Here is a 72,089-nt window from a genome sequence, read left to right on the forward strand (position 1 = left end):
GTGGTTATACCACACAAGGTAACATAATTTTACAACGGCCTTATCTTCCGGAAAACATTAGTGGAGTTATTGTTCTCTGAACTATACTGATATTATACGGGTCTGCATTGATTTGTCTCGAGTAAACTATTTATGCTTTCCATGAAGGGTGTCATCTAGCAAGTATTACTGGGTATTTTGTATTAAGATAACGAACCCAGGACACGACATCGTGTTGTAATTTCCTGATCTCATCACTTGTTTACCCCCCCCCCCTCTATAACATATTTCAAGCTTTATAGTAAAAACACATTTCCAAAACGATGCAGCATTTATCAATAGCTATAAATTGTTTCTAAATTTGAACTCATCCCTTGTTGAGATAGTGTCCCTGTGTGTCATATGTAGTTTAGTATGTGTGTAAATGGTAATATCTTTAAGCAATCGATATATTTCTTAAATATCCACATCAATGTTATATAATATTAATTAAACTGATGTGAATCTTAACATTGATAATCTATATCATCAATAAATGGTGTCCTGTTGTGGTCAACTTTAACGCATCGAATAACTTACCTTTATTACCCTTCAATGACTCATATCATCAGAAGCAGTATTGGAAAATCCACAACTCACGAACACTTTCAAAGTTATTGTACCAAGCATGTAAAATGCATTTTAGATTACTGCATCTAGTTCCGGTTTTTCTTCTTTATCATTTGAACGAATGTACACTGGTAGGGTGCATAGTAAAGTACTACACGTGTACAGCAAGTTTAAGTGTTGTATGCTAAGGAATAGTGTTATTCGAACGGTTTACCGTATACTTCTAGAGTACTGCAATGGTTATCATCATTAAGCAACACTCACATGATGTTCTTTGCGTGACCAATTGATTTTGCACAGCCTTCAAAGTGTGGGCGCTCTTCTAATTTGATTTCTAATCAGATCAATAAAAACCAGCATGATGCTCCAATACGGATCGTGTAGCTACCATACAAATACTACTGCACATCCCTTCCACGCGAAATTGAAAAAAAAATATCCTAAAACAACACATACAGTTGATTAGAACACAAAAACAAACAAGTCGTTACACAATTAGCATTTTCTATTTATTTTTTTGTTGTCATTGCTGCAGGGAGTTTCTAGAATACCATGGTTTTGTCACTCTCACAAAATCACAAAAGATATTGGGAGTACTATAAATGTTAAACACTAAGGTAATACAACACACTTTGATGATACTGTGCAATCTGTCAAGTACTTAGAACTGACTATTCAGTCACATGTCAAGTTTCATGTCAGACATCATCCTGGCACATTTCAGTAGCCATTCCGTCATATTTAATGAATATCTAGTTCTGTTTCAGGAATCCATCCATTTCATTTATTGACCATTCACTTTTCCTTCTACATTCATGTTGTCATGTTTCAATGCTCACTTTGTTATCTCTCCTTTTGAAGAAAAAAAAATATTCAAAAAATTGAATAACTTCATTCCATTAAGTGCTTGTCTCATATAAACCATGCAAAACAGTCCAGAAGCACATGTTACCAATCCTTGTGATATTTTACATGGATAATCACCTATGGGTTCTATCTCCATTTACAAAATATTTTAGTGAAATATCCATGTATGTTCTTTTTCTACAGCGCCACCTATTCCAGGCATATTGGTCTCAATTATCAAGCCAAAATACAGCTTTTTCAGCTATTTTCGATACCCGAAATAAAGATAACTGAGATAGGCAGTCCAATTCTGGACATACTTAAAAACGTACCTCCTCTATGCTATAAATCAAACTAAAAATGAGGTGAAAATATTTTATTATTATCGAGTACCGATGTCTTTATTATGGGTACCCCCCCCAAAAAAAAGCTGATTCAGCATTGTTTCCTAATGTTCGGAGCCATCAGTCTTCCAAGGTAGGCCAAGTTTAAGGGTTTTGTGTTCATTTAGTAAAAGCTCTGTCATATATGGCCAACTCATAAAAATATTGAGCTCGGCAAATAATACTGTCCATTTCGTCAAGGGATGCGAAGAGACTACCATTAGGAAATCCACCACAGAATGAATTTCACATACCATACCAACAATTATATCAATACCAAAGGAAAAAACATTCTCATTTTAAGAAAATTTTAATAAACACTAATTTTGAAATTGGTAATTCAAAGTATCTTATACAAATGATAGTAATTATACACCAACACTGTATTAATATGCACTATTTCAAAATAATCCACATGTTTGACCACATAAATCTGATCCCCTGATCGTTAAAGATATTTATGTTACTCCAACTCCTCTAACCAAGTGTCATAAAATTGAATAGGGGTTATGTACTAAGATACATCAGGCTGCCTTAGGAACCCTATAGAGAACAGTCTTTTCTAATACCATGTCTGTCTATGAACCAACTGAGAGATATACCAATATGTGCAAAGCAATACGCCAATCTTCTTTCAAGTAGAGTTAAGGTGGCTCACTACAACTTAAAAAGTTTTTCAAATCAGGACAAAAATGATTTCATCATGAAGGATATGATGCATCATAAGTATATATGTCAAAAAGGCAGACGATATGCAATTTTGTATAAAAATAACATGATTTTAAAAATTAATATCATTAACTATGAAAAACAGCCTATGGTGGATTTGAACTCAGGATCTAAGGTTCACCTGCCCAATGCTTTATTCACTGAGCCACAATGATAGACATGCAACCAAATCAATCGATAAAAACAATTTAACAAAACATTCAAATTGCTCACTTGTGATATGAGCCTTGGTATAATGAGCTACCTTAACCCTTTCTTTTTAAAAGACAAGATGACAGCGTCTTTTAAATCGATTTAAATCAATATGTGTCTTCATTCAATGTAGGCATATGATATATAATTTTGTTCACAATTGGACGGAGAACAATTTTCTAAAAATGTTTTCAGGATATTCCATGACCTTAAAGAAATCTACAGGGTCAAAGGTCAAATAAGTGCAGAATTTTCAAACATTTTTTTTCAGAAATATATATATATCATGACCCCTCTCACTAGATTAGAACCAAAAATAGGAAATTATAAATGTATGAGCTGATGTGCCTTTTAAAATACTACAACATTACAATCAAATTAATTAATTTTATTGACATATAAATATTTTTGGTTGCTAAGTAACAACACTCGCAGTGCAATTTTGACCAAAATTTGCCTTTCTGCAGCCATTTGATACAATTTAAACATAATTGCATATCATGGTTATTAGTAAATGCCACATTATTTTGAAAATGTAATATGTAGGCAGATCTTAATGATTTAAAAAAAAATTAACAAACATTATGAACACATGGGAGATAATTAAGGTCAAAGGTCATAAATTCAAAAGTTGTACGTAATGTACATTGACATCGTTTTTTAACAATATGATGTTCTGTGAATATCTTCCACTAGATAGAATACTGCAACATCAAAAATAAAGATCTTTAACTGTTCATTCAAAATAATTTGATTTTTTTTACATCAAATATATTTGGTTGCTAAGCAACAACACCGTAACAAATGTTATCATAAAGTACTGCCCGTTTTTCCTCTCCACGTAGGAATGTTCAAGTACATGTACATGTACTTGCTTTGAATCACTATATCTAACTGCACTTGCATCATGTTTAACAAGAATGTGCTTATTATATACAACCTTTTAAAACCTCTGGTGGTTAACTACACAAGCCATTTAACATATTGAAACAAAAATGTACATGCAGTAAAATATTTCAGATTTTAAGAACTACACACATGTTATGTGTATTGCATTACATTCACTTGTGATACCTCTGACATCAGAAAACAATATGCATTGAGAACACATTATATTCATAATTTTCTCTTTTTACATGACAAATCTGCACAATTTCTAACATCTTCCCCTTCTTTACTGTGCCACTTTTTAAAACAATTTCTGTCATTTGATAAACAAAGAGGAACTTGACATGATACACAAAATACAGATGTCTTATAACTTGGAACCTTCTCATTCATAAAAATTGCCTCAGCATTACAAAATGTACAGTCTTTCCTTTTATCTAAAAATGCAGGTATACATACAATAGGACTTTCTTTTGATACACACTTTTCATTTTAAAAATGAGAAATTAACAGCAACTCAAAACTACGCGGACCAAAATCAATGCATGTGCGCGTAAGTAAGACACATTGTTTTTGTTGATGCTATTCAAGAGGTATTTGATCGATATACTTACAGTTTAAATTTCAAATTTTTCCATCATTTAATATAAAAAAGTTATGGTGATTTGAAAATCGACCAATCAGAATTTAGCATACGTGCATGCACGTGCTGTTAAGTAATTTTGACTATAGATTTGAGTTAAGAACATCAAGATAAATTTTAACCTAAGTTTCAAAAGATTCTGTTGAAAAACAAAGAAAGTCATGGTCATTCAAAGAAATGAACCTTCAAACGACAATGCACGTGCATGCGCATGTGCATTTGCAATTTTTATTACACCGATCTGTAGATATTTGGCACGTAGACAAAAAAGTCACAAGAAGAAGGAATAATAATACTAAGAAACAGAGTAAAACCAATATGTTCCCAAACTCCGTTTGGGGAACATGATATGTTTTTGTATCTTCTATGTTTCGCATGTACATTTATGTGATATCTAGTAATGCAACAATGGGTTTCACCCTATACACAACCTCAAGAGTCGTCCCATCTGAATGCCAGGTTGTCGTTCCGGGTGAAAAGCCACAGTTCTTGGATCCGGTGCCCCTGTGTCCTCTACATTAGCATCCTTCCAATGCATGTCTGTATTTGCCAATGTATCCTCGCTAGCGGAAGATAACTGGGAACTCCCCACTGAGGACTGGGATTCCAATACCCTTTTTAAAGATGAAAAAATAATTACAATTAAACATTCCTGATCTAAGCTTTAAAGCAATGTAAGCTTCAAGGAAGCAGTGGATAGCTTCGCTTGGAAGTATTGGTCAATTAATTTACAAATAGAGATGCCCAGTGGCGGCTTTAAGGGGGATGCAGCCTCCCCCCCTTAAAATTTTCAAAATTAAGGTAAATCATGGTATTGTGCTCAGAAAAAATGTACTAAAGAATGTAAGAAGCAATAATTTCTTCCACTCCCGGAGAAATAAAGGACAAAATATATTGATTTCTTGAATTACTTTATTGGGAGAAGTTAATTTTTTTCAAAAACTATTAAAATTTGCGTCATTTTATTAATTTCACCTCATCAAAAATGATAGAAAATAGTACAAAAGACTAAATAGGAGATATATTTAGTCAAAATTAGACAAATCTAGGCAAGACGGGGCACTTGCTCATCACCTCATAGCACACTGATTTTGAATAATCAAACTATGTCTCAGTAAAGGCCTCGGTTCCATAGGACATAATCATTTCAACGATAGGCCTAGAGCATTCTAATACTAATAGCACACCTGCCACACCAGCACCAGCAGGTATGGATAACATGTGATTTATTGTCATATATGAATAACTACATGGGTATAAAATGCATGTACTTAGATACAATGTAAAAGGGAACCATGATTTTTCTATTAGCATTTCGAAAATCGACCCCCCCCCCCCCCCGCATTTCGTTTTTGCTACAATATGAAAAAAATAACTCACATTATGATATTTAATTGTATCATCACAATATGATTTTTCCTAATTATTCATGTTTGAATTTTTTTTGAGGAAATAGAAAGATAGGATTTTGATCAATATAGAAAATCAGCACACGAGCGCCCATGAATGCCGGGCCCGGACAAATTGAACACATTAAATCATATATGTTCAGCTCTTAATAAAGAGTTGTATGTTGCATACTTCGTGTAGATATCATACATATAGATACTTTCTTTCACGAAACGACAAATTATGGCATCATATTGTAAATTTCCATAAAACGACAAAACCACAAACAGCTTTTCGCGCACTTTTTCCTAGTCCTCTGTGACTACATCAACTTACATGTCATTTATAGTGAATGCAGAGTCGCTTGGATCGTCATCAAATGTATCCTGCAAAAGGAGGTCCAATGCATCTTCTTCATCTGACGATAGCAGGTCGTTTTTCATAGTGAAGGTTGAATATAAGCGTTGAAATCTTAGCGTTCGCTGTGTTGTTTTCAGTCAAACGGAAACACGTGTTACTCCTGCACACTCAGTAAACCCCAGATCTGGATCACGGAAAAAAGCGTCGGACTTGTTAATTTTTTTTCTTTGTTTGGCAGAAAAAGAAATATAGCTATACCGAAAAATGTTACATGATATTTATATCTAAATCAGATGTATTTTTTTTCAATGTGTACGTACTCTACCGATACATTCTCAATATGTGTTTCATGAACTTACAAATGGTTTGTGTAAAGTTCTGATATATATATATCTACTTGTATCAATAATGGTTTTATTGTTGTTTTTTTTTTAAAGCAGAGAATACCAGGGTAATTATTTCATACATGTGTGTATATTGATTTAGTGTATCAAAAGCAAGTAACCAATAGAGGTCAATACACATATTTTACACTACCTTATTGTGCGACGCGGGTCGATCGGATTCAGCGACGTCATTTTGTCAGTAATTTTGATAAAAACCGCACCGCATGTCCCAATTTCATTTTATCGTTGTATAAAAACTACCGAGAATTATAACACGAATAAGGGCTCATAAAAAAGGAAATTTCCTCTACTTTTACAGGCTGTATTTACTTTTCCCTATTTCAATATACGAATATAGGTAAAACGCCGATCTGTTTTAAAATTGAGAAATTAAAGCGTAAGAACACGTATGTGTGCAAACAATTGCTATTTTCTTATTACATTGCCGGGCATTATAAATAATTTTTATATACACTGAAGGCAGGGAATATATGTTTTTCTAACATATAAAAAAATATTGCATTCAGAGGGACAATAAAAAATGGTATTGAGGGTGAAAATGACCTTGCGACAAAGCGTTGCGTCATATTTAGACGAAGCCATCTTTCACTTTAAATGCTTTTATTGATTTAGTGGCTTTATTTACTTAATTAAAATTTACATAGTTAAAGAATAGAGAAACTTTCCAAAAATATGATATATAGATCATATATCTTATGGACGTAGTTTCAAAGATTTAGAGGCACTCTTTTGCGTAGTCTTGTTTTTACGCGCCACCGGTCAAATTGACCGGTACGGTAGAGAAGGGGTTAAATATCTTGTAGATGAAACAATCTACAAAGATTTTTTAACAATATACATAAGATTTAAAAATCCATAACAATCAAAGTTGTTTAAATGTTTGAGGGATCTTGTAGAATTACTGAAGTAGAAATAGATACAGTATAGTAATATATAAATTTAACCTCATCCCCGAACATGGACAGAATGATTAGTTCATGAGATTGACTTTTGTGCAAGACTTAACATGTGTAACATAATAAAAACATCATTTGCATGAAATGTATTTGACCTTACATGTAAATGCGACCTTAAACATGACTTTCATTCATTGGGTTTTTATCGATCTATTTGTAATAAAGAAGTCACTTTGAATATGACCTTTACTTTCATTAAATTTTATTTATATTGATTAAGTTTCAGTCCTTTACTACAAGTTTTATGTCTTGAAGGTAAAAAATAAAACAATGATATCAAATAAAAAAAAAACAAATTTCCATCCACTAAGTTTTAACAACCTTTAACCTATCTTATGGAGCATTTTGAGAGAGGAATTCAGTTCTTTACAAAATCCTTGCATTATGTTTAATAACAATGGGGCCTAAAATGAAAATTACTGTGTCTCCACTGTTTTGAAATTATACCTCCTACCCTAAAATTTAAAATAAAATATATATTGTTAAAGAGATTTTTCAATAAACATTGTTTTGAAGTTCACACTTGTACTAATTTCAAAGTAATTAATATCAAAGATATTTAAAAGTGCCATTAACTGTAAAAACTGAGCCCCTCAAATCAAATATGTTAATGTACCTGTAACTTTAAAAATATAGATTGTGATTAGATTGTCTTTTAGTGTTCTTTTGAAAATAAAAGTTTGAGAAAAAAATATAATGTATATTCTACCAGCCTACTTCAGTTTTGACTTACATGTTAACAGAAACACAAAAAATTACATTTTTAGTCTGATTCATAAAATTAAATACATGCAATGTGTATATAATAGACAAATATAATGTAATCCCATCATGTATTAGACCATAATCTATAGCAATTGTAGAATTAAGAAATATTGGTGTACACAGCATTATAGTACACGTACATTGTTGACAAGGTATCTTCTGATACTGAACATTACTATCAGATCCATAACTATACTTCAGATAATGTTCATCTATGTGCAGATTTTCCATTGCTTTTAACGTGACACCTTGGACACTCATTCACAGTTTCTTTGTTTTGTTTGGTTCATTCTCTTACACTATAATTAAAAATCATACATTTAATGAAAACTTTCTCTGAAAAGATAAAATGGGGGGGGGGGGGCTATTATATATATACATACAAAACACTCTGTAAGACTTTCATTGTCAGAATAAGGACAAAAAGATAGCCAGACATGCTAAAAACAAATTCTTGGATAATTATGATTAATAATTAGAATCCATGTGTAATTCATTTTTACAACATTCTGAATGTAAAAAATATATATTTAGATTATCAGACACAATAAGTATTTGAAAACAGGTTCATTAATAAGCAACAAACAAAGCAAAATAAGTTATCATTTTCAGACCATACATGTATATGCTAGTTCAGGTTTATTTGATCAGTTGGGCATCAGATTTGAAAATCAATTTTATAAATGTAGAATTAGTACAGGATATGCATTTATTTTACCTACTTGTATATCATCCTCAATACTGGTAGGTACATTCAAACATGCCAAAGAATTCCTCAATTTGATTGAGCTTACTGCTGCATTGCTTTATACCCTGCAATAAAGTAAAAAATTCCATTAAGAATATTCTTACAAAAAGGGATACAATACTGTGATAAATGGTAGGTTGTAGCAAATTTGGTATATGACATAGTTATATATGTTTGTAGGTTTATGTTATTATAATTTATGCCTTTAGATTTGACTACATACACTTGAATAATTTTATACCTCAGCAGTAGTGTGCAGGAGCAGTATGGATTTGATAGCAGGTGTTCAGATCAGATGATATACTGGTACTGTTCCTCGATCCTGACATATTTTCAGTTAAGGAATTTACCTACTTTCCGCATCATGTTTCATGGCGGGTTAATTGTTCAAACAAAAGCAAAAACAAAAGCACTTCATTAAAAAAGGTTTACACTACACTTGTCCTTGAATGAATGTATTATTCAATGACTGAAAGAAAATTACTCATATTTCCTGTTCAGATTTTTTTTCCACCTTCTGTGAGAGTTAGAATTTTTTTCTCTATTCTTTCTAAACCACCCCACCCCCAATCACTATTGAAATAATGGAATGTGACTGGCTTTTAAAATTTGGAATAAATTACAGATCTTTAATCTCCTTTTCTTACTGTCTGAGTGTTAGACAAAAAACGTCCCTGGCTCTGATGATTTTATAGTTCCTATGGAAGGTCTCTGTAGTACTGTATAACACTACATGAACATTTCCTCATTGTAGACATAAATATCCATTTTTCCACCACCTAATTACTGCTACAAAACCCACAGATTTAGCATCACGCTTTATAAAAAAAACATTAAAAAAGCCAGCTAATATTTTTCGGGAAGCCGGAGCCGGGAGTGGGACATTGTAAACACAAATGTATGTAAAGTTTCCTTACCAGCTTCAACCTGAATTGCCTCCCTTGACCGATACCAAAACATTGGTGATGCACCTCAATCTGCCTTTGCCTTTCTGGAAGAGCAATTGTCTAGAACACTGCATTTGTCCGTGTTCTTTTCCAATGTATGCCGTAATGGTCTCGTTGTTTTTGACATATTTAACTGTCCGGTAACGCATAAAACTCTGGTCCGGTACAGAATCAATAAGGATATTTCGAACCGTTTGATGAACATAGGTGTGCAGAAGTATATTTCTTACAATCAATCAACGATGAAGTGTCAGAATCTTCGAAATTATGACCAAAATTTCCACAAATAAAGCTATTATCTCCAAAACATTTGCAAAAATTACAAGTCAGACGATGCCAGCATTTCTCGTATACCTTTCGAGACTCCTTTTTTGAAGAGTTACACGGGGAATCCCCATTTCGATTTATATAGAAGAAGTGTATTTATCATGTTTTTTCGACCTTTTTTTTTTTTTTTTTACTATTTCCGAGCTTAGAAATGATAATATAAATGTTTTTGAATGAGTATTATTAAAAAATTGTTTAGAAATCATTAAAAGAAACAGTTTTACAACCAAATTAATTTTCTTCAAATAAGTCGGAATATAACTACTATTTATGGCAATTTTCAGCTACTTCTCATTATTTGCCAAGCTCCATAATATAATTCTTAATGTATCCTAAGTATCTAAAAAATATGGAAATACTACCAATTAAAATAGTTGTCTACCTTACACAACATATATGCTTAAAGTTGACTAACAATGAACATCTCAAATAGTAAGTCGTGTTTGTTGCACCCCCCTTTTAATGCGTCAAACATAAAAAAATCACCCAACAGTCGCAAATGATACATTGGACTGTATATTTCACCATATCAATAAGTTTTAATTCATAAAACTGATATTAACTAATTCAATTTATCGCAAAAATGGGTAATTTTAAACCATTTTCTATGTAGGGAAGCTATAGGGATTGACCGAAATGCAGTTTGCCCGTGTTACTATAAATAGAATGAACTTGACGTATATTTTGGTCTCACGATAGACTCACTTTAAACCATACCTCAAAAAAATACCATCATTGTTGGGAAGTTTTGACCCCCCTTCTGGAATATTTTTTCTGATTTTGCCTGTTTTTTTCTCTGAGACAAGCACTTAGTATGACCAAAAATTTGAATAACTTCCATGTATATGACCATTATGTAGCCTGTTTTATCAACGTTTTATATTTTAGAAATAGTTGTAGGCATTTGTACGACACCCGGTATTTTTGTAATTTACTAAATATTTTTTGTTATCGTTTGTTTTTAGTTTCTGTAGTCATTTGCACCATAATACAAGTTTGATAAGAAACAATGATCGGCACCAATAATGCGTACCGTATAACATTGCTTATAATACCAGTTCGATATGAAAGGTGACGCTAAGAAACAATGATCGGTACCATGCCTCTTATAATCAATATAAAATGAAGAGTTAGGCGAGCACGATATATACCAGGGGTGGGATCAAGTGCTTAGGAATAAAACGCACCCTACATTGACAAGTTGAATTCGCCGTTATTCCTATATGTGGGTCTGGTTAATGGATGTATGTACCTTTTCTAAAGAATTACATCAATCTAGAATGCATTACATAACTTTTATTGTCCCTTATAATGTTCTACATTATGCTCAACATCCCTATTTCATCACAACAAATAAAACCACGATAACCCTTAATATCACCCGATACATGGTACATGTATTCACCTTTTCTTTCAACTATATAACAATAGTGACGCGGTTTTCCTGCACACACCCTGATGATTCCACATCAAATATCCAGGTGTGTAGAGCAGATTGTCACTAGGTGTATACCATTCAAGTGTTATATCCATAAGTATGGTTCACACACAAACATAGCTACCCCCGATGATCCACTATTGTGACGATCTTGTCTGGAATGCGTACTTCGTCTGCGTGTATCTTTTCACTACTGATGATCTTAGAACTCCGGGATTGCTCTAGTCTGTTTGTTTTTTTTTTTGTATATTCCTAATGAAATATATGAGATTGATTCATCAAATTTACCCTTTATCCATAACACTTCTATGAAACACATGTACAGAGAGAACGATATATATGTATATTGATAATTTACACTTGGAAACTCGTTTGTATAAATCATAGCTACACCAGAGAAGATAACCTAACTTTGCAATAAGTAATGTCTTATCTTCAAGGAAATGTGAACAGTCATTGCTCTTTAAGTTATCTGAGATTACTCATGATTACAGTGAGTTACCTCGAATGAAGAGTGGCATTTCAAATATCTTACGGGATATATAGTTTAAGGATAGCAAACCCAACAAAGGATAATGCATCTCCATTTGCTTACACCATCTTTTATTTACTCCTCTCTCATATGTTTCAAACGTTGTATCAGGAACGAAACTTTCATCGTTAAATAGTCACCCCATTGATCGCATATACTTATAAGAAGCAGATGTGTACATCGATACATCTAAAAAAAAAATACAAGCCATCCCTTAGATATCAGCATACATGTTAAATAACATCGATTAAAGATATTGTGAATCTGCACATTAACCATATATACATCGAGTCCAACGAAATATTCAGTGCTTGATTTTAACACTTTGAGTTACTTGATTATGCTTCTCTTCAATTAATAGTACGAAAGGTGAAGATAACGAACAGTGATCAATCTCCTAAATCCTATAAGTAATAGATAACCGGTTTTTAGTCAAACGCGGACTTCTGAACATACCATAGGTGATATTAGATAACTTGGAGGAGTAAGCATTCCCTGTCGACGGTGAAACCAGTCATGAGTCCTACATCTGAACAAAGTAAACGGAGAAATACGTAATTAAAATCATTGTACCAAGAACGGAATAACAATTGACATGGAACACGTCAGAGAAATGTCCATCCAATGTTAGAACACATAGGCATACTAGATCGTTATAACGATCATAGATATTGTGAAGTGCTGACTTTAATGTCCACTATAGAAACCGTACAGGGAAATCCCAATGCCGTAGATACTCAAAACACTCCATACGAAAATCACCACGCCACGCTAGTAATTATAATTGAGTTAAAACAATCTCTTCAGATTGCTACATCTAGTTTCGGTTAATCTGTTTTAGTTAGATGAACAAACATAAGTAGGATGCACTCTTTAGCAATACGCGTTTACAGCCAGATTAAGTATTGTATGCTTAGGGATACAGCTATTCTAGTGCTGTAGTTTCAAACATTACGATTTTACCCCTCTCATCATAATAACAAACAAAATATGTTTCTTGGTTGCTTGACCGCATTTTTGTTTTTGTACAAACTTCAAAAAGTGGACAATGTTTTGGTTTCTAATCAGATTAAGAAAAAACAGTCTACACCAATTATTTAACGTGGTTGTCATAAAGCATGGCTGTAGTTAGCTGATACAGATCTGTATTGAACTAGGAGGTGTCAGTTTCTTTTGTTTTCATGTTACAAATACCAATGACTTAACCTGAATGACTATCGATGATAGAACAATTACTCATTTCTACGCGTGTATTTAACTTTACTCCATAACGGTGGACGACAGGTGTCTCTGAACACACATTTTACAGAATGCAATACAATATCCTCAAACAACAGATATAGTTGATTTAAAACTCAAACATCAATAAAGCGTTTCACAATTTGCATTTTTTATTCACTTGTTCATTGTCTATTTTTTTTTTTTTTTTGGTTCTGATTCACAAAGTGAGCTTATAAACCGAGTCTTTTGTTGCCATCGCATCAGTACAAAAGGGATTGGTAAGACATTATGAAGATGAAGATTAAGATAACACTGTGAAGTGATAGGTGTTTAGATCAGTTCCAACATTTTTTAAAATCCAAATGGGCGAGAATAATATTCCTTTGTTACCTGACGGGTTTCTCATTCCTATGAAGCAGAATTGATTAAAAATCTTCTACTTGAGAAGACAAAAATATTGCAGGGGCCTTGAATTTCCCATTTAGATATACCGACGACGTATTGTACATTAACGATAAACATTTTCACTGATATGTCAATTCGATCAATCTCTGTGAACTGGGAATGAAAGACATCGCAAAGTCGTCATCTTATGATTGATACTTAGATACATTATGACCCCTGGGTCGAGTCCTCTGCTGGTGGACTGTTAGTCCCCGAGTGTCTCTACAGCCCAGTAGCTAAGTACTTCGTTACTAGCTTGAAAATACGGATGTATATTTAATTGCTGTTATAAAATTTAGAAATTCATTTCAAAATTAAGGATTATCTCCCTCATGCATAACTCTTATCCTTGGACGAATTTGGCTCCAATTGTTTGGCACGCTGTTTTTGGCTATATTTAGATCTAATACTTCATAGTTATTTCGGATTTCAAAGATTTCGGTTGAGCATTACTGAAGAGACATTATTTGTCGAAATGTGCATCTGGTGCATCAAAATTGGTACCGTATAAGTTTTACATTATTGAAAATTGATATTAACGGAAAACTAACAAATCACTAGCGTCATGAGAAAGGGGTCCTTATCTTTCGACGTCACAATTCACAGAAAACGACGGCAAAGTTGGTGAACCTTAAACGTCAAAATCGCAGCAATGTAAACCAAAAAAAAAAAAATGAATTTGTTGGTTGTATTTGCTTACATTCTGGATGCATTAATTATATAACTAAGCACATGACAGTTCAAACAAAGAATATGTATATTTCCGAAAAGAATTCTAGTTTGATTTTATATGTCATTCATTTCATTGGACGGGTACAAATATCTGTGTTTGTTAATACATATGTAGCACAGTCTAGTAAATACATACGGGTTTTCAAATGAAAATGTTAGATGCATGTACACCACGCAAATTTGTTTATATGTTGAATCGCACCGATATTTGTCAATTACATGTATCGTTGTGCATATTGTTCCTAGTTTTGATGCACCTTTAATTTTAGATGAAATATATACATGTATTTATATCCATACAGTCTTTGATTTATCTCACATTTACATATATATGCACACTCCTGTATACTTGTACCGTACATACACGTAAAAACTAATCGAAGGAATCGATCTATTTTCAAAACATAATGATATGTTATATGGAGTTGTAAAATTATATTTCTGATAATCCACCATTTTAAATCAATTTGAGACAAACATTTCAGGTGAAATAATGATTATACAGTTACTAATTATTTAGTGGAAGTTTTATGTTTAGGGCCCAAAAGGTGTAATATCGTATGTACTTTACATGATTAAACACAACTTGATATCTCCATTTAAAGTAGTAAATATTATCTATATAAATTACATGTAACCAGAACGAATATCATGTAATTTTATTTCAGGTTATAATGAGAAACAGTAAGAAAAAGCGCTTAGGATTTACCATAAAGTCATGTAGTGCAAAGTACGGGGAGGGGGGGGGTTACGGGTACAGAGAAGTTAGCTAATATTATCGACAAGCCCCCCCCCCCCCCCCCCAAACCCCCCCCCCCCCCCCCAAAAAAAAACTCTGATGGATTATATTTTGTCAAAACGTCAAACTCCGGGGGGAATCACTAAATATATCTTATTTTAATGTAAAAATAACTATGCATGTAAAAATAACGGGAAATGAACGTTCTGAAAACAAGGGGGACAACCTATCATCACATAAGGACCGTAGGGCTCTTGCATATTGTACTTGTTGGAGTATTGTGTATAAAAAAAAATTGTTGTTGTGCATGCTACAGGTATAAAGCATGTGAAGAATGAACTCCCAAGTCACATGGCAACAATGGACTCGCCTTTTCATTTCCGCACATGATTTTCGAATACAGTGACTATGGATTGCCACTCCCTGCAGTACCCTATGTCAAATATACAGTCCAAACCCCATGTAGTTCTTTTGCCAGCATCTTCAAAAAAGATGTTTCACAACATACAAGTCTGTCTGTGAGGGGAGCAATGGTAGAGCTGTTATAATTTTTGTTAGCTGCAGAACTGTTGTTAAATTCATGTTTATTGGTAAAGTTATACAAGTTGAAAAAGAGTAATTATTTGAATTATATCTTTAAAAAGTTGCTATGGTGTCTTGAAGATATTAACATAATAGAAAAAGAATCATATTAAGATTCAGGTGGAAATCTGAATTTAAGTCAAAACATCTCAGTTAGAACCCCCCCCCCCCATCTTTCGATCCACTTTGCCTCCCCAATGGCAAATACTTGCTGACGCACCTGTGCATGCATGTCTATGTAAAGTTTTACTATTGCACTCACAGAAACAATAAATGCAACATGTGGACAGCGCATATTCATACATAGCCGCTTACATGTACGTATTTCGTTTTACTACTGCATGTCCAATGGTTACCCTGCCATATTGTAAAACATTGTAACAACAAAAAACGTAGAAGGATGGGGCTGTCAACAATTTATGTTTCCCTTTATTACATTAAAATCGCCAGTCTCACATCTAATGTTTGCCTAAATTGTAAATATATTCGATGTTGCGTGATGGTCACTGTCTCAACGAAGGAGAAACTGACAATATACGTCTGAGGAAAATGTTTTAAGGTACAGGCATATACTAAAGTAAACACTTCTTCACGCACTTCAAAACACATTCAAATTACCATATTATATGTGACTGCTGTATTTCAGTTTTATTTTTTTTTTATTAACATGACTTTTTTAAATTTGGAAAACGGTTTCTAAGTATGTTTAACTATATCATGTGTTGATTATCTATTTACTTTTCATCTGGTCCATCTGTTCCATTTATATTAACAGCAGCTATATTTGTTATTCAAGCTAATCTTTGTACACTTGAAATCCGTATAGAAAATATAACGATCATACCTTGTATGTTTGGTTCAAATTGGGCATGGTTTCAAAGAAGTATTTCACGGGTTGCTATAAACTCTGGTTTTGAAACAATTAAGGGAACAAGAAAGCATTTCTGTCATTCCTTATATATTCAATTGATACAACTGAAAACACTGTCCAGTCTTCTCTTGAATTTAATACACCTGGAAAGAAGAAAGAAAACATCATTTAATTTGCTTCTACTTATCAGTTATGATTGTATTCAAATGTTGTTAACATTAAAAACAATACCCGTGTTCTCCTGTTACCACCGCTTCCACCACTGTGTCCACCGCCGTTACCACTGCCGTTACCACCGCCCATCCTACCGTGCATGCCACTCGTCATGCCACTGTTCATACCACCGCACATGTCATTGCCCATGCGACAAACCCTGCCACCTCGCATGCCACCATTCCTCCCACTGCCCATGCGACAACCCATGCTACCGCTCATAACACTGCCCATGCGACCACCTTCAGTACTACCGACGTTACCACCGTGCATGGCACTGCCCATGCCACCACCCATAACACCGCGCATGACACTGTCCATGTGATGGCCTATGTCACCGTTCATGCCACTGCGCATGCCACCGCGCATACCACCACCCAGATTGGCTCTTAAGCTAGCAAATCTGCCAGCCACAGTGGCTACCGCAGAGGCGGCAGCACGTCGGTCACCAACGGCTGCAACAGCAGCAACAGGAGATCCATCTCCAAAGTTCAACGCATTAGAATATGGGCGTAATCCTGTTCCTTCTCTAAGGTGAGAGCTGCAGCTACTATCAGTGCCTGTAGAATAGGTTGGGTTGTGATCACTGTAAGATCCTGTAGAATAGGTTGGGTTGTGATCACTGTAAGTGCCTGTAGAATAGGTTGGGTTGTGATCACTGTAAGTGCCTGTAGAATGGGTTGGTTGTGATCACTGTAAGGGCCTGTAGAATAGATGGGATTATGGTCACTGTAAGTGTTTGTAGAATAGGGTCGGCTGTGGTCACTGTAAGTTTCTGTAGAATAGGGTCGGCTCTGGTCACTGTAAGTGACTGTAGAAGAGGTTGGGTTATGGTCACTGTAAGTGCGTGTAGAATAGCTTGGGTTGTGGTTACTGTAAGTTGTAGAGATCCGGCCCGCAACAGCGCAGGCAATGACGCGGACGAGGACTAGAAGGTTCAGCATTTCTGTCATAAGAAAAAATAATGAAACGTAATACCATAAAATGGAAAGTATTCCAATAAAGGAAATCAATGTCCTGATTATATTGGGTACACGTTTCTAAGAAAAGGGTTTAATTTGAAACACAACTTCATCCGTACATATGCATATATTTGTATATCACTTGTTTCCCTCCACTATAAGGTGTACACAAAACTGTTCCGTGCGAAAGATCGTATTTATTCCTAGTGGTTTTGCCTTTAATATCCTTACAAATTTTAATGTTAGTCTTTCCTCGTGAAAAGGTAAAGATAACGAACAGGGACCGATCTCATAACTCCCACAATGAATACAAAATAGAGAGTTGGGCAAACATGGATCCCTGGGTATATCGGGTGGGATTATGCACTTAGGTTTTGCACAATGCAGGTATGAATTTTGATGAATATAGGACGTCTATTCTAACTGTTGGAAATTTCGCCAGAAATACGAAAAGTAAAAGTGAACATAAAGGATGGATTTCAGTTTTGAAAATACACGAGAATATGAATCTACACACGTCATGCTGGCATACTTCATATTTTTTTTTTTATATGTTCATATACACAAATGTTGAAACATATTTATATGTGTTGGGGAAAATGAATAAACGCTTATTTTTCCTTCTGTGTACACAGTTTCAAAATAGTATCAATGAAATGAATTCAACACCTATAATACATATTTCGTTCCTCATTGATTGATTGTGGCTAGACATTGAATGAAAAACAAACGAAAAATAAATATCAGCTCAAAGTTGATTTCATGTATTTCTCGCTTTCACAGTGTCCAGCCTCTGGTGAATATATAAGAGAGAGAGAGAGAGAGAGAGAGAGAGAGAGAGAGAGAGAGAGAGAGAGAGAGAGAGAGAGAGAGAGAGAGATAAATGAATTCCATCACTATCATGAAAGTTCCGGTACTAAACATGCAGAATGCTTTTTGATTAATATACTTGAGGAATATACATGTGTAAACAATTAAGTTAAATAGTATATTCAATATCATTGGGGGTGCTGAAAGGCAAAACAAAATGTAAGCATAATAATCAACGTCTTTCCAGTGAACATGGTGTTATAAACTGCATTTGCAGTTCCGCTAGTATAATTTCTATGCGCGTTTTCCCTTAAACAAAACTTTACTTCTGTTGTACACATGGAAATATTAAATACAGAAGATGATCAATAAATATCATTTATTTGAATTCCAAAATAATGTCCTTGAAATGTACCTCACTCTTATATTTCATATTTAATCGGTTAAAATTGCCAATTTAGCCTTCAGAAACCAAAAAAGGATGAGTTGGTTATTCATCGTGAAAAACGGGAAGCATTTACAGTATAGTAGCATAATGTTTCTTATTCGTGGATTTATAGATTCTGAGACAACGTTAGTTACACACATGCATGGTCTATTGATCTAATCACTATGTATAGAGCGCAGGTTATGTCTAAGGTGACAGTATCTTCGGCAAATATAGATGGTCTCATTCTTTCTCGGTCAAAAATAATGAAAAGGTGAAAATGAGTGTGATGAAGTTAATTTTCATTTTTCATTTTAGTTAATTTTTGTGGTGTTGTTTGTAAATAAATTGTTTATGCTTGTAATGTGTTTCCGTAGTGTGAGTGTTGGTTGATAAGGCTATTTTTAGTATACCGGTTTGGTCAGTCAGAGTAGCGGCTGTTTGTCAAGTGTGTGGTCATGTTTTCATGCTGTCCAGCAGGGTCTTTTTTCTTTAGTTAGTCTGGGTAATGGGTAGCAAGAGAGACACACATTTTACTGTGTGGGGATTGATTTCCTCCAGTCGGTAAGCTATTCTTGTGTGAAATATTTGCGAGGTTTCGGGTAAATTTTCTCGTGTATTGTGTTTTCAATTTTGTTGTTAACCAAATCATTTTGTGTAAGGGTTTTAGATTAAGTATTTACTATTTCAGTGCAGAGGGGTTTTACGAAACTAACTGGGCCATATCAGGCAGTATACTCCCAGCGTTCAGAAGGTGCTCGGCGTGAGAATTGGAACACATGAGACCGCGCTGCACATGAGTGTTCCACTTGATGGAATCAGCAATTATTTTGTGGGCCTAGTGTTGGCATTGGTTTGAAGTCGGCGTTATCCAGTATCGTTGTCCAGTGAGATACCTGTGTTTCTGATCCACCTATTCCTTGTTAAACGCAGTTGATGTAAACAGTGCATCGTGACGTCATATATTGCAGCGGAGTCCGTGTGCAACGGAGGTGTGAATTTTATGATTGAGAAAATCTTTACGGATTTTATGTAACATAAACTTGGGTAGACGAGATTCAAAATGGCGAACGCTTCCAAACGTTTGCACACAAACCGACAGTACGCAGAGGGTAGACTTGCTTCGGATCGTCGCCATTTTGACCAAATTTCCAAGTTCCATAGCCATAGGCCTATAGGTATGGTTCTAATTGACTATATAAAATTCCCATTAATACAACTTATATGGAGAGTTCCTTTCTATTTGCACTTTTAAGGTAAAAGCAGAAGAGCGCCTAAGGAGTGGGTGGGTTGGGGGTGGGCATGCTCCCCCGGAAAATAATGAAGGTCTAGCCTTTTTCCGGTAGAAGAGCTACGGTTTTATGGATCCATTAGAAGAAGGCATTTTCGTGTATTTAGGCATTTGCATATACATGCTTACTTGTAAATAAAATTCAAAATAAAATGAAAAAAACAGCTGTACAATATTGTATTTTATAGGCTTAATGCACAAACATATATATATATATATATATATATATATGATTAAAAAATATAGGCCTAGTGATGAAACGATTGTCGATCGCTTTTGGCTCTTTGATTCCAATTATCGATTCTATTTTTCAAAATCGATTGTCGCCCATACACTATTTGATATCTAATCCAATATTTTTCTGACTGCTAAACCCGCTTTTATATCTTGACATGTGAGGAGGAGAGTTGAGAGTAGACTAGACTCCATATTGAAAAGCGACACCAGCTAGTGATTGATTGATTGTATCTAGTTCAACATCTCTCTCAAGAATTTTTCACTCATATGGATACGTCACCATGAAGACCGATAAAGGGCTTCAAATTTAAGCCCCTGCTCGGCACCTACAGCAATTGAGCAGCAAATTGTACACCTACTGTACGTGACATGGGACATCCATTTTAAGGTAGTCTCTGGGGACCAGTGTCATTCGCACCTGATGCCAAACATTTGGCGATGGAACTGTCACTACCTGTTTTAACATTTGGGTCTGTCGTGGCCGGGATTCGAACCCCGGCCTTCTGCATTAGCCAACGACTGTCAACTTTTGGTCAATTGGGAAACCCAAACATTATAGTGCATAAGCTAAATATATTATATCAAACAAGTAATGAAACACAAATTGATATGTAATTCGATCTTCTTTTATTAAAATACATATTAACTTTATCCTTTGAACTCTTAAAATTTTCAACTATTCTATCTAAATCATCTAGAAATGATGCGTCTTTGTCTGACATGTTGTACATAAACTATTCACATTGAACTTAATTTTTAACAAATACACTTTTTTGCCAATTTGTATTATTCAAGTTAAACTGGGGGGAAATTGGTAATTTTTGGGAGCAGTGAGGATTCTGTAATGTGACAATGCTTGCTTTGACATGGGACTTCTGTTTTAGGTCATATCCAAAGACTTTTGAATCTCACTTCTAGATTCCTAGTGTTTAGCAAAGAACAATCACTACCTATGTTTACATTTAATGTTTGACACGGTCATGGTATGAAAAGGGCTCAAAATCATGACCGATCGGTCAACCCAGCACTAACAATGACCAATAGAAATGTGACATCATGTAAAGATAAACTGCATTGACCTGGCGGACCGTATTCGTTTGGTATCTGAGTAATGAAAATGCTAATTTCCAACACAGTAGTGATGCAAAACGTTGTCATTTTTAGCTCACCTGAGCTGAAAGCTGAAGCGAGGTATTCGTCTGTTAATCTTGGCCAGGGAAGTACAAATTTTCATGAAAGCTTTCTGGCATTGTGCAGATTCAAGTTTGTTAAAATCATAGCCCCCACTGAGGATTAAGATGGGGCTACAAAAAAAAGTTTTACAGACCTATTACATCTATAGGGACAATATGTTTAAAACTCTTATTCTTAAGAACCAGGCCTGAAAAGTTCATACATTTACATGAAAACTTCCTCAGATATAGTGCAGATTCAAGTTTGCAGTGCAGATTCAAGTTTGTTAAAAGCATGTACCCCTCTCCCCTCTGGTGTAGGGTGGGGCCACAATAGATGATTGTGGCGCCGGTTGCCTAGTGGTTAGGCTGTCAGACACTCGTGGGTTCGAGTCCTGGCCGCGGCAAGGCCGACGTTGTGTCCTTGGGGAAAACACTTTACATGAATTTCCTCACTCCACCCAAGTGTAAAGGGGGTACCTGGCTATAGACAGTGAAAGATATTGTTAGAATGTTAGTGCTTTCTTTCTGGATCCACATTATTTTAAAAATCCTTCAGGTATTCAGCTTTTCTTTTCAAAACGTTTATCTGCTGCAATCTTGCGAGAAGATATACCATTTTTATCAAGATCAATCACTTTGATTTTTTCAGACAAAGCTAAAACTTTCAGATTTACATTCGGCGAAACCATTTCAACAATTAATGTGTTGAAAATGACAAACAACATTAACAGAGTACAAACTATTTAATTTGAACACAAATCTGTTTTATAGTCAGTGATTTTTCTACATTTTTTTTTTACAAGGGTCCTGTGGCTTTCGAATTGGGGAAAAATTGTCGACATTTCATCGTATATAATTTTTAAATTCATATCAAACATTATTATACCCCATCGCGAACGAAGTTCAGGGGGGTATATAGGAAGCACTCTCTGTCTGTCTGTCTGTCCGTCTGTGCAGATTCGTGTCTCGGCCATAACTTCTTTGTTCTTTGACATAGGCATACCATATTTGGCACACAGGTGGATCACCATGAGACGATGTGTCGAGGTACCTTCATGACCTCTATATGACCTTGACCTCAAGGTGAAAATTAAAGGTTTTTACAATGGATTTGTGTCAGGGTCATGACTTCTTTGTTCTTTGACATAGGCATACCATATTTGACACATGAGTGTATCACCATGAGATGATGTGTCGGGTACCTTCATGACCTCTATATGACCTTGAACTTTGACCTCAGATCAAAATTGAGTATAGGGTTTAGACATAGTCATAACATAAGACATGGGTGTATCATAGGGCTGTCACGGTTCCAAAAATTTTCGGGTCGGGTCGGTTCTAATTTTTAACTTTGGGTTCGGGTATTTCGGTTTGGGTATATATAACTATTTTTAAGAAACTAATATACAGTCAAAATCAAAAACCTTTATTGTATTTTGTCACAATAATTACTCGGGGAGGTGGACTGAGGTTTAGACTCAACATCCATGGTACTAGAAACAGCATTGTCACTTCTACTCGTTTCCATCCATGCTTTCAATGTTTTTTCATTGACGATGTTGCTCCCGTGGCGTATTTTCAATGTGTCTGACATATCTTACATATACTGTCATTATTTACAGTTTTGTCGACAATGCCACCATTTAACAATTAATCAAAATACAGCCACCTTTGAGGATTTTGGCGACATAATGATTCTATTTTAAAAACCAAACCCAAACCGAAATACGGAAAAATGGAACCGAACCCGACCCGAATAACACAACTCGCCGTTTTCGGTTATTTCGGGTACTCGTTACAGCCCTAGTGTATCACCATGAGACCATGTGTCATGTACGTTCATGACCTCTTTACGACCTTGACCTTTGATCTCAAGGTCAAAATTATAGGTTTATACCATGGATTTGTGTTCGGACTATATCTTCCATTTTCTTCAACAAAGGCATACCATATTTTCACACTCAGGAAATAGTTAATTCATACCTATTAACAACACCCTTTGGGAGATTGGGGTAAGTGGGGTGTATTCTTAGTGAGCATTGCACACAGTACCTCTTGTATTATCTTTATTTTACACATCTAATTTCTTTAACCTTCTAAAATTTTCAACAATCTATTCAAATCATTCTCATGACTTTTTGTTAAGTCTTATGTATATAATTCACATCGAATATTTATTTCTTTCAAATACATTTTCCTTTCATAATTTTATTATTGGGAGAAATGCAAGCTAAATTGGGAAAAAAATGGCAATTTTTAGGAGGGGAAAGGGTCGAAATTCGGACACAAAATGGGCCTTAAAAAATCACTGAATAGCTTCAGTTAAACTGACCAGTATTTAATTAACCAAGCAAATACATGTGTGTTTTCAAAACAATCAGCTATCGTCACAGGTGATTAACTCATGTAAAATATCATATGATAAAAAAGCATTGTTGGACAAAGTGGCTGTCTATTACAGAGTAATTATCGTGTTGGGTGAGAAGACATTTGGACTGATTATACTAGAAATCTTGTTAGCCCGAACAATGTTTTTTCGATCCTAAGAATTTTGTGTAATTTTGAATAACTCATTACAACAGAGTATTATTGAAATCTGGAATTATTTTAATTATTGGAATTTATGAGATTGTAGGAAAAATGGTTTCTACCTTAAAACTTGAAAGGTATTAAATATCAAATTTTGATTTTCGATTTTTTCTTTGTGCATGAAGTATTCCAAAAACACTTAACATTCATTAATTTATCATACAGAGTAATCCTTGAAATTACTAGTGGTGACCAATTTTTAATGTTAAATATATATATGAAGAAAAAACTCATTAGTTTTGAAATAGTTAATAAATGAATTATTGAGAATTAATTCATCTATCTTTTATATAGATTTTTTCATATATCAACATCAAACATCAGTACTTAAATGCATGTTGATTTGTTGAATTTATGGTTAAACTTCATTAATTTAATATTATGAATTATAATTTATTGTTAGGCCAAAATAAATGATATGTTTTTTTCTGGTCGCCCGACCAACCCTAAATATATCCACAGACCCTATTAATTTTTCAATTTTCTAATTTCAATTTATCGATGTACGAACTATTACCCGAAATGTCAAGACATTTATTGTAAATGTATATGTATATGTAAATGATGTTAAGAAAGTTCGTTCCATGATTCACATCATGCCTAAACTTATTTATAAACAACTCATATACAAGTTTTTATGTTTTTAATAACCAGACAGTCCACCTTTGTGTTTCAATACATTTTTAATTCTGTTTGGCATTGAATGAATTAAAGAAATCAAATGTTTCTGAGGTATCTCCTTCCATGTACGTTGAAGTCGGCGGCGTAATTGGCTCATTGTTGTTGGGCGCGGATCTTTGTAGGCCTCGCTGTTCAGAATACTCGAAAGATTTTCCATACATTTTAGGTCTGGGGAATTGCCTAGCCATTCTTCTTTCGAAATAAAGTTTGGTAATTTATTTTCACACCAATTTTGTGTTAGGAGGGCAGTGTGAGGTGTCGCTCCATCTTGAACAAACGTAGCGTGTCCTGGATATTGAACTAACTTTCGTTCGTCGATCCTACCACTATTTTTCTGTCGAATCAGAGCAGGTTTTAGTTCTTTTTGAAGAATTTTCTTCACATAATAGTCAGCATTAATAGTTTTGCTGGCTGGAACAATGTGAAGTTTGGACAAACCCTGAACTCCCATCGCACCCCATATCATGACTAGCGCTTGACTTGACCCAGCTTATGTCTGGAATCTCATCTGACTGGGACCCCCATACAACATCGACCTGTCGGTTCGGAACATAAACAAATATTTTGTAGATTCATCACTAAAGATGTAGTTTTCCCAGTCTTCAGCCATCAAATGATTGTGATCACGAGCAAATTTTAATCTCTTTTGCCTCTGTTTTTTTGTCTGTAGTTGATTTCTCGATCTTTTAAATGCCTTCCATTTTTTAACTTTTCGCAAATAATTATAAACAGTTACATGACTTACATTAAAGCCTGAGTTCTTAAGTTCCTTGCTGCGTTTTCTTGTTGATTTTCCTCTTTTGAATTTTATGTTCTCCACTTTTTTCTTTACTACCCCCATTATTTTCGATGGTCGAACGGATCTCGGTTGATCGGTTAGTTGTTTATTTTGCTCTCGCCTTCATCTCCACTTTGTTACCCATCGCTCACTTTTACATAGTTGCTTAGCCACATCCTTCACACTCAATCCTGCATCTAATAAAGCCAAAGCTTTAGCTCGTTCATTAATTGTATCGACACTTGTACAGGACGTCTGCTTTTTCAACGAACTCGGCATATTTATTTCATGTCGTAATATACATCATGTTTACATCACTCCATAGTAACACGAGAGAGTGCACATAGGGAAGGAAACTACAGATATAATGAAAAAAAATTCTAAAGTGTTACCAGTAAAAACATTGTATAACAACTGTAACTATCAGATTTTCATTGATTCGAAGGCAGATATTTATTTTAAAAAAAAAAAATCTTAATATTTTTTTTTAAAAACCTACCTACCAATCTTTTTTTAAAATCAGAGGCGACCTGAAACAAACATATTTTTTTTTGGCCTTACATGTATGTACTTGAATTTGACTAAATTTATATTTATCTTTCACATTTCAAGCACTGAATTTGTTTATTTTGTGAAACTTGGATTTCAGGAAAATTTTCATGCCTGACTATGGTATTTACATTTCATGTTTACATTTCCGGTATAGCCACGTGAAGAAAATAGATATAGTTTTTATGATTCTTATGAGCTTAAATCTTGAAAAAGTTTGGTGTATTCTGTTGACAAATTTCGCTTGTAATTAATATTTTTCTCAGATTGAGAAAATGAAAATTAAAAAAAAAAAATCCTTCCACCTGCCCCATACTTTTCGGTGACCCTGGATGATAATCTACTAAGTTAAAATCGCCTTACTGACAAACAAGTTGATGGTGCAGGGGTTTTAACAGTCTCATTTAAAATCAACACTTTGCAAATTCTACGGTTGTTATAACAATCTAGTTTGCTAATACAACTTATCATTTGGTTAAATGCTGCCTGACTTATTTCATACTGATTGTTAGGCCATTCTTGGCACTCTGATTTTGACTATTAATTATCCTGTTTACCTTCAGATATAGGGCTCACGGTGGGTGTGACTGGTGGACAGGGGGTGTTTACTCCTAGGCACTTGATCCCACCTCTGGAATATCCAGAGCTCTGTGTTTGCCCAATCCTCTATTTTGTGTATAAGATTGATCACTGTTGGTTATCTTCACCTTTCATATAGTATAAGATATGGTTCTGTACTGAAAAGGAGTTACCATGACTTTATTTTCTAATATTCAATTCAAATAAATTGATATATTTCCTACTGAAATAATCATATACAATAATGTTTAATAAAATGAAAGTGTAAAAAAGCTATGGTCTTGTTTATGCATATAACTAATGGTTTGTTTCATTGTAGGAAATTTCCTTCAATATTGCGAAGCAAGAAGCCCTGGATTACATTAATCGGGGGGAAGAAAAGCCAGGATGTATTGTTAAAGAGGTTAACCCTGTGATAGGTGAGCGAAAAGAGAAAAGGAAAGACTGAGACAGAGAGATAAAATTTTCAAGACTACAAGGCTCAAACATGTCCTTTAGTCTTGTATTCTTTTTTAGCCGAGTTGCGTAGCAAATCTCGGCTTTTAAATTCGCGGGCGGTTGGGTGGGCGACATCCACAATTAACCTTTCTGGTCTCTAACTTTAATACTTTTTGTTGCATATTTGAGAGACTTACATAACATGATCACATCCAAAGAGAAAGGTTCCCATTTATTTTGAGGTCAAAAGGTCAAAGGTCAAGGTAACTTTGTCACTAAATGCCATATATTTGAGCTTGTCCGGTCTCTAACTTTCATACTACTTGGGGCATCTTTGTGAAACTTAAATAACATGATAACATCCAAAAGAGGAAGGTTCCTATTTATTTTGAGGTCAAGAGGTCAAAGATCAAGGTCACTTTGTCACTAAATGCCAGAGATTTGAGCTTGTCCGGTCTCTACATGTAACTTTCATACTACTTGGTGCGTCTTTCTTTGTCAGATTTGCATATTTTGATCACATCCAAAAGAGGAAGGTTCCTATTTACTTTGAGGTCCAAAGGTCAGGTTCTCTTTTTCACTATATACTGTAAATTTGAGCTTGTCTCTAACTTTTATACATGTACTTGCTGGTGTTTGTTTATCAGACTTCAAATCCTGATGACATTCAAGATTCATGTTGCTTTTGAAATCCAAAGGCCAAAGGTCAAGGTCACTATCACACGAAATACCTAGTGCGGCCATTCAAAGCTTCATACTTATAAACTATATTAAATATGTGCATGTTTTGACTTTGTGAATGCAAGCGTGCATAATTTTCCAAACTGCAACTCCGCTATCTGCATCAGTGATGCGTTTTAGCGATTATTTTTCTTTTTTTTTTTATGGTCCTACACATTTTGTGCATCAACCATAAGGGGATAAGATTTAATCAATGTGCAACATGAAACCTGATCTTCCACCACCACTTTTGAGGGACAAATGAGGCTCACTTCAGGGGTAACACACTAATATGCACTGATTTGGCTGATTTTCCTTAGCGTCAGAGGCAAATGATAAATAGCTTACACAGATCTGTTAAAAGTTCTCATGTAAATGATGTATGCAAACTGGTTTGTATGTGGGGCAATTGCATTTGCCTCTATCAACAGTAACAATGGGATTCAAACTATTTTCAGGCCATGAGCAGAGCATACCTGACATAGAGGCATAAATCACAAATACATGATTCTATATCAATACCAATGCTTATGGTCAATATATTTTACTTGAGAATAAAAATGACACTCTCATTAGCTGTCAGTTCGGTGTTCAAGATTTTTTTGGTAAAAGTGTGATATTATTTCAAAGAAAGTAAAAAGACTCTTAAGGAAGTAAAATTAAATTTATGTCTCCCTGTACAAAAATTGATTTCTGTGTATATTACTATACATTCAATAGATTTTAATAGAATATTAATCTTACGGGCTACACGAAATTCGTTGCACTCTCGGACATTTCTGATGAAAAATGAGTCTGCCTGATAAAATTTTGTACTATTCCAAACCAAATGTCCTGTACAGGTTTTTTTAGGATTGTTTTTGTTTATAGTATTTCCTATATTATACTACTTCTGTTTTTCAAAATAAACATGTTTGGATTGAAATATAGGCATGGATCAATTCCAGACAAAGTTTAATTCTTAAATCGGGAAGATAAAGACATTTTGCACATTAGAATTTTTTTTTGGTCTACCTGGTAAAGCTAGATTGTTTGCAAGACTGAATGACCTGTTAATTAAATTAAAGATCATATGTGTGGTCCTTCTTTAGTAATGAATAATGATATGTTTAAAGATACAACACTTTCATGCAACAATTAAATTTTCAAGTTTAGAGCTATTATTGCTTTAACATAAAAATACTAATTGAATTTAAGTTCATGTTAAAATCTGTAGTTAAATTTTGTGTGTGCATTTTTTTAAAGAATAAAGCAGCCTTTTATAGATTAGAATAGGACACACTGCACCATTGCAGTGATTCACAGGAAAGCAGTTGTCAGGTGAAGAGTGATGAGTCATTGCATTATAAGTAATTTCTGCAGAAGTATAACTGATTGAAATGGTTTTAGATATTTAAAAAAAAATCTTTACATTATTGAAATCAAAATGATATTTGCTCTTGAGCATAGATCTTACTGTGATTATGTTTGAGGACCTTTGTATGACCCAGTATGTACTAGCTGTAATCACTGTACAACTATATAAACCATCATTCAAATATGAATTTACATTTGAAATAGTGAATATTATGTATTTGAATTTTTTATTTTATTTTAGGCCATCCTAGTCACTTATATTAATGTTGCTATTTTTGTTCATTTTGTGTGTTATGTGTATTGTCCAGAATCCAAAAGTGTCAGCTGGACATAGCTAGACGTACAAGGTATCAGATAAAAGTGACAGAACTTTTATGACTGAATGTACTACTTTGATACTGAACAAGCAACCTCTGATATTTTATTATAAATCTGACTGTTTTAAAACTCATGAATTTCAGTCATAAAACATGTGAAATCCTGGAAAGGGGAGTGGTGGTTAGTTAGAATAATTCAACTGTGTCTCGGGACAGACCCTCTGTAGGAAATTACACTTTTATTTAAGGATAGAACATTCTATCCTAGGGGCAGGGCAATATCTGCCCAAAATTGACCAATTTTCAAAAATCTTCTTCTCAAGAACCACACACATGTAAGGAAAACTAAATGCATAGTGATGTAGAGCAGGAAGGCTTCTACCAAAATTGTAAATTTCATGCTCCCTGGGGTAGGGGTTCTGAACCCAGGGTGGGGCCAAACTTAGTATATAGTGTTATTGTGTAAAACACTTAAATAGTATCTTCTTTAGTGCTATTGATACTAAATTGAAAGTAAATAGAAATTTAAAAAGAACAGGTAGTCCTTTAATAAAATTGTAAATTGGATGATCCCAGAGGTAGGGATTTTGGTATCAGACTGGGGCTAAAATCGTCAGTTATTAAATGTGTAAACAATAGACATTTTTAACTTCTTCTTGATAACTATCATTCCAATTCTCTTCAAACTTGGTATGAAACATATTTGGAACAAGGGGGGCATAAATTGTAAATTTTAGGACTCCAACACTCCTGGGGCCCTAGGGGCAGGGCAATAACTGCCCAAAATTGACCAATTTTAAAAAGCTTCTTCTCAAGAACCACGCACATGTAAGGAAAACTAAATGTATATAGTGATGTAGAGCAGGAAGGCCTCTACCAAAATTGTAAATTTCATGATCCCTGGGGTAGGGGTTCTGACCCCAGGGCAGGGCCAAACTTGGTATATAGTGTTAATGTGTAATACACTTAAATAACATCTTCTTCAGTGCTTTTGATACTAAATTGAAACTAAATGGATAGAGCAGGTAGTCTTACCAAAATTGTAAATTTGATTTTCCCCAGAGTAAGGGTTTTGACCCCAGGGTTGGACCAAACTTAGTAGATATAGTATTTATGTGTAAATTTGCTGATACTGTATAAAATCTAAATGCATACTTGGGAATAGCAGAAAAGGATGTACAAAAAATGGTGAATTTCACAACCCAGGGTTATGACTTTAGGATGAGTCCAAATTAGTAATATATTTTGATGTTTTAATGTTAATACACCTATTATTTAAAGCCTTTCATCAGTGTATGCACTTTTGAAGGCAGTGAAGTTTTAAGAACACATCTTGTTTTATACTGTTGCTGAATATTAGAATTTAGCTTAGATATTCAGAACAGGAAATGTTTTCTAGATTTCATAGCCCATGGAAGTAGTGATACTTTTTCACTAATATTCAGGTGACCGATAAGGCCTGTGGGCCTCTTGTTTTGATCTGTAGTGTTAGAAGACATGATTATGTATCTATTTTATGTAATGATTGATTTGTGTTGCTTTTGTTGTGTTGACACCAACAGAAATGTCAAGTTTAATTGAAAATTTTTAAGTGCAAATAAGTCATGTTTAGAACACTATAGCTCAATAAAAAGCATTAATTGCGACCCCAGTTTTTCTTTTTAATTTTCTAATTTTCCTTCAATGTAGAAAACATAAATACACTTCCCAAAAAAATGACATTACTCCAAATCTTAGGTGCGAACCTCTTTAACAAGATTTTAAACAATAACTATTGGAAAAATAATATTGATTTGCAGAATAATATGACATATTACAACATGGAACTACTTTAAAACAGGTGGAACAATGTATGACATGTTGTACAGCCTCATAAATATGTATATGCAATGATTCAACAGTGTTTTTACGAGATGGACAGCATTTGTCGAAATTCGAACTATATACAACTGAAAGTATTACTCTGAAGATTTCCTCTTTTGAAATGTGTATTGTGCGTATGACAATTTCTTTCTTTGTATTGTAGGAAAAGGATTATTTGCTAATAAAGAATATACTGCAGGAGAATTCATTATGGAATATGCAGGAGAACTAATCAACAGAAAAGAAGGTTTGAAACGTGAAAAATGTTACCCTCTCGAAAAAGGAAGTTACATATACTTCTTTCTTTTCGATAGTAAAAAATTCTGGTATCTGCAATATTTAGCAATATCAAAGTTGAATATTTATGATAAATTTTCTTAAGAAATAAATAAACAAAAAAATGTTATGATAGATATCTTAATGCCTTTCCATTTCACTGTCTTTCAAAAATGTAACTGCACAGAGCTGTACTGCTGTATAATTTAAGGAATAGATATACTGGGTTGTACTGAGCCGGAGACTGAAATGAACAATTTTTCTGGATTTTGTCGTCATTGGCATTAACTGTTCACATTTTTAACCATTGAGCCAACCAGTCTTGGCACAAAATATCTTTATGGTAAGGACTTTCAAGTTCATGCCTTCAAATGAAAGCCAGGCCTCCTTCCAAGGGACCAAGATAATTATGAAATAATAATCAAAGTACTGAAAGTACTGAGAATTGCTAGGCTTGGCTTGTAATGATGCTGTATCAGGGATCAAAATTAACATAACGTTCTTGGCACACTGATTTTGACTGCGGATAACTCCGTTTACCTGATCATGATATGGGGCTCACGGCGAGTGTGACCGGTCAACAGGGGATGCTTACTCCTCCTAGGCAGCTGATCCCACCTCCGGTGTGTTCAGGGGTCCGTGTTTGCCCAACTATCTATTTTGTATTGCTTGTAGGAATTATGGGATTGATCACTGTTCGTTATCTTCACCTTGCGTATGCACGACATTCTGTGACTGGTTAAAAGTATGGCGGACTGACTGCCATTGTTTTAGTCAGTCCGATGGGACTAGTTAATTTTCTAAAGCATCATTTTTGAAAATATACTTATGAAATTTTATACACACATTTGGCATGTTTCCATCTGTAGATATCAGACGAATCTGATTCATAAATATAAATCCCACATTTAAGTGTTACAATATTGTCTGAGGCATATTGAGTTTAATTTCATTTTAATAACATTAACGAAATATGTTTAATTATTTCTGGAAAACTCTGTTGGACTGGTAAAATTTTCTGCGGATTGGTTGAAATTATACCCCATCAGTTCGACTGCACTGGTGACATAAAAAGTTAGCTTCAAGCCCTGTGTATGGATTGCTTTATGGATAACATACTAGTTATGATAGTGCTATTAACATATCAAAAAATGTTCAATAATTTGCTGCAATTGCTAAGTAACGGAAAGAATAAAATATTGGAAGTTTGGAACACTTTTCTAAACAATTATAAATGCATGCTACACTGGTATTTAAGATGGGAATTTCCTTATGAAATATTTTTCATGAAATGGAAAAATGAAAATATTTCATAGTAATCCATATTGTTCTTTGATTTAGTTTGATCCTTACTGTAAAAATGATTTATAACATAATGGGACTGTTAAATTAACGAAATGAACACATTTTGCAGTGATATACATATTATGCATTAAAAGTTTGTTGGAATAAATTTACAAACTCGTTTTTAAATGTGAAGATGCATTATTTTATTAAATGACATCTAAGAAGAAGAGTATTCAGGATTCGACACTAACGCTAGTCCGATAGTCCGAGGCTAGTAAATTTTGTCCCGGACTATCAGAATGTCATTAATAAGTAGTCCGGTGAACTACTAAAAAAAAACACAACCCTGTACAATAAAATAATTGTCGATGTCTTTCTACTTTCGTTTTGTTTCCTATCGTTGTAAATACATAATGGACTAATTTTTAAACGAGCTGTCTAATCTTAACTGTGTCACTTTTGCGCTTAGAATTATAGTTATAAAATGACACAGTGATTCAAGCATACACTATACACTGAACAAAATATGGCGGTTTTTGGGGAACGTCAGTCAAATGAGAGATGTTCAGGAACTTTCTAAGAAAGCATATCAAATGTTCATGGACTTGATGTGAACTCTTAATAAAATTGAAACAGTAAAATGTTTTTTCTGGTGGTTTGATATGAGAATCAGTAAAAATAGAAGCTGAAATTGGGTATCAAATTTTTATTCATTTGTTAATGTTGATCAGCTTGGATGCCACAAACTCTACAAAGCATGGGGGATATGCAAATGATGCAGCACCAGATGATACACAACATAATGCTGTAATGAAATGTGTATCAAATAAAGGAAGACCCCACTTGGCATTGTTTGCGATGAGGAAAATAGCAGCAGGAGAAGAAGTCAGATATGATTATGGTGTCCCAAATCTTCCATGGCGTAGAAAGGTACTTGATTTAAAATTGTACTCAACATATAAATGAAATAATGCATTCTTGTCAAATTTTGATGCCAGCCATCATAGCAATTAAAACATGTTAATTTAAGCAAGTCAGCTAGGCCAAAATAAGAATATTGTGTATTTCCCCTCGCCCGACCAAATCTGAGAATGTCACACCGACCCAAAAGTTTTTATTTTGTTATTTTGGCAAAGTTTTTTGTATTTCCGGAAAATGTCCGGGTCGTCACAGGTACAGATCATTGGACGGTCTCTTAATACAGGTTTGAGTGTACATGTACAATATGTCTATGTTCAGTGATTTGTTAATGAGCAGAAAATTATGTCTCGCCTCTTTCAGGGGGAGACATATTGTTTTTGTACTCTCCGACCATCTGTTTGTCACAAAATCTTGTGAATGCTTCTCCCATTATATGGGTTATCGGATAGACTTGAAAGTTTGTACAATGCTTTATTGCCATTTACAGATGTGCATATTGTAGGGAAAGAAGGATCCAATAAATTATTTTCCTAAAAGTTATAGTAGATCTAAGAGAGTTGGAGGATGTAAAATAGTTTGTGAACACGTCTCCTCCTATATGGGTTATCGGATAGATTTGAAAATTTGTACAATGCTTCATTGCCATTTGTAGATGTGGATATTTGTGGGACGGGAGGATCCAGTTATATTCATAAAAGTTATAGTGGATCTAAAAGGGATGAAGGATGTTAAATAGCTTGTCAACACTTCTACTATGTGGCTTATCTGATAGATTTGAAACTTTGTACAATGCTTCATTGTCATTTGTAGTTGTGCATGTTTGTGGGATGGGAGGATCCAATTATTTTCGTAAAAGTTGTAGTGGATGTAAGAGGGATGGAGGATGATAAAATAGCTTCTGAACGTGTCTCCTCCTATATGGCTTATCCGATAGACTTGAAATTTTCTACAATACTTCAATGCCATTTGCAGATGTGCATATTGTAGGGACAGGAGGATCCAATTGTTTTCCTTAAAGTTATAGTGGATCTGAGGGGTGGAGGGTGTAAAATAGTTTGTGAACACTTCTCCTATGTGGCTTGTGGGAGTTCATAATGTCTATGTTCCTGCTCATGCTTTTTATACGCCCGTCTTAAGATGGGACGTATTATGGTATGGCGTTCATGTCCGTCCGTCTGTCCGTCGGTCTGTTAGCTTTTTCGTGTCCGACCTGTAACTTAAATACTACAAGGCCTAGAATCATCAAACTTTGTCTGTAGATACATCTTGGGTAGAAGGTGTGTCGCACATTAAAACCAGGTCACTGTGACTTTTCATTAAGAAGATATCCGTCTGTCCGTCCATCTGTTAGCTTTTTCGTGTCCGACCCGTAACTTAAATACTACAAGGCCTAGAATCATCAAACTTTGTCTGTAAATACATCTTGGGTAGAAGGTGTGTCGCACATTAAAACCAGGTCACTGTGACTTTTCATTAAGAAGATATGGCCATATATGGCAAAAACTTGTCCGGCTCATAACTAGAAAACTATTAGACCTAGAATCACCAAAATTGGTCAACTAATGCATCTTAAGTAGAAGGTGTGTCGCATCCTACTTTAAGGTCACTGTGACATTTAATTAAGGTGATATCAAAAAAAATGTTTTAATGGGTACAATCTATACTGTTAACAATATGTGACGGGCGTATCATGTGCCGTGGTGGTGCACTTTATTTCTCCATACCATGCAGTACATTAAGGGGAGGAGGTTTCATTTGGAGCACTTCCAATTTGGGGAGCTGGGGAGATATTTGTTTTTTCATCAAAACAATCTCTAGTTTTTAGCTCACCTGAGCTGAAAGCTCAAGTGAGCTTTTCTGATTGTCTGTTGTCCATCGTCTGTCTGTCTGTCCGTCTGTAAACTTTCTACATTTACGACTTCTTCTCCAGAACCACTGAGCCAATTTCATCCAAACTTGGCCAAAAACATCCTTACATGAAGGGCTTTCAAGTTTGTTCAAATGAAGGGCCATGCTCCTTTCAAAGGGGAGATAATCACAAAAATGCAAAAATAGGTTGGAGTCATTTAAAAATCTTTTTTTCAAAAACCACTGGGCCAGAAAAGCTGAATTTTACATGAAGCTTCCTGACATAGTGCAGATTTAAGTATGTTAAAACCATGACCCCTGAGGGTATGATGGGGCCACAATAGTGGATCAAAGTTTTGCACACAAATATATTGGAAAAATCTTTAAAAATCTTCTTTTCAAAAACCACTGAACCAGAAAAGCTGATATTTACATGAAAGCTTTCTGACAGTGCAGATTCAAATTTGTTCAAATCATGCCCCCCCCCCCCCCGGGGGGGGGTATGATGGGGCCACAAGGGGGGATCAAAGTTTTGCATACAAATATAGGAAAATCTTTAAGATTATTCTTCTCAAGAACCATTGAGCCAGAAGAATTGATATTTACATGAAAGCTTTCTGACACAGTGCTGATTTGTTTATTCAAATCATGTCCCCCAGGGTTAGGTTGGGGCCACAATAGGGGATCAAAGTTTTACATAGAAATATATAGGAAAAATCTTTTAAAATCTTCTTCTCAAGAACCAATGAGCTAGAAGAGCTGAACATTATATGAAAGCTTCCTGACATAGTGCAGATTCAAGTTTGTTAAAAGTATGGCCCCCAGGGGTAGGTTGGGTTCACAATAGGGGATCAAAGTTTTACTTACAAATATATAGGGGAAAATCTTTAAAAATCTTCTCAAGAGCCATTGGGCCAAAGAAGTTGACATTTACATGAAAGCTTTCTGACATATTGCAGATTCCAGTTTATAAAAATCATGACCTCTAGGGGTAGGTTGGGGCACAATAGGGACTAAGGTTTTACATGCAAATATATATGGAAATTAAGTCTTCAGATACGGGCCAAGGTGATTCAGATGAGCGATGTGGCCCATGGGCCTCTTGTTTCTAGATTTCGTAGCCCTTGGGATTAGTGCTACTTTTAATACTCTGGTGACCTATAGGGCCTGTGGGCCTCTTGTAAATTGTTAGTTTTTTGTATTCATTAATTGATATTTCATTGCACAGGCTGATGATGTATTACAATGTGAAGCTGAAGGGCAGCACCACGAAAATACATTGGTAAGGAAAACTAGCACCATTTTAATTGTTTTCAGTAGGTTTGGGTATTGCCAGCAAAAACGATTTTGTGATGGGTTGCAATATTTTTAATTTAAAGATTGCAATATATTGCCCTTTTCAAATTCCATTTATGTAACAGGATTTTTTAAAGTAAGTATTGGATAAAATCTTATTGAGTACTTGGTCAGTAACCCCCCCCCCCCAAAAAAAAAAAACCCAAAAACCCACCAAAAATAAAAAAAAAATGTTAAAAATAAACACAGCAAAATTATCTTTTACATCTTCGTATTTGGTGTCCATATTTAAAGAGGATATATAAAAACACAAACATCTAATTCTGGAATAATGCCAGTCTTCACGAACTTGTTGGCCAGTAGGGCCAGTGAACTGTTTAAATTTACTGGCCTGTAGTGAAATTTTCTGGCCCCCAAATTTTCATAGGACATGTTTGGGTCTTTATAACTGATTTTAAAAATCTAATATGCAGTTAAAATCCAAAACCTTTATTGTATTTTGTTACAATAATTACTCGGGGACATGGAATGTGGTTTAGACTCGACATCCATTGTGCTAGAAACAGCATTGTCACTTCTCCTCGTTTCCATTCCATGCTTTCAATTTTTTGTCATTGAAGATGTTGATCTTGTGGCGTATTTTCAATGCGTTTGACATATCTTATGTACTGTCATTGTTTACAGTTTTGTCCAAAATGTCATCATTTGACAATTGATCAAAATACAGCCATCTTGAGGATTTTAACGACATTTCATTTAAACGGATTTCTAATAATGATTCTGGTTTAAAAACCAGTTTGAGACCTGAACCGAAATACGGAAAAATGGAACCGAACCCAACCTGAACAATATATAACCCCCGGTTTTCGGTTATTTTGGGTACCTGTTGCAGTCCTATTCTGATTACATTTTGTATTGTTTCACATTGTACAATTAATACATAAACATTGTATATAACATTCATCCTAGTATTTAATAGGGATGGATGTTGCCAGAAATATTATGTTGTGAAATATTTTGATATGGTGGCATATTGCAATATGTTGGATACAAAATTCTCTCTCTATATTTTTTTGCTTCATGTAATGTGTAGCTCAATTAAACAATTCAGAATCATTAACCACATTACTTCATTTGTCTTCCATTTTGATTAACAAAAATACTAAATCACAAATTGTTTATGTGTCTCATGCAAAGTTTTGTGCCCCAAACATAAATTGTTTTACTGTTTCTCATAATTTTTTAAGATGTGCTGTTTTCATTGAAATACATCATTTTTATTCTTAGTTTTTTTAGGTCACCTGGGTCACTCGGGTGACTAATTGTTATTGGTCTTCGTCCGTCATGTATTGTACGTTATCAATTGAATATTTTGAACTTCTTAATACATGTAATTACCCTTCTAAATCCATTTTATTCAAGCACTTTTAATAAATATTGGGATCACACCAACTGTTGGTAATTCGAGTTGCTCAGTGCATCATTTTTGTTCTTGCAGTTAAAAAAGTGCTCAGTTTTGCTGAAAAGAGTATCAGAAAAAGTCCTGAACAAAATTAGAAAAGGTATGTTAACATTTTTAGACAATAATTGGTTGAATACTGTAAAGGTGAATAGTTTGAGAAGGAGATTCATGAAATTGATGAATAGCTTTGAATCATAACCAAAGTTTTATTTTTATTGCAATTCATCTGTGTATGTTGTCATGCGTCATCCGTTGTGCTCTAGCAATTGGAACATTTCTAACTTTTTGATAACTACCATTCCATTTCTTTTCAAATTTGGCATGAAGCATCTTGGGGACAAGTGCGGCATAAATTGTAAATTTCAGGACTTCTGCACCCCTATAGTGCTAGCCTTAGGGACGGCAAAAACTGCCAAAAATTGACAAATTTTTAAAGGTGCATGTTCTCTACAACTGCATATCTTTAAGAAAAACTAAATGCATAATGATATAGAACAGAAAGTTCTTTACCTAATTTGTAAATTTCATGATCCCTGGGGTAGAGGTTCTGACTCTAGGGCAGGGTCAAACTTGGTTATATAGTGTATATGTGCAAAACATGTAAATGATATTTGCTTTAATGCTATTGATACTAAATGGATGTTTAAAAGGAATTTAACCGGTGATCCTAGGAGTAAGGATTTAGTTCCAGCGTGGAACCAAAATTATTATAGTGATTATTGTCTTTATCATTTGAAGGACTTCTTTAAGTTTACTGATACAGTAACCCCAGGGTTTTGGCTTTAGGATGGGTCCAAATTAGTGATATGGTTTAATGATAATACATATATCATATTAGGAGAATCCTTTCATCAGTGTATGCACTTTTGAGGTCATTGAAGTTTTAAGAACACATCTTGTTTTATGTTGTTGCTGAATATTAGAATTTAGCTTAGATATTCAAAACAAGAATTTTTTTCTAGATTTTTAGCCCTTGGGACTAGTCAGACTTTTCACTAGTAATGAGGTGACTGATAAGGCCTGTGGGCCTCTTGTCTTTAATGTTATTAATACTAAATTGAAACTAAATTTAGAATGAGCAGAAAGCCTTTTACCAACATTGTGAATTTCATAATTCCATGGGTAGGGGTTTTAATATCAGGGTGGGCCAAAATGGTCAGGGATTAAATGTGTTAAGAATTAAACATTTTTAACTTCTTCCTGAGAAATATTGGGCCAAAATGAAATATATGTGTGTTTCATATTTCACTTCCCCCAAAATTAGGTAAGGTATGTTGGCAAAACATTTTATTTTATTTAACCATTTTAGTTTAATCTTGGTTTTTGATACACTTTGAATACATGTCTATATACATTATAATTACCGTTCAAACATTTTGAAGATCAATTGTAGTGAAAATGATTCTTAGAGAAACTCAAACATGAAAAGAAAAAAAATTCCAGTTTGAAAATTGTAGATTTCTATTTTATTTATATTGTCGTCAATACAATATTTAGGGTTGGAAGCAAAAAAGTAGGTAGGGTTGGGAAACTTACTCCAATTCTTTTCAAATTTGGTATGAAGCATCTTTTGATAAGGGGGACATATTTTAAATTTCAGGACTCCTGCACCCCTTAGCCTTAGAGTTAGGGCAAAAGCAGCCAAAAAGTGACAAATTTTAAAGATTATTCTATACAACCGCATATCTTTAAGAAAAACTAAATGCATAGTGATGTAGAGCAGGAAAGCCTCTAACAAAATTGTAAATTTCATGTTCCCCGAGTAGGGTTTTGTACTCCAGGCCAGACCCAAACTTGGTATATATAATATATGTGTATAGTATATGTATAAAACATTTGAATTCATCTTCTTTAATGCTATTGGTACTAAATTGAAACTTAATAGATATTTAGGAGTAGGTAGTCCTTTATCAAAATTAAAAATTCCCATAGGGGTAAAGCCCCTTTCACACATTCATGGATGAGATGCTGGATCATCCAGGATCGTCAATCCGTAATGGTCCACGACAATCTGCCATTACCGTGTACACACCATATATGCATTCGGCATCATCCGGGACCATCCGGCATGGTCAAGCCAAACCAGAAAAAAAAAATTAAACATATGTTTAATTTTTCCCCGGATCGTCCCGGAAGAAAAGCATGCGTATTGATCCGTTTAGGTTCCGTACACATCCTTGTATCAACCGAGGGGTCCATGTATCCACCAAAGTATCTGTGTAAAGCCTGGGGTACTCCTTGTACGAAACATTTCTGCTGTAGAACACGGATGTCTACGGACTGTCCATGGATTGTTCCCTGAAACTACACATACAGTCACGATGTGAACACGGCAAAGGTACACATAATAGACAGTTGACACGGACACCACTGGTGTCAACACGGTGTGTTCCTGAAGCTGCCGGATTGATTACGTTCTGTACATGGATGTACACGGTGGGGCTATGGTTGATCCTGGCAGTGGACAGATGATGTCTCCAGCAGTTATTCTATTTTCACCCTCGCTACAAGACGTTTGACTATAAAATACATTCTGACTACTGCAGCCACCATGCCACCTAAAAGAAGGACAATCGAGAAGGGCAAGGTTGCCATAAAAAAGTGAATGAGTTGTATTGCCAGCCCTATCATGAACGGCTGATTCAGATGTCCCCAGAGCTAATCCACCTGAACTAAATCATTCAAATAGCCAACCAGAGACACAATACATCATACAGGGACCCTCAGCACAAGACGTTCTTCATGAGGCAGCACCCAGTGATGCAGTAGTTGCTGATGTAGAAGAGAAAGCTAGAGATACACAGATGAAGAGGAAAGAAGAGACAACCTTTAAACCTGACAGAGGAACAGGAGGAAGACGTGGTAGATTGGTACAGGGAACACGAGATCCTGTACAACAAGAGTATAAAGATATACAAGCAAAGACTTTTTTGTTTGAGAACGGTGTTCGAGCTGTGGCGAATTTTTTTTCAAAAATGGCGAAAAAAAAATTAAAGTGGCGAAAATCCCTCTTTGCAATAGTTTGTATTTTAAAATTTGTCATGTGTTTTCCTTTGTCAGCGACACAGTATCACCTGTTTGTTTATGCAGTCAAAATATGTTTACTCAGTCAACGCGTGCGACCGGAAATCTCGCGTCGCTCCAGTCCACACAGAGCTGGTCATGAAGACCAGATAATAGTCTCAGGTAATCTATGGCTGCAAAAAAGTCGGTGATTATATAATAAAGTACATCGGACAGCTGTGTACCCTGCTGTGGTCAATTGTTTAACATTTAAAATCTTATTCATTATCGTGTTATCAGCTCCACATTAATGTCAATTCTTAACCACAGAACTGACCGGTATTATTGTGTATAATGTATATACATTAATTGTTTGTTTTTGCAGCCAAGCTCGTTGATTACAATATCTTAATTTTGATGTGTTTGATTTTAGTTCGAATATTTCATTAACAATGCGGTCGGTCACCATTGATATGGATGTAGCAATTTTGATAATTTTCTTTGAAGTTCGGTGGGCAACAGCATAAAGATGCTAAGGCCAAAAATAAAAATTGATTTGTTTGATGTACTCCGACCGACCCGTGAAAATCGCACCATCCCAATCATTTTTTCAGTACTTTTATTTTTTTTTTATTTAGTTTCCAGGGAAATAGACATTTTTTCATTTTAAAGGTTTATATTCTCTAAGAAACTTTTTTGATGAATGTGTTATAGCAATAATTATTAAATCTGTCTTGTCCAATGTTTAATGAAAACATCAATAAATTTCTAAGTCTGCGTTTTTATGACAATAATCATTTTTTTCGATACTGCAAAAAAAAAATACCTACCTACCTACCCACCTTGAAAAATGTGGGTCGGAGTACATGAAACAAAAATATTTTTAATGATGGCCTAATCTCATAAGACTATGCACCCCGTTCTATTTTGATCCTAAACTTGTAGCTTCTGACCCCAGTCAGTCTAAAATTAAAGAAAAATATCTATGTTTGGCTTTACAGTCAACCCCACCGGCTCAAACATCTGATTTTGTCCAAATTGCAAAATCTACCATACCAAAACGGAAATTTAATAGGGAATGGTTGAGACGACTCTAAATTGGGCTTGATGTTTTGTGACATCTGCATTTCGGACAATGTAGACAATGTTTTCACTGAGGGGTGTAGCATCATGAAGTTTATATTTATATGATTTATTACCTGATTTTTGATTTCCACAATAAAATTTAATTATCAAACAAATCAACTTCTTATTATTTCAAAAAGAAGTGTTTAGGTATGATAGCTGGATATGATTAAGTAATGTAACTGATTCCAAATGCTAAAATCAGTGTAATGAATAAAATAATATGATAGAAATAATTGTATAGCATGAGATTATCTGCGCCGCGCCGCACCCCGCAAAAGTGGCGAAAGGGAATTTTGGTCCAGTGGGAGCACTGTTTGAGAAGACATCAGACATAGTAGGGTTCTTGAGCCTAAGGATATTGTGCAACACGCAACTAGCAAGTATTATGGTGCTTACTCTATCCGGACTTTGAGGCATTGTTGTTAAAAAGGCACCTGAATCTGGAAGCCAGAAGTGCAAATGTATTTCAATCACCCGTTGAGTTCTTAGTAGTCTGTAATTGAAAACTCGCTCTTCCACTGACATATTTCTGTGAAGCATAGGTTTCATCATCCGGGGTTTAAAGCAAACGCATCATCCCAACGACAAAACACGGCATGAGGCAGGGGAGCTGGTTCTGGTAGTCCAATAGTTCCATTTCCAAAAGCTTCCTTTAATTCTGTCTCACTAAAGACTCCAGCATCTGAGCCTGCACCGCTAGCACCAATATCAACATAGAAATACTTATAATCAGCATCAACTAAAGCCAGGAAAATGATGAAATGAAACCCCTTATAGTTGTAGTAGAGTGACCCTGCTCTCATTGTACATCTAATTGCAATGTGCTTCCCATCAATTGCTCCTATATAATGGGGAAAGTTCCACCGCTGCGGTGGCCGAAAGGTTAGAGCGTTCTCCCCGCATGCGGAAGGCTGGGGTTCGAATCCCGGCAGCGACAAACCTATGTCGTTAAAACAGGTAGTGACAGTTCCATCGTCAAACACTCGGCATCAGGTGTGAATGCCACAGGTCCTCGGAGATGACCATAAAAACGGATGTCCCATGTCACAGTAGGTGGGGCACGCTAAAGAACCCTCACTTCTCAATGACCGTAAGCGCCGAGCATAGGCCTAAATTTGAAGCCCTTCACCGGTCTTAGTGATGTCTCCACATGAGTGAAAAATTCTCAAGCGAGACGTGAAGCAAAAATCAATCAATCAATTAATCCATCTGTTGTTAAATCCTTTAACCACTTCTGCGAAGCTTCAGTCATTACTTTTAATTAGTTCAGTCATTACTTGTTCATACTGTCCATAGAGTGGTCTTCTGAGAAGCCAAGGTTTAACCCATATACACCTCTTCTTTCTTCTCCATATTTTAGTCGTTTGTCTTCCCAAATTATAACTTCATGCTGAACAAATTAAAGCATGTAATTTAGATCTTGTGACATAAGAAAAATTAAAAGTGCATTTGACTCCTTACGACCTTGTACAGACCTTGATCTGTGCTACTACACCTCCAAAATGTTTCGTTCTGTGCAAACCGTCCACCATTCCGTGCAGACCGTTCAGCTTTTCGTTCAAACCGTTCACCGTACCTTGCAAACCGTTCAGCGTTTCGCGCAGACCGTTCACCGTTCCGTGCTAATCGTTTTGTGCAAGAATCGTTCCATGCTTGATCAAGCCGCGCCCATAGAAACGTGCAGATCATTCAAACCATGCCCTTAGAAACGTGTAGACTGTGCAAGTCATGTAGGGGAGGTAAACATTGTTGGAAATTATTTCAAAATGTCTCTTAAGTCGGGGTTTCAAAAGTGAAAATCAGCAAATAATCGAGAGAAAAAACTGTAAATAATTGTTTATTATAAAATCACGAGACAGAGAAAAATCCGATACCATTTTATCACACTTGGTAGTTTCTAGCAAGTCCAGAAACATGTAGATATCAGCCTGCGGTAGTTTTTGTTAAATAACGGAATAATTTATTTGTCTTGTTACATTTATATGATCAAGTTTCTCTTTTTAGATAAAAGATATTCAAAATTGTTTATCGGAACTGTCTGCTTAATGCAAAAATGTATAACTTGTTTATTCCACGCAAATTTCAAGACATCGTCTTATCGAAGGTGACAGGTTCTTATTGACTGGCTAATACGATGTCTGAATACCTCCTCCCCCTACCTCCCCCCCCCAAGTTAAAAAAATATTCATTTACTTTTTATCCAATGTGTTCAAAAGTTATTAAAAATTAACGGATAATGGCAAAAATCAGAAATCCTATAAAAATAATTAACGACTTTAAGGCTTAATAAAAAATTAACGGCTAATGGCAAAAATAGTTCTTCTAATGGCAAAAAGTGCTACATGTCAGAGCTCTTCAAATCTGTATTAATATTTATCATGGGGGGTGAGGTTAAGAAGTTATTCCGTGAAAACCTCACCCAGCCGGAACTAATTTCGTGTTTATGCAACAGAAATCCTATCAAAATAATTAACGACTTTAAGGCTTAATAAAAAAATTAATGGCTAATGGCAAAAATCAGAAATCCTATAAAAATAATTAACGACTTAAAGGCTTCATAAAAAATTAACGGCTAATGGCAAAAATATTTCTTCTAATAGCAAAAAGTGCTACATGTCAGAGCTCTTTAATCTGTATTAATATTTATAATGGAGGGTGAGGATAAGAAGTTATCCCGTGAAAACCTCACCCAGCCGGAACTACTTTCGTGTTTATGCATCAGAAATCCTATAAAAATAATTAACGACTTTAAGCTTAATGAAAAATTAACAGCTAATGGCAAAAATATTTCTTCTAATGGCAAAAAGTGCTACATGTCAGAGCTGTTCAAATCTGTATTAATATTTATCATGGGGGTGAGGTTAAGAAGTTTTCCCGTGCAAACCTCACCCAGCCGGAACTACTTTCGTGTTTATGCATCAGAAATCCTATAAAAATAATTAAGGATTTTAAGGCTTAATAAAAAATTAATGGCTAATGGCAAAAATCAGAAATCCTATAAAAATAATTAACGACTTTAAGGCTTAATAAAAAATTAACGGCTAATGGCAAAAATATTTCTTCTAGTGACAAAAAGTGCTACATATCAGAGCTCTTCAAATCTGTATTAATATTTATCATGGGGGTTGAGGTTAAGAAGTTATCCCGTGAAAACATCACCCAGACGGAAATATTTTCGTGTTTATGCATCAGAAATCCTATAATAATAATTAACAACGTTAAGGCTTAATAAAAAAAATAACAGCTAATGGCAAAAATATTTCTTCTAATGGCAAAAAGTGCTACATGTCAGAGCTCTTCAAATCTGTATTAATATTTATCATGGGGGTGAGGTTAAGAAGTTATCCCGTGAAAACCTCATCCAGCCGGAACTACTTTCGTGTTTATGCGTCAGAAATTCTATAAAAATAATTTACGACTTTAAGAATAATAAGAAATTAATGGCTAATGGCAAAAATCAGAAATCCTATAAAAATAATTAACGACTTTAAGACTTAATAAAAAATTAACGGCTAATGGCAAAAATATTTCTTCTAATGGCAAAAAGTGCTACATGTCAGAGCTCTTCCAATCTGTATTAATATTTATCATGGGGGGTAAGGTTAAGAAGTTATCCCGTGAAAACCTCACCCAGACGGAACTACTTTCGTGTTTATGCATCAGAAATCCTATAAAAATAATAAACGACTTTAAGGCTTAATAAAAATTTAACGGCTAATGGCAAAAATATTTCTTCTAATGACAAAAAGTGCTACATGTCAGAGCTCTTCAAATCTGTATTAATATTTATCATGGGGGGTGAGGTTAAGAAGTTTTCCCGTACAAACTTCACCCAGCCGGAACTACTTTCGTGTTTATGCATAAGAAATCCTATCAAACTAATTAAGGACTTTAAGGCTTAATAAAAAAATAATGGCTAATGGCAAAAATCAGAAATCCTATAAAAATAATTAACGACTTTAAGGCTTAATAAAAAATTAACGGTTAATGGCAAAAATATTTCTTCTAGTGACAAAAAGTGCTACATGTCAGAGCTCTTCAAATCTGTATTAATATTTATCATGGGGGTTGAGCTTAAGAAGTTATCCCGTGAAAACATCACCCAGACGGAAATATTTTCGTGTTTATGCATCAGAAATCCTATAATAATAATTAACAACGTTAAGGCTTAATAAAAAATTAACGGCTAATGGCAAAAATATTTCTTTTAATGGCAAAAAGTGCTACATGTCAGAGCTCTTCAAATCTGTATTAATATTTATCATGGGGGGTGAGGTTAAGAAGTTATCCCGTGAAAACCTCATCCAGCCGGAACTACTTTCGTGTTTATGCGTCAGAAATTCTATAAAAATAATTTACGACTTTAAGAATTAATAAAAAATAAACGGCTAATGGAAAAAATCAGAAATCCTATAAAAATAATTAACGACTTTAAGGCTTAACAAAAAAATAACGGCTAATGGCAAACATATTTCTTCTAATGACAAAAAGTGCTACATGTCAGAGCTCTTCAAATCTGTATTAATATTTATCATGGGGGGTGAGGTTAATAAGTTATCCCGTGAAAACCTCACCCAGCCAGATATACTTTCGTGTTTATGCATCAGAAATCCTATAAAAATAAAAAAACGACTTTAAGGCTTATTAAAAAATTAACGGCTAATGGCAAAAATATTTCTTCTAATGGCAAAAAGTGCTACATGTCAAAGCTCTTCAAATCTGTATTACTATTTATCATGAGGGGTGAGGTTAAGAAGTTATCCCCTGAAAACCTCACCCAGTCGGAACTACTTTCGTGTTTATGCATCAGAAATCCTATAAAAATAATTAACGACTTTAAGGCTTAATAAAAAATTAACGGCTAATGGCAAAAATATTTCTTCTAATGGCAAAAAGTGCTACATGTCAGAGCTCTTCAAATCTGTATTAATATTTATCATGGGGGGTGAGGTTAAGAAGTTATCCCGTGAAAACCTCACCCAGCCGGAACTACTTTGATGTCTATGCATCAGACATCCTATAAAAACAATTAACAATTTAAGGCTTAATAAAAAAATAACAGCTAATGGCAAAAATATTTCTTCTAATGGCAAAAAGTGCTACATGTCAGAGCTCTTCAAATCTGTATTAATATTTATCATGGGGGGTGAGGTTAAGAAGTTATCCCGTGAAAACCTCACCCACCCGGAACTACTTTCGTGTTTATGCATCAGAAATCCTATAAAAATAATAACGACTTTAAGGCTTAATAAAAAATTAACGGCTAATGGCAAAAATATTTCTTCTAATGACAAAAAGTGCTACATGTCAGAGCTCTTCAAATCTGTATTAATATTTATCATGGGGGGTGAGGTTAATAAGTTATCCCGTGAAAACCTCACCCAGCCAGATATACTTTCGTGTTTATGCATCAGAAATCCTATAAAAATAAAAAAACGACTTTAAGGCTTATTAAAAAATTAACGGCTAATGGCAAAAATATTTCTTCTAATGGCAAAAAGTGCTACATGTCAAAGCTCTTCAAATCTGTATTACTATTTATCATGAGGGGTGAGGTTAAGAAGTTATCCCCTGAAAACCTCACCCAGTCGGAACTACTTTCGTGTTTATGCATCAGAAATCCTATAAAAATAATTAACGACTTTAAGGCTTAATAAAAAATTAACGGCTAATGGCAAAAATATTTCTTCTAATGGCAAAAAGTGCTACATGTCAGAGCTCTTCAAATCTGTATTAATATTTATCATGGGGGGTGAGGTTAAGAAGTTATCCCGTGAAAACCTCACCCAGCCGGAACTACTTTGATGTCTATGCATCAGACATCCTATAAAAACAATTAACAATTTAAGGCTTAATAAAAAAATAACAGCTAATGGCAAAAATATTTCTTCTAATGGCAAAAAGTGCTACATGTCAGAGCTCTTCAAATCTGTATTAATATTTATCATGGGGGGTGAGGTTAAGAAGTTATCCCGTGAAAACCTCACCCACCCGGAACTACTTTCGTGTTTATGCATCAGAAATCCTATAAAAATAATAACGACTTTAAGGCTTAATAAAAAATTAACGGCTAATGGCAAAAATATTTCTTCTAATGACAAAAAGTGCTACATGTCAGAGCTCTTCAAATCTGTATTAATATTTATCATGGGGGGTGAGGTTAAGAAGTTTTCCCGTGCAAACTTCACCCAGCCGGAACTACTTTCGTGTTTATGCATAAGAAATCCTATCAAACTAATTAAGGACTTTAAGGCTTAATAAAAAAATAATGGCTAATGGCAAAAATCAGAAATCCTATAAAAATAATTAACGACTTTAAGGCTTAATAAAAAATTAACGGTTAATGGCAAAAATATTTCTTCTAGTGACAAAAAGTGCTACATGTCAGAGCTCTTCAAATCTGTATTAATATTTATCATGGGGGTTGAGCTTAAGAAGTTATCCCGTGAAAACATCACCCAGACGGAAATATTTTCGTGTTTATGCATCAGAAATCCTATAATAATAATTAACAACGTTAAGGCTTAATAAAAAATTAACGGCTAATGGCAAAAATATTTCTTTTAATGGCAAAAAGTGCTACATGTCAGAGCTCTTCAAATCTGTATTAATATTTATCATGGGGGGTGAGGTTAAGAAGTTATCCCGTGAAAACCTCATCCAGCCGGAACTACTTTCGTGTTTATGCGTCAGAAATTCTATAAAAATAATTTACGACTTTAAGAATTAATAAAAAATAAACGGCTAATGGAAAAAATCAGAAATCCTATAAAAATAATTAACGACTTTAAGGCTTAATAAAAAAATAACGGCTAATGGCAAACATATTTCTTCTAATGACAAAAAGTGCTACATGTCAGAGCTCTTCAAATCTGTATTAATATTTATCATGGGGGGTGAGGTTAATAAGTTATCCCGTGAAAACCTCACCCAGCCAGATATACTTTCGTGTTTATGCATCAGAAATCCTATAAAAATAAAAAAACGACTTTAAGGCTTATTAAAAAATTAACGGCTAATGGCAAAAATATTTCTTCTAATGGCAAAAAGTGCTACATGTCAAAGCTCTTCAAATCTGTATTACTATTTATCATGAGGGGTGAGGTTAAGAAGTTATCCCTTGAAAACCTCACCCAGTCGGAACTACTTTCGTGTTTATGCATCAGAAATCCTATAAAAATAATTAACGACTTTAAGGCTTAATAAAAAATTAACGGCTAATGGCAAAAATATTTCTTCTAATGGCAAAAAGTGCTACATGTCAGAGCTCTTCAAATCTGTATTAATATTTATCATGGGGGGTGAGGTTAAGAAGTTATCCCGTGAAAACCTCACCCAGCCGGAACTACTTTGATGTCTATGCATCAGACATCCTATAAAAACAATTAACAATTTAAGGCTTAATAAAAAAAAATAACAGCTAATGGCAAAAATATTTCTTCTAATGGCAAAAAGTGCTACATGTCAGAGCTCTTCAAATCTGTATTAATATTTATCATGGGGGGTGAGGTTAAGAAGTTATCCCGTGAAAACCTCACCCACCCGGAACTACTTTCGTGTTTATGCATCAGAAATCCTATAAAAATAATAACGACTTTAAGGCTTAATAAAAAATTAACGGCTAATGGCAAAAATATTTTTTCTAATAGCAAAAAGTGCTACATGTCAGAGCTCTTCAAATCTGTAGTAATATTTATCATAGGGGGTGAGGTTAATAAGTTATCCCGTGAAAACCTCACCCAGCCGGAACTACTTTCGTGTTTATGCATCAGAAATCCTATAAAAATAATTAAGGACTTTAAGGCTTAATAAAAAATTAATGGCTAATAGCAAAAATCAGAAATCCTATACAAATAATTAACAACGTTAAGGCTTAATAAAAAATTAACGGCTAATGGCAAAAATATTTCTTCTAATGGCAAAAAGTGCTACATGTCAGAGCTTTTCAAATCTGTATTAATATTTATCATGGGGGGTGAGGTTAAGAAGTTATCCCGTGAAAATATCATCCAACCGGAACTACTTTCGTGTTTATGCGTCAGAAATTCTATAAAAATAATTTACGACTTTAAGAATTAATAAAAAATAAACGGCTAATGGAAAAAATCAGAAATCCTCTAAAAATAATTAACGAATTTAAGGCTTAATAAAAAATTAACGGCTAATGGCAAAAATATTTCTTCTAATGGCAAAAAGTGCTACATGTCAGAGCTCTTCAAATCTGTATTAATATTTATCATGGGGGGTGAGGTTAAGAAGTTATCCCGTGAAAACCTCATCCAGCCGGAACTACTTTCGTGTTTATGCGTCAGAAATTCTATAAAAATAATTTATGACTTTAAGAATTAATAAAAAATAAACGGCTAATGGAAAAAATCAGAAATCCTATAAAAATAATTAACGAATTTAAGGCTTAATAAAAAATTAACGGCTAATGGCAAACATATTTCTTCTAATGGCAAAAAGTGCTACATGTCAGAGCTCTTCAAATCTGTATTAATATTTATCATGGGGGTGAGGTTAAGAAGTTATCCCGTGAAAACCTCACCCATCCGGAACTACTTTCGTGTTTATGCATCAGAAATCCTATAAAAATAATAACGACTTTAAGGCTTAATAAAAAATTAACGGCTAATGGCAAAAATATTTCTTCTAATGGCAAAAAGTGCTACATGTCAGAGCTCTTCAAATCTGTATTAATATTTATCATGGGGGTGAGGTTAAGAAGTTATCCCGTGAAAACCTCACCCATCCGGAACTACTTTCGTGTTTATGCATCAGAAATCCTATAAAAACAATTAAAGACTTTAAGGCTTAATGAAAAATTAACAGCTAATGGCAAAAATATTTCTTCTAATGGCAAAAAGTGCTACATGTCAGAGCTGTTCAAATCTGTATTAATATTTATCATGGGGGTGAGGTTAAGAAGTTTTCCCCTGCAAACCTCACACAGCCGGAACTACTTTCGTGTTTATGCATCAGAAATCCTATAAAAATAATTAAGGACTTTAAGGCTTAATAAAAAATTAATGGCTAATGCAAAAATCAGAAATCCTATAAAAATAATTAACGACTTTAAGGCTTAATTAAAAATTTACGGTTAAAGGCAAAAATATTTCTTCTAGTGACAAAAAGTGCTACATGTCAGAGCTCTTCAAATCTGTATTAATATTTATCATGGGGGTTGAGGTTAAGAAGTTATCCCGTGAAAACATCACCCAGACGGAAATATTTTCGTGTTTATGTATCAGAAATCCTATAATAATAATTAACAACGTTCAGGCTTAATAAAAAATTAACGGCTAATGGCAAAAATATTTCTTCTAATGGCAAAAAGTGCTACATGTCAGAGCTCTTCAAATCTGTATTAATATTTATCATGGGGGGTGAGGTTAAGAAGTTATCCCGTGAAAACCTCATCCAGCCGGAACTACTTTCGTGTTTATGCGTCAGAAATTCTATAAAAATAATTTACGACTTTAAGAATTAATAAAAAATAAACGGCTAATGGAAAAAATCAGAAATCCTATAAAAATAATTAACGACTTTAAGGCTTAATAAAAAAATAACGGCTAATGGCAAACATATTTCTTCTAATGACAAAAAGTGCTACATGTCAGAGCTCTTCAAATCTGTATTAATATTTATCATGGGGGGTAAGGTTAATAAGTTATCCCGTGAAAACCTCACCCAGCCAGATATACTTTCGTGTTTATGCATCAGAAATCCTATAAAAATAAAAAAACGACTTTAAGGCTTATTAAAAAATTAACGGCTAATGGCAAAAATATTTCTTCTAATGGCAAAAAGTGCTACATGTCAAAGCTCTTCAAATCTGTATTACTATTTATCATGAGGGGTGAGGTTAAGAAGTTATCCCGTGAAAACCTCACCCAGTCGGAACTACTTTCGTGTTTATGCATCAGAAATCCTATAAAAATAATTAACGACTTTAAGGCTTAATAAAAAATTAACGGCTAATGGCAAAAATATTTCTTCTAATGGCAAAAAGTGCTACATGTCAGAGCTCTTCAAATCTGTATTAATATTTATCATGGGGGGTGAGGTTAAGAAGTTATCCCGTGAAAACCTCACCCAGCCGGAACTACTTTGATGTCTATGCATCAGACATCCTATAAAAACAATTAACAATTTAAGGCTTAATAAAAAAATAACAGCTAATGGCAAAAATATTTCTTCTAATGGCAAAAAGTGCTACATGTCAGAGCTCTTCAAATCTGTATTAATATTTATCATGGGGGGTGAGGTTAAGAAGTTATCCCGTGAAAACCTCACCCACCCGGAACTACTTTCGTGTTTATGCATCAGAAATCCTATAAAAATAATAACGACTTTAAGGCTTAATAAAAAATTAACGGCTAATGGCAAAAATATTTTTTCTAATAGCAAAAAGTGCTACATGTCAGAGCTCTTCAAATCTGTAGTAATATTTATCATAGGGGGTGAGGTTAATAAGTTATCCCGTGAAAACCTCACCCAGCCGGAACTACTTTCGTGTTTATGCATCAGAAATCCTATAAAAATAATTAAGGACTTTAAGGCTTAATAAAAAATTAATGGCTAATAGCAAAAATCAGAAATCCTATACAAATAATTAACAACGTTAAGGCTTAATAAAAAATTAACGGCTAATGGCAAAAATATTTCTTCTAATGGCAAAAAGTGCTACATGTCAGAGCTCTTCAAATCTGTATTAATATTTATCATGGGGGGTGAGGTTAAGAAGTTATCCCGTGAAAACCTCATCCAGCCGGAATTACTTTCGTGTTTATGCGTCAGAAATTCTATAAAAATAATTTACGACTCTAAGAATTAATAAAAAAATAAACGGTTAATGGAAAAAATCAGAAATCCTATAAAAATAATTAACGACTTTAAGGCTTAATAAAAAATTAACGGCTAATGGCAAACATATTTCTTCTAATGACAAAAAGTGCTACATGTCAGAGCTCTTCAAATCTGTATTAATATTTATAATGGGGGGGTGAGGTTAAGAAGTTATCCCGTGAAAACCTCACCCAGCCAGAAATACGTTCGTGTTTATGCATCAGAAATCCTATAAAAATGAAAAACGACTTTAAGGCTTATTAAAAAATTAACGGCTAATGGCAAAAATATTTCTTCGAATGGCAAAAAGTGCTACATGTCAAAGCTCTTCAAATCTGTATTAATATTTATCATGGGGGGTGAGGTTAAGAAGTTATCCCGTGAAAACCTCATCCAGCCGGAACTACTTTCGTGTTTATGCGTCAGAAATTCTATAAAAATAATTTACGACTTTAAGAATTAATAAAAAATAAACGGCTAATGGAAAAAATCAGAAATCCTATAAAAATAATTAACGACTTTAAGGCTTAATAAAAAAATAACGGCTAATGGCAAACATATTTCTTCTAATGACAAAAAGTGCTACATGTCAGAGCTCTTCAAATCTGTATTAATATTTATCATGGGGGGTAAGGTTAATAAGTTATCCCGTGAAAACCTCACCCAGCCAGATATACTTTCGTGTTTATGCATCAGAAATCCTATAAAAATAAAAAAACGACTTTAAGGCTTATTAAAAAATTAACGGCTAATGGCAAAAATATTTCTTCTAATGGCAAAAAGTGCTACATGTCAAAGCTCTTCAAATCTGTATTACTATTTATCATGAGGGGTGAGGTTAAGAAGTTATCCCGTGAAAACCTCACCCAGTCGGAACTACTTTCGTGTTTATGCATCAGAAATCCTATAAAAATAATTAACGACTTTAAGGCTTAATAAAAAATTAACGGCTAATGGCAAAAATATTTCTTCTAATGGCAAAAAGTGCTACATGTCAGAGCTCTTCAAATCTGTATTAATATTTATCATGGGGGGTGAGGTTAAGAAGTTATCCCGTGAAAACCTCACCCAGCCGGAACTACTTTGATGTCTATGCATCAGACATCCTATAAAAACAATTAACAATTTAAGGCTTAATAAAAAAATAACAGCTAATGGCAAAAATATTTCTTCTAATGGCAAAAAGTGCTACATGTCAGAGCTCTTCAAATCTGTATTAATATTTATCATGGGGGGTGAGGTTAAGAAGTTATCCCGTGAAAACCTCACCCACCCGGAACTACTTTCGTGTTTATGCATCAGAAATCCTATAAAAATAATAACGACTTTAAGGCTTAATAAAAAATTAACGGCTAATGGCAAAAATATTTTTTCTAATAGCAAAAAGTGCTACATGTCAGAGCTCTTCAAATCTGTAGTAATATTTATCATAGGGGGTGAGGTTAATAAGTTATCCCGTGAAAACCTCACCCAGCCGGAACTACTTTCGTGTTTATGCATCAGAAATCCTATAAAAATAATTAAGGACTTTAAGGCTTAATAAAAAATTAATGGCTAATAGCAAAAATCAGAAATCCTATACAAATAATTAACAACGTTAAGGCTTAATAAAAAATTAACGGCTAATGGCAAAAATATTTCTTCTAATGGCAAAAAGTGCTACATGTCAGAGCTCTTCAAATCTGTATTAATATTTATCATGGGGGGTGAGGTTAAGAAGTTATCCCGTGAAAACCTCATCCAGCCGGAATTACTTTCGTGTTTATGCGTCAGAAATTCTATAAAAATAATTTACGACTCTAAGAATTAATAAAAAAATAAACGGTTAATGGAAAAAATCAGAAATCCTATAAAAATAATTAACGACTTTAAGGCTTAATAAAAAATTAACGGCTAATGGCAAACATATTTCTTCTAATGACAAAAAGTGCTACATGTCAGAGCTCTTCAAATCTGTATTAATATTTATAATGGGGGGGTGAGGTTAAGAAGTTATCCCGTGAAAACCTCACCCAGCCAGAAATACGTTCGTGTTTATGCATCAGAAATCCTATAAAAATGAAAAACGACTTTAAGGCTTATTAAAAAATTAACGGCTAATGGCAAAAATATTTCTTCGAATGGCAAAAAGTGCTACATGTCAAAGCTCTTCAAATCTGTATTACTATTTATCATGAGTGGTGAGGTTAAGAAGTTATCCCATGAAAACCTCACCCAGCCGGAACTACTTTCGTGTTTATGCATCAGAAATCTTATAAAAATAATTAACGACTTTAAGGCTTAATAAAAAATTAACGGCTAATGTCAAAAATATTTCTTCTAATGGCAAAAAGTGCTACATGTCAGAGCTCTTCAAATCTGTATTAATATTTATCATGGGGGTGAGGTTAAGAAGTTATCCCGTGAAAACCTCACCCAGCCGGAACTACTTTGATGTCTATGCATCAGACATCCTATAAAAATAATTAACGACTTTAAGGCTTAATAAAAAAATAACAGCTAATGGCAAAAATATTTCTTCTAATGGCAAAAAGTGATACATGTCAGAGCTCTTCAAATCTGTATTAATATTTATCATGGGTTGTGAGGTTAAGAAGTTATCCCGTGAAAACCTCACCCACCCGGAACTACTTTCGTGTTTATGCATCAGAAATCCTATAAAAATAATTAACGACTTTAAGGCTTAATAAAAAATTAACGGCTAATGGCAAAATTATTTTTTCTAATAGCAAAAAGTGCTACATGTCAGAGCTCTTCAAATATGTAGTAATATTTATCATAGGGGGTGAGGTTAAGAAGTTATCCCGTGAAAACCTCACCCAGCCGGAACTACTTTCGTGTTTATGCATCAGAAATCCTATCAAAATAATTAACGACTTTAAGGCTTAATAAAAAATTAACGGATAATGGCAAAAATATTTCTTCTAATGGCAAAAAGTGCTACATGTCAGAGTTCTTCAAATCTGTATTAATATTTATCATGGGGGGTGAGGTTAAGAAGTTATCCCGTGAAAACCTCACCCAGCCGGAACTACTTTGATGTCTATGCATGAGAAATCCTATAAAAATAATTAACGACTTTAAGGCTTAATAAAAAAATAACAGCTAATGGCAAAAATATTTCTTCTAATGGCAAAAAGTGCTACATGTCAGAGCTCTTCAAATATGTATTAATATTTATCATGGGGGGTAAGGTTAGGAAGTTATCCCGTGAAAACCTCACCCACCCGGAACTACTTTCGTGTTTATGCATCAGAAATCCTATAAAAATAATAACGACTTTAAGGCTTAATAAAAAATTAACGGCTAATGGCAAAAATATTTTTTCTAATAGCAGAAAGTGCTACATGTCAGAGCTCTTCAAATCTGTAGTAATATTTATCATAGGGGGTGAGGTTAATAAGTTATCCCGTGAAAACCTCACCCAGCCGGAACTACTTTCGTGTTTATGCATCAGAAATCCTATAAAAATAATTAAGGACTTTAAGGCTTAATAAAAAATTAATGGCTAATAGCAAAAATCAGAAATCTTATACAAATAATTAACAACGTTAAGGCTTAATAAAAAATTAACGGCTAATGGCAAAAATATTTCTTCTAAATGCAAAAAGTGCTACATGTCAGAGCTCTTCAAATCTGTATTAATATTTATCATGGGGGGTGAGGTTAAGAAGTTATCCCGTGAAAACCTCATCCAGCCGGAACTACTTTCGTGTTTATGCGTCAGAAATTCTATAAAAATAATTTACGACTTTAAGAATTAATAAAAAATAAACGGCTAATGGAAAAAATCAGAAATCCTATAAAAATAATTAACGACTTTAAGGCTTAATAAAAAATTAACGACTAATGGCAAACATATTTCTTCTAATGACAAAAAGTGCTACATGTCAGAGCTCTTCAAATCTGTATTAATATTTATAATGGGGGGGTGAGGTTAAGAAGTTATCCCGTGAAAACCTCACCCAGCCAGAAATACTTTCGTGTTTATGCATCAGAAATCCTATAAAAATAATTAACGACTTTAAGGCTTATTAAAAAATTAACGGCTAATTGCAAAAATATTACTTCTAATGGCAAAAAGTGCTACATGTCAAAGCTCTTCAAATCTGTATTACTATTTATCATGAGGGGTGAGGTTAAGAAGTTATCCCGTGAAAACTTCACCCAGACGGAATTACTTTCGTGTTTATGCATCAGAAATCTTATAAAAATAATTAACGACTTTAAGGCTTAATAAAAAATTAACGGCTAATGTCAAAAATATTTCTTCTAATGGCAAAAAGTGCTACATGTCAGAGCTCTTCAAATCTGTATTAATATTTATCATGGGGGTGAGGTTAAGAAGTTATCCCGTGAAAACCTCACCCAGCCGGAACTACTTTCGTGTTTATGCATCAGAAATCCTATAAAAATAATTAAGGACTTTTAGGCTTAATAAAAAATTAATGGCTAATGCAAAAATCAGAAATCCTATAAAAATAATTAACGACTTTAAGGCTTAATAAAAAATTAACGGCTAATGGCAAAAATATTTCTTCTAATGGCAAAAAGTGCTACATGTCAGAGCTCTTCAAATAAGTATTAATATTTATAATGGGGGTGAGGTTAAGAAGTTATCCCGTGAAAACCTCACCCAGCCGGAACTTCTTTCGTGTTTATGCATTCAAAATCCTATAAAAATAAAAAACGACTTTAAGGCTTATTAAAAAATTAACGGCTAATGGCAAAAATATTTCTTCTAATGGCAAAAAGTGCTACATGGCAAAGCTCTTCAAATCTGTATTACTATTTATCATGAGGGGTGAGGTTAAGAAGTTATCCCGTGAAAACCTCACCCAGCCGGAACTACTTTCGTGTTTATGCATCAGAAATCTTATAAAAATAATTAACGACTTGAAGGCTTAATAAAAAATTAACGGCTAATGTCAAAAATATTTCTTCTAATGGCAAAAAGTGCTACATGTCAGAGCTCTTCAAATCTGTATTAATATTTATCATGGGGGTGAGGTTAAGAAGTTATCCCGTGAAAACATCACCCACCCGGAACTACTTTCGTGTTTATGCATCAGAAATCCTATAAAAATAATTAACGACTGTAAGGCTTAATAAAAAAATTAACGGCTAATGGCAAAATTATTTTTTCTAATAGCAAAAAGTGCTACATGTCAGAGCTCTTCAAATCTGTAGTAATATTTATCATAGGGGGTGATGTTAAGAAGTTATCCCGTGAAAACCTCACCCAGCCGGAACTACTTTCGTGTTTATGCATCAGAAATCCTATAAAAATAATAACGACTTTAAGGCTTAATAAAAAATTAACGGCTAATGGCAAAAATATTTTTCCTAATAGCAAAAAGTGCTACATGTCAGAGCTCTTCAAATCTGTAGTAATATTTATCATAGGGGGTGAGGTTAATAAGTTATCCCGTGAAAACCTCACCCAGCCGGAACTACTTTCGTGTTTATGCATCAGAAATCCTATAAAAATAATTAAGGACTTGAAGGCTTAATAAAAAATTAATGGCTAATGGCAAAAATCAGAAATCCTATAAAAATAATTAACGACCTTAAGGCTTAATAAAAAATTAACAGCTAATGGCAAAAATATTTCTTCTAGTGACAAAAAGTGCTACATGTCAGAGCTCTTCAAATCTGTATTAATATTTATCATGGGGGTTGAGGTTAAGAAGTTATCCCGTGAAAACATCACCCAGACGGAAATATTTTCGTGTTTATGCATCAGAAATCCTATAATAATAATTAACAACGTTAAGGCTTAATAAAAAAATAACGGCTAATGGCAAAAATATTTCTTCTAATGGCAAAAAGTGCTACATATCAGAGCTCTTAAAATCTGTATTAATATTTATCATGGGGGGTGAGGTTAAGAAGTTTTCCCGTGAAAACCTCATCCAGCCGGAACTACTTTCGTGTTTATGCGTCAGAAATTCTATAAAAATAATTTACGACTTTAAGAATTAATAAAAAATAAACGGCTAATGGAAAAATTCAGAAATCCTATAAAAAATAATTAACGACTTTAAGGCTTAATAAAAAATTAACGGCTAATGGCAAAAATATTTCTTCTAGTGACAAAAAGTGCTACATGTCAGAGCTCTTCAAATCTGTATTAATATTTATCATGGGGGTGAGGTTAAGAAGTTATCCCGTGAAAACCTCACCCAGCCGGAACTTCTTTCGTGTTTATGCATCAGAAATCCTATAAAAAAAATTAACGACTTTAAGGCTTAATGAGAAATTAACAGCTAATGGCAAAAATATTTCTTCTAATGGCAAAAAGTGCTACATGTCAGAGCTGTTCAAATCTGTATTAATATTTATCATGGGGGGTGAGGTTAAGAAGTTTTCCCGTGCAAACCTCACCCAGCCGGAACTACTTTCGTGTTTATGCATCAGAAATCCTATAAAAATAATTAAGGACTTTAAGGCTTAATAAAAAATTAATGGCTAATGGCAAAAATCAGAAATCCTATAAAAATAATTAACGACTTTAAGGCTTAATAAAAAATTAACGGCTAATGGCAAAAATATTTCTTCTAGTGACAAAAAGTGCTACATGTCAGAGCTCTTCAAATCTGTATTAATATTTATCATGGGGGTTGAGGTTGAGAAGTTATCCCGTGAAAACATCACCCAGACGGAAATATTTTCGTGTTTATGCATCAGAAATCCTATAATAATAATTAACAACGTTAAGGCTTAATAAAAAATTAACGGCTAATGGCAAAAATCAGAAATCCTATGAAAATAATTAACGATTTTAAGACTTAATAAAAAATTAACTGCTAATGGCAAAAATATTTCTTCTAATGGCAAAAAGTGCTACATGTCAGAGATCTTCAAATCCGTATTAATATTTATCATAGGGGTGAGGTTAAGAAGTTATCCAGTGAAAACCTCACCCACCCGGAACTACTTTCGTGTTTATGCATCAGAAATCCTATAAAAATAATAACGACTTTAAGGCTTAATAAAAAATTAACGGCTAACGGCAAACATATTTTTCCTAATAGCAAAAAGTGCTACATGTCAGAGCTCTTCAAATCTGTAGTAATATTTATCATAGGGGGTGATGTTAATAAGTTATCCCGTGAAAACCTCACCCAGCCGGAACTACTTTCGTGTTTATGCATCAGAAATCCTATAAAAATAATTAAGGACTTTAAGGCTTAATAAAAAATTAATGGCTAATGCAAAAATCAGAAATCCTATAAAAATAATTAACGACTTTAAGGCTTAATAAAAAATTAACGGCTAATGGCAAAAATATTTCTTCTAGTGACAAAAAGTGCTACATGTCAGAGCTCTTCAAATCTGTATTAATATTTATCATGGGGGTTGAGGTTAAGAAGTTATCCCGTGAAAACATCACCCAGACGGAAATATTTTCGTGTTTATGCATCAGAAATCCTATAATAATAATTAACAACGTTAAGGCTTAATAAAAAATTAACGGCTAATGGCAAAAATCAGAAATCCTATGAAAATAATTAACGATTTTAAGACTTAATAAAAAATTAACTGCTAATGGCAAAAATATTTCTTCTAATGGCAAAAAGTGCTACATGTCAGAGCTCTTCAAATCTGTCTTAATATTTATCATGGGGGGCGAGGTTAAAAAGTTATTGCGTGAAAACTTCACCCAGCCGGAACTACTTTCGTGTTTATGCATCAGAAATCCTATAAAAATAATTAACGACTTTAAGACTTAATAAAAAATAAACGGCTAATGGAAAAAATCAGAAATCCTATCAAAATAATTAACGACTTTAAGGCTTAATAAAAAATAAACGGCTAATGGAAAAAATCAGAAATCCTATCAAAATAATTAACGACTTTAAGGCTTAATAAAAAATTAACGACTAATGGCAAACATATTTCTTCTAATGACAAAAAGTGCTACATGTCAGAGCTCTTCAAATCTGTATTAATATTTATAATGGGGGGGGGGGGGGGTGAGGTTAAGAAGTTATCCCGTGAAAACCTCACCCAGCCAGAAATACTTTCGTGTTTATGCATCAGAAATCCTATAAAAATAATTAACGACTTTAAGGCTTATTAAAAAATTAACGGCTAATTGCAAAAATATTACTTCTAATGGCAAAAAGTGCTACATGTCAAAGCTCTTCAAATCTGTATTACTATTTATCATGAGGGGTGAGGTTAAGAAGTTATCCCGTGAAAACTTCACCCAGACGGAATTACTTTCGTGTTTATGCATCAGAAATCTTATAAAAATAATTAACGACTTTAAGGCTTAATAAAAAATTAACGGCTAATGTCAAAAATATTTCTTCTAATGGCAAAAAGTGCTACATGTCAGAGCTCTTCAAATCTGTATTAATATTTATCATGGGGGTGAGGTTAAGAAGTTATCCCGTGAAAACCTCACCCAGCCGGAACTACTTTGATGTCTATGCATCAGACATCCTATAAAAATAATTAACGACTTTAAGGCTTAATAAAAAAAATAACAGCTAATGGCAAAAATATTTCTTCTAATGGCAAAAAGTGCTACATGTCAGAGCTCTTCAAATCTGTATTAATATTTATCATGGGGGGTGAGGTTATGAAGTTATCCCGTGAAAACCTCACCCACCCGGAACTACTTTCGTGTTTATGCATCAGAAATCCTATAAAAATAATTAACGACTGTAAGGCTTAATAAAAAAATTAACGGCTAATGGCAAAATTATTTTTTCTAATAGCAAAAAGTGCTACATGTCAGAGCTCTTCAAATCTGTAGTAATATTTATCATAGGGGGTGATGTTAAGAAGTTATCCCATGAAAACCTCACCCAGCCGGAACTACTTTCGTGTTTATGCATCAGAAATCCTATAAAAATAATAACGACTTTAAGGCTTAATAAAAAATTAACGGCTAATGGCAAAAATATTTTTCCTAATAGCAAAAAGTGCTACATGTCAGAGCTCTTCAAATCTGTAGTAATATTTATCATAGGGGGTGAGGTTAATAAGTTATCCCGTGAAAACCTCACCCAGCCGGAACTACTTTCGTGTTTATGCATCAGAAATCCTATAAAAATAATAACGACTTTAAGGCTTAATAAAAAATTAACGGCTAATGGCAAAAATATTTTTCCTAATAGCAAAAAGTGCTACATGTCAGAGCTCTTCAAATCTGTAGTAATATTTATAATAGGGGGTGAGGTTAATAAGTTATCCCGTGAAAACCTCACCCAGCCGGAACTACTTTCGTGTTTATGCATCAGAAATTCTATAAAAATAATTAAGGACTTGAAGGCTTAATAAAAAATTAATGGCTAATGGCAAAAATCAGAAATCCTATAAAAATAATTAACGACTTTAAGGCTTAATAAAAAATTAACGACTAATGGCAAACATATTTCTTCTAATGACAAAAAGTGCTACATGTCAGAGCTCTTCAAATCTGTATTAATATTTATAATGGGGGGGTGAGGTTAAGAAGTTATCCCGTGAAAACCTCACCCAGCCAGAAATACTTTCGTGTTTATGCATCAGAAATCCTATAAAAATAATTAACGACTTTAAGGCTTATTAAAAAATTAACGGCTAATTGCAAAAATATTACTTCTAATGGCAAAAAGTGCTACATGTCAAAGCTCTTCAAATCTGTATTACTATTTATCATGAGGGGTGAGGTTAAGAAGTTATCCCGTGAAAACTTCACCCAGACGGAATTACTTTCGTGTTTATGCATCAGAAATCTTATAAAAATAATTAACGACTTTAAGGCTTAATAAAAAATTAACGGCTAATGTCAAAAATATTTCTTCTAATGGCAAAAAGTGCTACATGTCAGAGCTCTTCAAATCTGTATTAATATTTATCATGGGGGTGAGGTTAAGAAGTTATCCCGTGAAAACCTCACCCAGCCGGAACTACTTTCGTGTTTATGCATCAGAAATCCTATAAAAATAATTAAGGACTTTTAGGCTTAATAAAAAATTAATGGCTAATGCAAAAATCAGAAATCCTATAAAAATAATTAACGACTTTAAGGCTTAATAAAAAATTAACGGCTAATGGCAAAAATATTTCTTCTAATGGCAAAAAGTGCTACATGTCAGAGCTCTTCAAATAAGTATTAATATTTATAATGGGGGTGAGGTTAAGAAGTTATCCCGTGAAAACCTCACCCAGCCGGAACTTCTTTCGTGTTTATGCATTCAAAATCCTATAAAAATAAAAAACGACTTTAAGGCTTATTAAAAAATTAACGGCTAATGGCAAAAATATTTCTTCTAATGGCAAAAAGTGCTACATGGCAAAGCTCTTCAAATCTGTATTACTATTTATCATGAGGGGTGAGGTTAAGAAGTTATCCCGTGAAAACCTCACCCAGCCGGAACTACTTTCGTGTTTATGCATCAGAAATCTTATAAAAATAATTAACGACTTGAAGGCTTAATAAAAGATTAACGGCTAATGTCAAAAATATTTCTTCTAATGGCAAAAAGTGCTACATGTCAGAGCTCTTCAAATCTGTATTAATATTTATCATGGGGGTGAGGTTAAGAAGTTATCCCGTGAAAACATCACCCACCCGGAACTACTTTCGTGTTTATGCATCAGAAATCCTATAAAAATAATTAACGACTGTAAGGCTTAATAAAAAAATTAACGGCTAATGGCAAAATTATTTTTTCTAATAGCAAAAAGTGCTACATGTCAGAGCTCTTCAAATCTGTAGTAATATTTATCATAGGGGGTGATGTTAAGAAGTTATCCCGTGAAAACCTCACCCAGCCGGAACTACTTTCGTGTTTATGCATCAGAAATCCTATAAAAATAATAACGACTTTAAGGCTTAATAAAAAATTAACGGCTAATGGCAAAAATATTTTTCCTAATAGCAAAAAGTGCTACATGTCAGAGCTCTTCAAATCTGTAGTAATATTTATCATAGGGGGTGAGGTTAATAAGTTATCCCGTGAAAACCTCACCCAGCCGGAACTACTTTCGTGTTTATGCATCAGAAATCCTATAAAAATAATTAAGGACTTGAAGGCTTAATAAAAAATTAATGGCTAATGGCAAAAATCAGAAATCCTATAAAAATAATTAACGACCTTAAGGCTTAATAAAAAATTAACAGCTAATGGCAAAAATATTTCTTCTAGTGACAAAAAGTGCTACATGTCAGAGCTCTTCAAATCTGTATTAATATTTATCATGGGGGTTGAGGTTAAGAAGTTATCCCGTGAAAACATCACCCAGACGGAAATATTTTCGTGTTTATGCATCAGAAATCCTATAATAATAATTAACAACGTTAAGGCTTAATAAAAAAATAACGGCTAATGGCAAAAATATTTCTTCTAATGGCAAAAAGTGCTACATATCAGAGCTCTTAAAATCTGTATTAATATTTATCATGGGGGGTGAGGTTAAGAAGTTTTCCCGTGAAAACCTCATCCAGCCGGAACTACTTTCGTGTTTATGCGTCAGAAATTCTATAAAAATAATTTACGACTTTAAGAATTAATAAAAAATAAACGGCTAATGGAAAAATTCAGAAATCCTATAAAAAATAATTAACGACTTTAAGGCTTAATAAAAAATTAACGGCTAATGGCAAAAATATTTCTTCTAGTGACAAAAAGTGCTACATGTCAGAGCTCTTCAAATCTGTATTAATATTTATCATGGGGGTGAGGTTAAGAAGTTATCCCGTGAAAACCTCACCCAGCCGGAACTTCTTTCGTGTTTATGCATCAGAAATCCTATAAAAAAAATTAACGACTTTAAGGCTTAATGAGAAATTAACAGCTAATGGCAAAAATATTTCTTCTAATGGCAAAAAGTGCTACATGTCAGAGCTGTTCAAATCTGTATTAATATTTATCATGGGGGGTGAGGTTAAGAAGTTTTCCCGTGCAAACCTCACCCAGCCGGAACTACTTTCGTGTTTATGCATCAGAAATCCTATAAAAATAATTAAGGACTTTAAGGCTTAATAAAAAATTAATGGCTAATGGCAAAAATCAGAAATCCTATAAAAATAATTAACGACTTTAAGGCTTAATAAAAAATTAACGGCTAATGGCAAAAATATTTCTTCTAGTGACAAAAAGTGCTACATGTCAGAGCTCTTCAAATCTGTATTAATATTTATCATGGGGGTTGAGGTTGAGAAGTTATCCCGTGAAAACATCACCCAGACGGAAATATTTTCGTGTTTATGCATCAGAAATCCTATAATAATAATTAACAACGTTAAGGCTTAATAAAAAATTAACGGCTAATGGCAAAAATCAGAAATCCTATGAAAATAATTAACGATTTTAAGACTTAATAAAAAATTAACTGCTAATGGCAAAAATATTTCTTCTAATGGCAAAAAGTGCTACATGTCAGAGATCTTCAAATCCGTATTAATATTTATCATAGGGGTGAGGTTAAGAAGTTATCCAGTGAAAACCTCACCCACCCGGAACTACTTTCGTGTTTATGCATCAGAAATCCTATAAAAATAATAACGACTTTAAGGCTTAATAAAAAATTAACGGCTAATGGCAAACATATTTTTCCTAATAGCAAAAAGTGCTACATGTCAGAGCTCTTCAAATCTGTAGTAATATTTATCATAGGGGGTGATGTTAATAAGTTATCCCGTGAAAACCTCACCCAGCCGGAACTACTTTCGTGTTTATGCATCAGAAATCCTATAAAAATAATTAAGGACTTTAAGGCTTAATAAAAAATTAATGGCTAATGCAAAAATCAGAAATCCTATAAAAATAATTAACGACTTTAAGGCTTAATAAAAAATTAACGGCTAATGGCAAAAATATTTCTTCTAGTGACAAAAAGTGCTACATGTCAGAGCTCTTCAAATCTGTATTAATATTTATCATGGGGGTTGAGGTTAAGAAGTTATCCCGTGAAAACATCACCCAGACGGAAATATTTTCGTGTTTATGCATCAGAAATCCTATAATAATAATTAACAACGTTAAGGCTTAATAAAAAATTAACGGCTAATGGCAAAAATCAGAAATCCTATGAAAATAATTAACGATTTTAAGACTTAATAAAAAATTAACTGCTAATGGCAAAAATATTTCTTCTAATGGCAAAAAGTGCTACATGTCAGAGCTCTTCAAATCTGTCTTAATATTTATCATGGGGGGCGAGGTTAAAAAGTTATTGCGTGAAAACTTCACCCAGCCGGAACTACTTTCGTGTTTATGCATCAGAAATCCTATAAAAATAATTAACGACTTTAAGACTTAATAAAAAATAAACGGCTAATGGAAAAAATCAGAAATCCTATCAAAATAATTAACGACTTTAAGGCTTAATAAAAAATAAACGGCTAATGGAAAAAATCAGAAATCCTATCAAAATAATTAACGACTTTAAGGCTTAATAAAAAATTAACGACTAATGGCAAACATATTTCTTCTAATGACAAAAAGTGCTACATGTCAGAGCTCTTCAAATCTGTATTAATATTTATAATGGGGGGGGGGGGTGAGGTTAAGAAGTTATCCCGTGAAAACCTCACCCAGCCAGAAATACTTTCGTGTTTATGCATCAGAAATCCTATAAAAATAATTAACGACTTTAAGGCTTATTAAAAAATTAACGGCTAATTGCAAAAATATTACTTCTAATGGCAAAAAGTGCTACATGTCAAAGCTCTTCAAATCTGTATTACTATTTATCATGAGGGGTGAGGTTAAGAAGTTATCCCGTGAAAACTTCACCCAGACGGAATTACTTTCGTGTTTATGCATCAGAAATCTTATAAAAATAATTAACGACTTTAAGGCTTAATAAAAAATTAACGGCTAATGTCAAAAATATTTCTTCTAATGGCAAAAAGTGCTACATGTCAGAGCTCTTCAAATCTGTATTAATATTTATCATGGGGGTGAGGTTAAGAAGTTATCCCGTGAAAACCTCACCCAGCCGGAACTACTTTGATGTCTATGCATCAGACATCCTATAAAAATAATTAACGACTTTAAGGCTTAATAAAAAAAATAACAGCTAATGGCAAAAATATTTCTTCTAATGGCAAAAAGTGCTACATGTCAGAGCTCTTCAAATCTGTATTAATATTTATCATGGGGGGTGAGGTTAAGAAGTTTTCCCGTGAAAACCTCATCCAGCCGGAACTACTTTCGTGTTTATGCGTCAGAAATTTTATAAAAATAATTTACGACTTTAAGAATTAATAAAAAATAAACGGCTAATGGAAAAATTCAGAAATCCTATAAAAATAATTAACGACTTTAAGGCTTAATAAAAAATTAACGGCTAATGGCAAACATATTTCTTCTAATGGCAAAAAGTGCTACATGTCAGAGCTCTTCAAATCTGTATTAATATTTATCATGGGGGTGAGGTTAAGAAGTTATCCCGTGAAAACCTCACCCAGCCGGAACTTCTTTCGTGTTTATGCATCAGAAATCCTATAAAAAAAATTAACGACTTTAAGGCTTAATGAGAAATTAACAGCTAATGGCAAAAATATTTCTTCTAATGGCAAAAAGTGCTACATGTCAGAGCTGTTCAAATCTGTATTAATATTTATCATGGGGGGTGAGGTTAAGAAGTTTTCCCGTGCAAACCTCACCCAGCCGGAACTACTTTCGTGTTTATGCATCAGAAATCCTATAAAAATAATTAAGGACTTTAAGGCTTAATAAAAAATTAATGGCTAATGGCAAAAATCAGAAATCCTATAAAAATAATTAACGACTTTAAGGCTTAATAAAAAATTAACGGCTAATGGCAAAAATATTTCTTCTAGTGACAAAAAGTGCTACATGTCAGAGCTCTTCCAATCTGTATTAATATTTATCATGGGGGTTGAGGTTGAGAAGTTATCCCGTGAAAACATCACCCAGACGGAAATATTTTCGTGTTTATGCATCAGAAATCCTATAATAATAATTAACAACGTTAAGGCTTAATAAAAAATTAACGGCTAATGGCAAAAATCAGAAATCCTATGAAAATAATTAACGATTTTAAGACTTAATAAAAAATTAACTCCTAATGGCAAAAATATTTCTTCTAATGGCAAAAAGTGCTACATGTCAGAGCTCTTCAAATCTGTATTAATATTTATCATGGGGGGCGAGGTTAAAAAGTTATTGCGTGAAAACTTCACCCAGCCGGAACTACTTTCGTGTTTATGCATCAGAAATCCTATAAAAATAAATAACGACTTTAAGACTTAATAAAAAATAAACGGCTAATGGAAAAAATCAGAAATCCTATCAAAATAATTAACGACTTTAAGGCTTAATAAAAAATAAACGGCTAATGGAAAAAATCAGAAATCCTATAAAAATAATTAACGACTTTAAGGCTTAATAAAAAATTAACGACTAATGGCAAACATATTTCTTCTAATGACAAAAAGTGCTACATGTCAGAGCTCTTCAAATCTGTATTAATATTTATAATGGGGGGGTGAGGTTAAGAAGTTATCCCGTGAAAACCTCACCCAGCCAGAAATACTTTCGTGTTTATGCATCAGAAATCCTATAAAAATAATTAACGACTTTAAGGCTTATTAAAAAATTAACGGCTAATTGCAAAAATATTACTTCTAATGGCAAAAAGTGCTACATGTCAAAGCTCTTCAAATCTGTATTACTATTTATCATGAGGGGTGAGGTTAAGAAGTTATCCCGTGAAAACTTCACCCAGACGGAATTACTTTCGTGTTTATGCATCAGAAATCTTATAAAAATAATTAACGACTTTAAGGCTTAATAAAAAATTAACGGCTAATGTCAAAAATATTTCTTCTAATGGCAAAAAGTGCTACATGTCAGAGCTCTTCAAATCTGTATTAATATTTATCATGGGGGTGAGGTTAAGAAGTTATCCCGTGAAAACCTCACCCAGCCGGAACTACTTTATGTCTATGCATCAGACATCCTATAAAAATAATTAACGACTTTAAGGCTTAATAAAAAAAATAACAGCTAATGGCAAAAATATTTCTTCTAATGGCAAAAAGTGCTATATGTCAGAGATCTTCAAATCTGTATTAATATTTATCATGGGGGGTGAGGTTATGAAGTTATCCCGTGAAAACCTCACCCACCCGGAACTACTTTCGTGTTTATGCATCAGAAATCCTATAAAAATAATTAACGACTGTAAGGCTTAATAAAAAAATTAACGGCTAATGGCAAAATTATTTTTTCTAATAGCAAAAAGTGCTACATGTCAGAGCTCTTCAAATCTGTAGTAATATTTATCATAGGGGGTGATGTTAAGAAGTTATCCCGTGAAAACCTCACCCAGCCGGAACTACTTTCGTGTTTATGCATCAGAAATCCTATAAAAATAATAACGACTTTAAGGCTTAATAAAAAATTAACGGCTAATGGCAAAAATATTTTTCCTAATAGCAAAAAGTGCTACATGTCAGAGCTCTTCAAATCTGTAGTAATATTTATCATAGGGGGTGAGGTTAATAAGTTATCCCGTGAAAACCTCACCCAGCCGGAACTACTTTCGTGTTTATGCATCAGAAATCCTATAAAAATAATTAAGGACTTTAAGGCTTAATAAAAAATTAATGGCTAATGGCAAAAATCAGAAATCCTATAAAAATAATTAACGACCTTAAGGCTTAATAAAAAATTAACAGCTAATGGCAAAAATATTTCTTCTAGTGACAAAAAGTGCTACATGTCAGAGCTCTTCAAATCTGTATTAATATTTATCATGGGGGTTGAGGTTAAGAAGTTATCCCGTGAAAACATCACCCAGACGGAAATATTTTCGTGTTTATGCATCAAAAATCCAATAATAATAATTAACAACGTTAAGGCTTAATAAAAAAAATAACGGCTAATAGCAAAAATATTTCTTCTAATGGCAAAAAGTGCTACATGTCAGAGCTCTTAAAATCTGTATTAATATTTATCATGGGGGGTGAGGTTAAGAAGTTTTCCCGTGAAAACCTCATCCAGCCGGAACTACTTTCGTGTTTATGCGTCAGAAATTCTATAAAAATAATTTACGACTTTAAGAATTAATAAAAAATAAACGGCTAATGGAAAAATTCAGAAATCCTATAAAAATAATTAACGACTTTAAGGCTTAATAAAAAAAATAACGGCTAATGGCAAACATATTTCTTCTAATGGCAAAAAGTGCTACATGTCAGAGCTCTTCAAATCTGTATTAATATTTATCATGGGGGTGAGGTTAAGAAGTTATCCCGTGAAAACCTCACCCAGCCGGAACTTCTTTCGTGTTTATGCATCAGAAATCCTATAAAAAATATTAACGACTTTAAGGCTTAATGAAAAATTAACAGCTAATGGCAAAAATATTTCTTCTAATGGCAAAAAGTGCTACATGTCAGAGCTGTTCAAATCTGTATTAATATTTATCATGGGGGTGAGGTTAAGAAGTTTTCCCGTGCAAACCTCACCCAGCCGGAACTACTTTCGTGTTTATGCATCAGAAATCCTATAAAAATAATTAAGGACTTTAAGGCTTAATAAAAAATTAATGGCTAATGGCAAAAATCAGAAATCCTATAAAAATAATTAACGACTTTAAGGCTTAATAAAAAATTAACGGCTAATGGCAAAAATATTTCTTCTAGTGACAAAAAGTGCTACATGTCAGAGCTCTTCAAATCTGTATTAATATTTATCATGGGGGTTGAGGTTGAGAAGTTATCCCGTGAAAACATCACCCAGACGGAAATATTTTCGCGTTTATGCATCAGAAATCCTATAATAATAATTAACAACGTTAATGCTTAATAAAAAATTAACGGCTAATGGCAAAAATCAGAAATCCTATGAAAATAATTAACGATTTTAAGACTTAATAAAAAATTAACTGCTAATGGCAAAAATATTTCTTCTAATGGCAAAAAGTGCTACATGTCAGAGCTCTTCAAATCTGTATTAATATTTATCATGGGGGGCGAGGTTAAAAAGTTATCCCGTGAAAACTTCACCCAGCCGGAACTACTTTCGTGTTTATGCATCAGAAATCCTATAAAAATAATTAACGACTTTAAGACTTAATAAAAAATAAACGGCTAATGGAAAAAATCAGAAATCCTATCAAAATAATTAACGACTTTAAGGCTTAATAAAAAATAAACGGCTAATGGAAAAAATCAGAAATCCTATAAAAATAATTAACGACTTTAAGGCTTAATAAAAAATTAACGACTAATGGCAAACATATTTCTTCTAATGACAAAAAGTGCTACATGTCAGAGCTCTTCAAATCTGTATTAATATTTATAATGGGGGGGGGTGAGGTTAAGA

At 33.9% G+C, this 72,089-nt stretch overlaps 1 protein-coding gene across 1 annotated transcript; it reads left to right on the plus strand.

Moving 5' to 3' along the window:
* Positions 1-26,257: 26,257 nt before the first annotated feature.
* Positions 26,258-43,345, plus strand: LOC130049773 (uncharacterized). The gene is made up of 8 exons (XM_056147775.1): positions 26,258-26,284; positions 27,338-27,437; positions 31,876-32,038; positions 34,007-34,205; positions 37,273-37,326; positions 38,839-38,902; positions 41,449-41,672; positions 43,175-43,345. The coding sequence occupies exons 1-8, from the start codon at positions 26,258-26,260 to the stop codon at positions 43,343-43,345; spliced, it is 1,002 nt and encodes a 333-aa protein (XP_056003750.1).
* The last annotated feature ends 28,744 nt before the right edge of the window (positions 43,346-72,089 follow it).

This window comes from Ostrea edulis, chromosome 8 (assembly GCF_947568905.1).
Source record: "Ostrea edulis chromosome 8, xbOstEdul1.1, whole genome shotgun sequence".
Taxonomy (NCBI): domain Eukaryota; kingdom Metazoa; phylum Mollusca; class Bivalvia; order Ostreida; family Ostreidae; genus Ostrea; species Ostrea edulis.

Bases quoted from the DNA above. Each gene is read 5' to 3' on its own strand.
- LOC130049773 (XM_056147775.1), top strand. From the start codon at position 26,258: ATGAAAAAAAATTCTAAAGTGTTACCA. The intron at 26,285-27,337 runs GTAAAAACATTG...GTTTCATTGTAG, and splicing joins AAAATTCTAAAGTGTTACCA to GAAATTTCCTTCAATATTGC. The intron at 37,327-38,838 runs GTAAGGAAAACT...TTGTTCTTGCAG, and splicing joins AGCACCACGAAAATACATTG to TTAAAAAAGTGCTCAGTTTT.